General features: G+C 32.5%; 4 protein-coding genes and 2 long non-coding RNA genes across 7 annotated transcripts; all 6 read right to left on the minus strand.

Moving 5' to 3' along the window:
- Positions 1-12,289: 12,289 nt before the first annotated feature.
- LOC143070711 (uncharacterized) lies at positions 12,290-16,515 on the minus strand. Its single transcript, XR_012976655.1, has 4 exons — positions 16,403-16,515; positions 15,753-15,845; positions 14,564-14,671; positions 12,290-12,504 (listed from the first exon to the last, which is right to left on the minus strand). It is a non-coding gene; the product is annotated as an uncharacterized LOC143070711 (long non-coding RNA).
- Positions 16,516-20,826: 4,311 nt separating this feature from the next.
- Positions 20,827-24,849, minus strand: LOC143072727 (uncharacterized). Its single transcript, XR_012977285.1, has 4 exons — positions 24,715-24,849; positions 23,432-23,512; positions 22,761-22,865; positions 20,827-21,020 (listed from the first exon to the last, which is right to left on the minus strand). It is a non-coding gene; the product is annotated as an uncharacterized LOC143072727 (long non-coding RNA).
- Positions 24,850-29,044: 4,195 nt separating this feature from the next.
- Positions 29,045-31,623, minus strand: LOC143072728 (universal stress protein YxiE-like). The gene is made up of 4 exons (XM_076247820.1): positions 31,426-31,623; positions 30,597-30,680; positions 29,673-29,782; positions 29,045-29,258 (listed from the first exon to the last, which is right to left on the minus strand). The coding sequence occupies exons 1-4, from the start codon at positions 31,508-31,510 to the stop codon at positions 29,064-29,066; spliced, it is 474 nt and encodes a 157-aa protein (XP_076103935.1). The 5' UTR covers positions 31,511-31,623; the 3' UTR covers positions 29,045-29,063.
- Positions 31,624-33,661: 2,038 nt separating this feature from the next.
- Positions 33,662-37,373, minus strand: LOC143072730 (universal stress protein YxiE-like). The gene is made up of 4 exons (XM_076247823.1): positions 37,242-37,373; positions 35,883-35,966; positions 35,330-35,439; positions 33,662-33,975 (listed from the first exon to the last, which is right to left on the minus strand). Exons 1-4 carry the CDS (start codon positions 37,309-37,311, stop codon positions 33,781-33,783), a joined length of 459 nt encoding a protein of 152 aa, XP_076103938.1. The 5' UTR covers positions 37,312-37,373; the 3' UTR covers positions 33,662-33,780.
- Positions 37,374-38,092: 719 nt separating this feature from the next.
- LOC143072729 (universal stress protein YxiE-like) lies at positions 38,093-42,721 on the minus strand. 2 transcript variants are annotated; one of them, XM_076247821.1, is made up of 4 exons: positions 42,566-42,721; positions 41,714-41,797; positions 40,641-40,786; positions 38,093-38,549 (listed from the first exon to the last, which is right to left on the minus strand). In XM_076247821.1, exons 1-4 carry the CDS (start codon positions 42,645-42,647, stop codon positions 38,358-38,360), a joined length of 504 nt encoding a protein of 167 aa, XP_076103936.1. In that variant the 5' UTR covers positions 42,648-42,721; the 3' UTR covers positions 38,093-38,357. The 2 variants fall into 2 exon arrangements, with proteins under 2 accessions (XP_076103936.1, XP_076103937.1); XM_076247822.1 differs by lacking the exon at positions 41,714-41,797 and having other exon boundaries at positions 38,211-38,549.
- A 6,756-nt stretch (positions 42,722-49,477) lies between these two features.
- On the minus strand, positions 49,478-53,417 carry LOC143072731 (universal stress protein YxiE-like). Its single transcript, XM_076247824.1, has 4 exons — positions 53,255-53,417; positions 50,586-50,669; positions 49,943-50,052; positions 49,478-49,706 (listed from the first exon to the last, which is right to left on the minus strand). The coding sequence occupies exons 1-4, from the start codon at positions 53,334-53,336 to the stop codon at positions 49,515-49,517; spliced, it is 468 nt and encodes a 155-aa protein (XP_076103939.1). The 5' UTR covers positions 53,337-53,417; the 3' UTR covers positions 49,478-49,514.
- Positions 53,418-72,089: the final 18,672 nt, after the last annotated feature.

Raw genomic sequence — 72,089 nt, forward strand, 5'->3', positions numbered from 1 at the left:
GAGCCAAAGCAGGGAAAGGAATAGAACTTGCATGAGGGAGATATATTCCTAAATTCTAAAAATTTCTAAATTTTGTAACAGGAAATTTTAATAACACAATATCAGTATTTTAATGCCAGTACCGAAGTACTTGCTACTGAGCTGGAGATATCATCGTGGACTTACTCCACCAGCAAAGGCATCGAACCAGTGGGAGCAATAATAGTTATCAAAGGAACCAGGATTATAATTCAATACGTGCGTTTCGTCTAGACTACATAAGACTCATCAGTGACGCTCAGATCAAAATAGTTTTAAAGCCAAAAAAGTACAAAGTTGAAGAGCATTGAGAACCCAAAATTCCAAAAAAGTTGTTAAAAATACAGCTACGGTAATATATTCCTGGGATAAGAAAATCCTTAGTTTTTCGAAATATTCAAAGATTTGTAAACAGGAAATTTATAAAAATGACCATATGATTGATATTCATGTCAACACCGAAGTGCGGTACCATTTTAATTGCACCAGATGTGCTTTTCCTCAATCAATGTTTCTTCAGTAATGCTTGAGGCCATTATATTTGAAAATCCAAAGCTTATTGAAAAAATGAAGAGCTATACACAAAACAAAAAAGAACAAATAGTATAGCAAAAGAAAATACATACGATTCCAAAAATTCATACTGATAGTTGGTTGCCTAATAAAACTATAATACACCCTTTAGTGTTGAACTTTGATGGATGTTTGTCCTATGAAAATCATACCACAGTTTTTAATATTTATTATTATGCAGACATCACTTACCACAGCAGTCCCTTCTATTGTATATTGTTAAAGTGTTAATGTTATACTCTTGTCCAAGATCAAGTGCCAACCAAAAGTTTGCCTCGTCCGCTAGCGTGTGACTGCAAAATGGTCCGCCTGGAGCCATATAGTTTTGTTCATTGCTGTCATCATTAGCAAGAGACGATATCGCTGGTCGATTGGTTTCATCCGCTATAGTCGAGCTTTGCATATCGTATCCTTGTTAAGGGCTTTGTTCTCCCTTAGTGCTGTGTTGAAAAAAATGACTATCAGAATTAGAATGACGACATAAAAAATGCATATATATAAATAATTATATATAAATGATAAAGTTCATTAATAAAATTGTTATCTCATCGTAATAAAAATACATCGCATATATATTTTAGAGATTCATTGTGGAATAAGGATTCCATCAGCAGGATTTAAAAAAGTGGTATTGAACATTTACTTGGGTTTTAGCTGTATTACCATGAATAAAGTAACAAGTCCAGCATTCATCCTACATTTTTTATTATTAGGGGTGTTCCTTTGTTTTACTGCATTGAATTTTTTTTTTCTGAATTTAGTCAGAACCGAAAGTTCTAGTTTATTTGTCGTATCAATTAAATTCTTAGATTTAATAGCAATACATTAAACTATCAAACAACCTGGTATTCTGTAAGATAAATATGTAATTGAGATAACTGTAAAATTTGATGTAAGAAAAAAATCATCTGAATCTAATCAAATCTTTTCTTTTCCTATAAATTAAATCTTTTAATTTGACAATAATGAACCAAACCACCCAATGACCTGAAACTATGTAAAATCTTTTTATTATTGCGATAAATCCGACAGAGTTGTAAAGGCAATAATTTAAACTCGCATTTTGAAATATTTTATATAATTTAAACAGGATTTTTCTCTAAATCGTAAAAATTAAAATCGCATTTAAGTCTTAAATGACAAAATCGCAATAATAAATGCACGCAATAATTTCTGAATTTACAGTATATAATTTCAGTTAAATTGGCTGATTAAAACCAATCTAGACTAAATTTAAAGGTCAAGACTGGTCGAGACCAATTTAAACTTTATCAAGATTATTAAGTACTGAGTCAGACTCTACTGGTCGAGCACACAATGTGGTCTTTTTAGACTATGAGCTGTTTGTAGTGAAGTCGCTGTAGTCAGTGTAACGTAACACAGGATAGAGTTGAGAGTTGAATTAGTTGGGACATGTAAAAATAGTAGTTAACATTTAAATAAGTTTGTCCTATTCTTTTAAATATGAGATTGTACTGTATTTTTCGCGCGTATTCAAAGTTTTATATTGAAATACTTACTCAAACTTGGCACGACAAAGTTCACAATTATTATCCAATTCTTTGGTATCATCCTTTTATAAGTTGTGTTTTATTATCAAAAGACATAAATTTGATTTTTTTATAATACCTATAAAACTGTTCTATGAATATGCGTTCTCAAGTAATGATGTATAAAGACGTTTTTTTCTTAGACACAGGCTATCGAATAACCATTAATATATAGTACTGAGCAAAATAAAATCTATAACATTAACAAAAATAATAATTAATTATAAAATTTTAAGTTAAAGTATATAATAAATTAGAATTCTACCAAAAGCAATAATAATATTGAGCGTTTTAGAAAATATATTTATCTCTAATGCGGGGTTCACACATTGCCGATATTGCTCCCGTTAGAGATCAGACAGCGATACGACACGAAAAGTGAAAAAGTAGGATTACTATCCTCAATCATCTGGAATGTCCTATCATTGTCTGAACGCAGTCGTTTAAGTTCGTAACAGATTCCTACGGGTCAGGAAGGGTCCAATTAGTTTGGCAAAGCACCCCGATAGTTAGGTGCGTCCCTTAACATTCGGGGAAACTCAGCCGATTTTGTCTAGTCGGATTACAATCGTGCCTATGTCGTGACAGATCCTGCTGTATCGAATCAAAATCCTAACAATGTTCTCTGTATTCTGGACGGTGTCCTGTGGAACGGGAATGATCTGGAGAAATTTTTCATTGCTGTTTTTCTGCCGATTGAGTCCAGATTGCATGCAGACCTTGTCGATTGCGAAGCGTTTTTGCCGAAACCGTTCCGGAACAGTTCCGTTATTAATACGAAATTCGTCAATGATACCCACGTCAGAGTCCCGACAATTACAGAATACAATACGACTGAGACCAGACAAAGCCGTTTTCAATGCGATAGAGCAGACGGTGATAGGATTACATTCCGACAGTACCTGATCATCCCGAGTATGCCGACTGTTTTCGAACGGATAACTTCTGTCAGCGTCGGTTAACTGTCTGGTCACTGTCTGATATCTGTCGGATTACATTCGGTACAATCGGGACGCATTCGCGACAGATTCGGTCGAATTATACCAGGCGAAAGATACAAATAGAAGCGGATTAAGAACGGGATTATCGGGATAAATTCGCTTGGAAACGGTTGAATATCGACGCTTCCTGAACAATATCTGATTGTTGTCGTGATTAAATTATTTGTTTTACAAATTTTAATTAAAGTTTATGTTTCCATCCAAGATTCACAGGATGTTGACCAGACTTTTGACAAACTTAAATCGGGAATGGTCCTGTCAAGGACGGCAGTAAAAATCGTGAATGTGTGACCCCAGCTTAAAACATTTGAAAATTTAAATTATGTTCACTAAGGGGACGACCATTTGATATTCTGGGGTGGGGGGGGGGGGCAGGAGGATTTGTTTTTGATCGGTTATTTATTTTTGTAAACTAAGAGGACAGATTATTCATTATCTGCACCATTGAAGCAAGATTTTTCATTTTCATTAAAGCATGGGACTGATTATTCATTTTCACAACTATAATTATGATATTGGAAAGCATACAATTTTTGTCGAGCCTGCAACTTTTGTTGCAGAAAGCTCAACATAGGGATAGTGATCCGGCGGCGGCGTTAGCTAACTTCTTAGAGCTTTATATTTTAGAAGGTAGAAGACCTGGATGCTTCATACTTTGTATATAGATGCCTCATGTTACGAAGTTTCCGTCAGTCACATGTCCAATATCCTTGACCTCATTTTCATGGTTCAGTGACCACTTGAAAAAAAGGTTAAGATTTTTTGTAATGTTGAATTCTCTCTTATTATAAGTAATAAGATAACTATATTTGATATGTGCGTACCTTGCAAGGTCCTCATGTTTGTCAGACAGTTTTCACTTGACCTCGACCTCATTTCATGGATCAGTGAACAAGGTTAAGTTTTGGTGGTCAAGTCCATATCTCAGATACTATAAGCAATAGGGCTAGTATATTCGGTGTATGGAAGGACTGTAAGGTGTACATGTCCAACTGGCAGGTGTCATCTGACCTTGACCTCATTTCAATGGTTCAGTGGTTATAGTTAATTGTTTGTGTTTTGGTCTGTTTTTCTCATACTATATGAACAGGCCTACCATATTTGTTGTATGGAATGTTTGTAAGGTGTACATGTCTAGCGGGAAGATGTCATGTGACCTTGACCTCATTTTCATGGTTCAGTGGTCAAAGTTAAGTTTTTGAGTTTTGGTCTTTTTATCTAATACTATATGCCATAGGTCAACTATATTTGGTGTATGGAAATATTTTATGATCTTTATGTCAGTTGCGCAGGTTTTATTTGACCGTGACCTCATTTTCACGGTTCATTGCACAGTGTTAAGTTTTTTGTGTTTTGGTCTATTTTTCTTAAACTATAAGTAATAGGTCAACTATATATGTTGTATAGAAGCATTGTTAGCTGTACATGTCTGCCTGGCATGGTTCATCTGACCTTGACCTCATTTTCAAGGTTCATTGGTCTTTGTTTATAGTTATCTTGGTTAATGTTAAGTTTATGTGACAGTTGTAATAAAGCTTAGCTTCATACTTCGGACTATCAACATAATATCAATGATAAGTATAGAAGGCGAGACATTTCAGCGTGTGCACTCTTGTTAAATGATTTGTTTATTATAAATAATACATGTAAAGTCAAGTCGTTATGTACCATTTAATTAGAAGTAATCCTCCTCCTCTGCAGAAATGAATCTTTTATTTTCCCAACTACATAATTTAAACATGTATTGCATAAATACATAGTATTAAACTTTGGTTGTAAATAGCCTCTTTTAAAAGGATTGCAACATTAACAGAATAAAGAAGGCCAATCAATGAACAAAAGACAAATAGGTAAGAAAAATTGATCCCGAAAAAAATCAGGGCTATGAGGGAAAACTGAACTTGCTTCTTGCAAGGCAATCGTCGTGAACACAATTTAATATGGAGACAAGCGTTTGGTTTTTTTTCCTACATGAGGCATTATCCTCAATAAAATAAAAGTGAGGTAAGATTTCCTGAGACAATATACCTCAAGTTAAACATTTCAAGTATATTTAAATAATATTTATACTTTTAATTATAGTTAAAAAAATTGGGAAGTGTTTCCCGATTTTTTTTTGGGGGGAAAAAGATGAATTTAAGAAGGATCCGGTGCCATCTCATGCTTTTGATTAGACCTGCTGAGTTATTTATTTTCAATACATCGCAAGTCAGGTAATTTATTTTCAGACTACCACAGAACAAACCATTTATTTTGTGATTATCCAGGCTAAGTTATTTATTTTCAAAATCCTCCTGCCCCCCCCGAATATCAAAATATCAAATGGTCGTCCCCTAAATTCTTAAATAACGTACTACTACCTATTGGAGAGAATTAATTGACACTTTCCGAGATGAACGAACCAGTATACCACGGTTTTCTATTTTGTTTTTCTGATATGAAGTTAACAATGAAAAGGTATTAGTGTTTATTTTAAGTGACGGTTATTTTCTGTTATGATTCAGAAACTTCACAATTTTGCTTATCAACATTATATTTTAGATAAATATGACATTGACCTGTAACTTTTGTCCTCAAATTCAATTGGAGTTTTCCTCTTATTACATGTTACAACCTTCAACAATGAGCAAAGCTAATGCAGCATAGTCAGCTATAAAAGGTCTCGAAATGACAATGTGAAACAATTCAAAGGAAAAAAATAACAGGCTTATTTATGTACAAAAAATAAAGAAAAAACGAATATGTAACACTTAAACAAACGACAACCACTGAATTACAGGCTCCTTATATCATGTTCTCAGATATCATCTCCCAATTTAAAAAAATCACGAAAAATTGAACCTATTATGTGTTGCTCTCCTAGCTATAAAATGTATCCAAAATCAAAGATGTGGAACATATTCTATCATAATCATTTGGTAACTAATGCAATTAGTGTCTCTTCCATGCCTGTCTTGAACATAAAAACTAAACTATATATAAAATAAACAATACTCCTAATGCTCCGGTTGGTTGTCATCGTGCAACACAGTTAATAACACATATAAGAAAATCATAGAACTACATTTATCATAAAACACTGTCAAACATCCAAACATACTATCCACACTCATCTGTGTCCACACTTGTTACATGTTACAATATATTCTTTCGATATTGAAATCAGATAAAAAAAATTAAGCTTTACTTTGACCTTGATCACCAGCAATGCCAATTCACACTCATTTTATTCCCACAAACAATTCCCCCTTCCCCCTAAAAATATGATTATGCTTATTAAAAGAAACTAACATCAAAACGAATGGATGATGGTGGATTGAACCTGGTTTTGTAGCGCTAAACCTCTCACTTGAGATTGTAACATAGTCATGACTGCTTTACCAATTTTTGTCAATTTTACCTAATATGTCTGTTTGGTTCATGTGCACGCATTTTTGTAAAATATAATGGAATTTGATGCGACTGTCAAACAAATGAGAGGTTTAGCGCTATAAAACCAGGCTAAATCCACCATTTTCTATATCTGAAAATGCCTGTACCAAGTCAGGAATATGACAGTTGCTGTTCATTCGTTTGAATTGTTTTATCATAAGATTTTGCCATTTGATTAGGGACTTTCCGTTTTGAATTTTCTTCGGATTTCAGTATTTTTATAGATAAGAAAAATGGGTGGTATTTAATCATCCACTTGCATAAAATGAGGTATGCTGTTGCTTGTAAGAAATTTTGCCTTGCAACTGCCGACCTACAAAAGATTCAAAGATACAGTTCAAGGTTACATAAACGTTCAGACAACATAAAGGCACATTTCTTGATCAAAGCTTTGTATATTACGTCCCCATTCCGACCGCACATATCGTCTAAAAATGACTCGCACGTGACGCTCGAATAAAAAAAGTTAAACATTCCAAATAAAGTACCAATTTGAAGAGTATTGAGGACCAAAAATTCCTAAAAGTTTTGCAAATATAGCTAAGATAATACATTCCTGAGGTAGAAAAGTATTCCTGAGAACGATAACGAATATGGATATCTTTCGCTCATATAACATCATGTATTCATTTCAAAAGTTCGTATAAGGTCATACATGAGTGCTCATTCCAATGTGAAAGATGGTCTTTATACTCGATTGTAATAATTATCTTCGGTATTGTTTTAAAGCCTTTCCTTTATATTTAATGAAACGCTGGTAAACACCGCGATAAGTTATATGTTTTTATCGTTTTACCATAGAAGCAATGGATTATATCTCTTAAGATTAACTTTTTTAACCATTTACAAACAACCAAATATATATCAGAAGTGTGGTATAAGTGCTAATTTGACAACTCTCCATTTAAGTCACAAATTTTAAAAGTAAACCAATATTGGATGGAGAGTTGTCTTATTGGCACTCATACCATATCTTCCTATATCTATATAGACATACTAAAAACCCGAATAAACAAATTTTAACCTCTAAAGTTTCAGTCAGTCATGGTTGTCATTATTGCGTTGTACAAGTCATATCTATCTAAAATTGAGTGATTGTTGGTTGCTTAACGTCCATTGGCACATATTTCATGCATATTCAGGACGAGAACAAGTTCACAATAAATACAATAGGTAGGTCTTGTCATAATACAGGCCATTTGGGATGATGGTCGAGGAAATTTGGACTGCCACTGGAAAATTAGGTTATATTGGATAGGGACAGAAATTTGGTTTGCAACAGGCCACCTACGGACCCTCAAAGAGTTATTGCAAGGGTTCTTAACGTGCAAAGAGCGTGGCACTCTCTTTACACGAGACATCGGATTTAACGTCCCCATTCTGACCGGACGTGACTGCGAACTTAATACATCCCGCACAGCCAAACGGACGCCCCACTTTGGCAAGCGTTTTACTGTCGGTCGGGAGAAGACCAAGTGACCATATTTCTATTCCCCAGTCACCCTTGGGGTCTATCTAAGATAATTTCTCCTAATAAAAACCGTAAAAATAAAAAAAAAAAGTTTTTATTTCGTGAGTAAGAACGTAAAACAGTGGCAAACGATATCAAAGTACATTCCCATTTATGAATTATATCTTCAAAATTGAATTCGAACCATTATCACGGCACTTGTCTATTCTTGGCCAATGTATTATTGGTGTTATGTGAAAAGTACAAAAGGGTCAAACAAATTGATCTACATCTTGAACTTGATATGTACTAAGGACTTCACGTAAGTACAGATATATTGAGGTGACATTTATTTAAATGTATTTCCAACTCAGTAGTTAGAATTGCGTGACAATTTTACTTTAAAAAATACTTTCAGGATACATAAAAAAAATATAATGATTAAGTATTTAACAGAATTATTGAAAAACTAAACAAATAAAACAATAAATAAAACGAACAGAATAATACAATGGAAAATGTATTTAAAAAGAAATATACATCCTGTTATAAAAGTATAGCATATATATAAATCCATCCATGACAAAAATCAGTACATCTACATCACCCCCCCCCAAAAAAAAATCAACTGATACGGAGTAATTCCTTGTCTTATTACAATTACTTTGTTATCATCAGTATTATGTTATCCTTTAAAAACATTGAGTGCACGTCTACTTGAAGGTGAGAGTACCACCCTCACATATGAGCGCATACCTCTTTCTATATCAAAATGGTTTTCTTGTTTATTGTCATTGATAATTAAACTAATATATATTCGGATTATCGAAAACCGCCATTGAAATGCGAAAATCGCAATCACATGGAATAGTAATACCATAAACAGTACCAATTCTGCTGCACCAGATGCGCATTTCGAAAATCAATGTCTCACCAGTGATGTGATGCTCGAAGGCCAAATTGATTGAAAATTCAAAGCTTATTTAAAGGATAAAGAACTATAAACCAAAAAGGACAACAAAAGTATAGCCAAAGTCGGGAAAGGAATTAGAGCTTTGTATGAGGGTATATATTCATCAGACCTCTTTCTGATAACATTTTGAAATTTTAACACTCGTTTTTTTAGTGTAAACTTCATTTTAAGGTGGATTAAAAGATAACAGAAGTAACCAGACGACAAAGAACAATTTTTGTAGACTTTTCTACTTCGTATATATAATAGAAACGTTAGTGAAAAACACTATTATTCATAACCCCAAATTATACCGTAACTTTTAATAGTGTAACTTTATTGTATTTTAATTGTCGTTTTTTCAATGTTAGCACTAGCTTTATTTTTAAGGAAATGCATGTGACTTTGTCAGGATTTTTGAAAATATGATAAATGAACTGCAAATAACTGACTAAAAACTTTTACCTTTGTTATTTTAGATTGTTCTGTAATGACATTTAAGAGTTATAGCTTAAAGTAATGGACCTCATACGCTGGAAGGTATTTTATTGTTGTTAGTTTTAGCAGATTTTACGTGAGTGAAACATTCAATATCGCCAATCATATTCATAGTTAGTAGTCACTGAATGCAATTTAAACAAACATATTTGATTATCTTGTTTTGTTTCATTTCTTGTAAAACTTTAACTGACATAAGGTAAAATAACAAAACTTACCGAACTCCGTGGAAAATTAAACGGCCCTAATAAAATGGCAAAATAAAAAGCTTATCCACACCAAACGAATGGATAGCAACTGTCATGTTACTGACTTGGTTCATGCATATTCTTATGTAGAACATGGTGAATTAACCCTGGTTTAATAGCTAGCTAAACCTCTCACCCACACGACTGTCGCATAAAAATCCATCACATTGACAACGATAAGTGAACAAAACAAACAGACACCAATCACCATACATTAATATTGAATCCTGCATTGTGGTGAATTCAAAGTCGATTCCTTGATGTGTTATAAAAGCGTCATATCTACCTATTGATTTGTTTATTTATTTATTACGTGTATAATTTTGTTGCTATTGACATTCTAGAACATATGAAGTAGATGTTATTTGAAATACATGTATAAAAATTCACATTGTTGATTAAAAAAATAAATAAAGAATATTAACAGATCGAGAAATTGAAGTCAATTGTATTTTTCAACTTCAGTGCTTTTATTCCTTTCGTAATGAACACAGAATGGGCAGTGAGGTTCTTTCATTAATGCAAAAGTGTTAAAACTAAATAATTAATATAGTCAAACCTGCTTAAGATACCACCTGTATTAAACAAAAACTAATTTTAAATTCCTCTGTAGTACATTTCATATAAATTGAACTTGTATTAAAGGCATCCGGTCTTTAGAGACCACTTTTTTGCTCTCCCTTAAGTGTTCTCTTAAAACAGGTTTGACTGTATTTTAAAACCAATATTATTTTGATTTTGTAGTCATATCTTTACTGAGAAAAACGTATAACAAAAATAACGAACTCAAACGCAAATTTAAAAAAGGGGAAGTTCATCAAAAATGACTTATTCAAACGGCTTTCTATCAACGGAACAAGGAAAAACACTGCTTCATTCCTGACTGAGAACAGAAAATTGCAAATGCAGTAATTACATAGAAAGAAAAAGTTCAACCATTCTAAAAAGGCAAGCAGTACTAGTTTTTTGCAGTATTATACATGATGTCAATACGAAACATGAATATCAATCACATCTCGAAAGCCCATGCCGTAATATCATTCTTTATCTTGTTCGTACTTAATCGGTTCTTGAAAGCCCATACTGTAATGTCATTCTTTATTTTGTTAGTACTGAATAGGATCTTGAAAGCACGTACTGTAATGTTATCCTTTATTTTGTTAGTACTAAATCGGTTCTTGAAAGCCCATACTGTAATGTCATTCTTTATTTTGTTTGTATCATGAAAGCCAATACTGTAATGTCATTATTTATTTTGTTAGTACTAAATCGGATCTTGAAAGCACGTACTGTAATGTCATTCTTTATTTTGTTTGTACTAAATCGGATCATGAAAGCCAATACTGTAATGTCATTATTTATTTTGTTAGTACTAAATCGGATCTTGAAAGCACGTACTGTAATATCATTCTTTATTTTGTTCGTACTTAATCGGTTCTTGAAAGCCAATACTGTAATGTCATTCTTTATTTTGTTAGTACTAAATCGGATCTTGAATGCACGTACTGTAATGCCATTCTTTATTTTGTTTGTACTAAATCGGATCTTGAAAGCACGTACTGTAATGTCATTCTTTATTTTGTTTGTACTAAATCGGATCTTGAAAGCACGTACTGTAATGTCATTCTTTATTTTGTTTGTACTAAATCGGATCTTGAAAGCACGTACTGTAATGCCATTCTTTATTTTGTTAGTACTTAATCGGATCTTGAAAGCACGTACTGTAATGTCATTCTTTATTTTGTTAGTACGTAATCGGATCGTGAAAGCCCATACTGTAATGTCATTCTTTATTTTGTTAGTACTAAATCGGATCGTGAAAGCACGTACTGTAATGACATTCTTTACTTTGTTTGTACTAAATCGGATCTTGGAAGCACGTACTGTAATGTCATTCTTTATTTTGTTAGTACTAAATCGGATCGTGAAAGCCCATACTGTAATGTCATTCTTTATTTTGTTAGTATTAAATCGGATCATGAAAGCACGTACTGTAATGTCATTCTTTATTTTGTTTGTACTAAATCGGATCATGAAAGCCAATACTGTAATGTCATTCTTTATTTTGTTAGTACTAAATCGGATCATGAAAGCACGTACTGTAATGTCATTCTTTTTTTCGTTTTTGATATCTTCAATTTATAAATAATTGTTCATTGTCTATTGTTGCTTTTGACATAAAATAGCAAATACAGAATTAAATGGATTTTTATAGAAGACGTTTTTTTTTTAATATATATTCAAACAGCTGCTTTGAAAAGACAAGACGCCATTAATGTGGCCGAGATGATTTTCAAAGGCTTGGGTGTACATGTAACATATTTACTATTTTGTTCGTAACTGGAAAATACTAGGAATCCTATACAATATCAAATTGAGCGAAACATTTGAAAGCAGTAACGACTTTTTTCTGATGCTTACTCTTGCGGCGAAAGCCATTATATTTCACGTTTGATAAACAATGAATATATTAATTGTAATTTAAATTCTAATTTTTATTGATGTTGTCTGAATGTACTTTCTGTTGACCGGCAGTCGAGGTTCAGGAAATGAAAAATAACAAGTAATAATATATAATGTCTATTTTATAAACCCTAAACATAGATTTCGGATTCGTTAAAATACAAAAATGCTAAGTATGACCTTTAAATAGCCATACAGGATAGGTTCCCTTGTTACAAAAGTTTATGTATACTTTGATAGCATGATCAGTATGATAGAGAGTCTTAGATGCCGCTCTAAAGTATGAAGTGTAGTTCTGTACCATTTTCAAGACTTTTAACTGCAAAAATAAAGCAAAGTATAAGCAACAACAAAAAATTACCACTATGATAATTTAATGGATAGGCACTATGTTTTTTTTTTTAAATTAACAACTTTTAAATCTTTTTTTATATGTGTATTTAATTTTTGGGGTGCTTATAAATCCTCGGCTTTTGCATTTTTGGCTTTGAGCGCGTTCCTGATAAAGGCAAAAGAAGGAGAAAGAAAAGAGTTTCGGATGCATGAACATTTTGCGTGTTGTTTTCATTTTTTTAATCTCTCTTATCTGTAAACAATATATACATATGTTATATTCGATTTCACCGCTTACTTTAAATCTCATAGTTTTGAGTACAATCTAGTTTTTTAACTGATCTAAAGCATTTGACATATTTTCAATGGTACAATTAAACGAAGGTCATACTTTTAAGAATACTGCACTTTGTGATTTTTTTTCATTCATTTGGAGAATACATTTTTTTCATTTGAAGAAACTCTCAATAGTAGTATTGAATAATAAAAGATAAAAATCAATGTGAGAAAATGGTCGAATCACTGATTTAAATGTTACACCAATTTAATTCCTTGTTCGACGGACCCGCCCGCACCTATTTTTTTCAAAACAATTTTTTTTAATTTTTTTTATATTCCCGCTTCCCGCATCCGTAAATGTAATCATGTCCATTTCCCGCACCGGTTTTTTGTAAATATTATAAAAAGATATAAACATTTGTCTTTAGATCAAAGTCTTTTAAACCTATATATAACGATTTTAAACCTATTAACACCCCACCCACACTGTACATATCTGTGAAACAAATTAATCTCAAGTTGGAGTGCTCCGAAATATAACAGCGGAAATACCTATACAGAACAAAACATGGGTTTCTTTCCCCCTTACTTATATTCCCTATCACAAAATGTTCGTTGTTAGAATAAACATGATAAAATACAAGGAACTTCTGAAAGAGTTGCCTTCAACTGCAATTATATTGTATGCTGGCGAAAAAAAACTACCCATAGCCGCTGTATGTTTATGCAGCTGTCCTGATTGATTCAGGGTGCCCGGACCTGTCGTTCAGCAGTTGTCGATTGTTGATGTGGTGCATTGGTATTTTCCCGTTTTGATATATAAATTAGATCGTTGGTTTTCCTGTTCGAATTGTGTACACTGATCTACACTATTGATTTTGTGTCCCTTATAGCTTGCTGTTTGGTATTGATCAAAGCCCTGTGTAAAAGGCCGTACTTTGACCTGTGTTTGTTATTATCAGATTGGGAACAATACCCCCCCCCTTTTCAGACAAGGGGTCATTTTACTGTTGTAGAAAAGAAAATAGAAATACCAAGGATTTGTAAAGTACTATTATATAAAACCTTTTATAACTTGGGAATTTTTTACTCAAAAAGAGGTTAAATACAACATATTTTTAACAACTTTTCTAAAAGAGGGGTCCACTTATTTTGAATAATATTAAACTGTTAAAATAAATGTGTTAACATGGTTAAAGTCCAGAAATATTACAAAATTGTTGGACCATTTAATACCAGATAGATATATAGTGCTTTGGGAAAATATGAGCCCTTTTGTACTAAAAAATGTTTTTTACAAAAAAAAATATATTATAAAATTATATTGACCCCTCATTAAAAGGGATATTTATAACATTAAGGGGTTGTTCCCAACCTGATTATGACTTGGATGGAGAATTGTCTCATTGTCAGTCACACATACAAAGACCAGATTAAATTATTCAATTATTTCTTGGTAAAACAGGGGAAAAAAATACTTCATAAGTTAAAGAAATTTCAAAGTACAAGTGATAAATCAAGTTTCAATATTGTCAAATCCTACTGTTTTATGTTTACAAAAAAAATATATAATCGCTCGCCTTTACTTTTCAAGCTTCGCCCCAAAAATTTGCAAATTAAATATTTTTTTATTAAATTTTCAAATCGCTCGCTCGCCCCAATTTTTGGAGTCCAAAAATCCGTAGAGCAAGAAATTAAATTGGTGTGGCCTTAAACCTAAAAAAAACCAACATTACTGAATATTAGAATAGTAATCCTAACCGTACCTCAAAAGCATAGACGTCTACTGGGTGATGTATTTGTGCTCTCTCTTGTATAGTGGTGTTGTAAAAGAAGCATCCCTGTTTATCCTTTCGAACTGCGAACAAATGATTCTAAAATAGATCCACGCCACATGACTTAAAACAAAAAATGTATACGGCTAATACGATAGACAAATGAATACAATGTAGGTTCGATAATGCCATAAAAGAGCCCTCTTTTTTACCTTAAATTTCAAATTATGATTTATTGATCAATGTCACAATGAATCTTAGCTAAGATATTGACTGCATAGGAAATAAGCCTTTTTGTTAAAAATTCACGTTCCTGTGTTCTACTGATGACGTCACAAACAGTACTCATTTTTATTTTCCACGAAAAATCAATGAAAATTGCATTGATTATTGGCGAGGAAGCATAGAGCGCATACATCGACAAAAAGATCTTTGAACACAATGTTCGTACTGACATTTGATATGTTCAACTTGAATATTAAGTTTGTCGTCGACGCCTGCACTCTATGTTTCCTGCTCCAAAATTTGGTTGAAATCCGGCCAATTTTGTCAAATTTCATCAAAATCTCTTATGTTGACCTAATTTGAATTTAGAAATCCAGGCTTTAAAATTAAAGTTTGACTTAAATAGTAACATGTAACTTTCTAACATGTCTTAAAGACAGCTTAAGACAAATTTTATCTTGTACCATCCAATTTTATAATCGGGGCCAAATATAGCCCTTACCGAACTTACTCCGTTGTCTTAATTAGAGTGACTACAACCGTTGACTGTACCATAAAAAAAGTAATTTTCAAAGATTTATTAATTAGTTTACTGCTGCATGGTGAACATCCAATGGCTATTATTTTATGTTAAGCAGGTAGAGAACAAATTAACAATGTTTTCATTTGATATGTTCTGCAAACCTAAAGAAAGCAAAAGGGTTGTATTAACACTTAAATTTGAATATACGAGGTATGTTGTAGCTGGTAAGAAATTTTACAATGTAACTGTCGACTTGTGAAACCTTAAAGAGATTTTTTGTTTTATGAAGGACTTGGACGTTGTCTTTAGATTTATTTTATTGTTAACTTGCTGTCTCCTTGAAATATATCTCCTTTCTGTGTCGAATTTGAACTTTGATATCTATAAGTTTAAAATCTATAAATAATAATGACGTAATGTTAAACTACTTACTGCGTAGGGAATATATCTGAAAATAACACCCTCGGCTTGATTGTTTTCAGTCTGCACGAACACAACGAATAAAATGCATGCCAATACAGTCACCTATAAATAAAGGCAACAGTAGTATACCGCTGTTCGAAATTCTTAAATCGATTGAGAAAAAAACAAATCCAGGTTACAAAGTGAAACTGAAGGAAACACATAAAAAATAAGAGGAGAACTACGACACAACAGAAACACATTACTAAAAAGTAACACTAATATAGTTATCAAAAGTACCAGGATTATATACCTTTTTAAATATTATAAACCTTCAATGTTTGCATAATTTACATCAGACTTAGATTTTTATAGTTATAAAGTTATGTTAGAGACATCCATCGTCTACTGATTAATAAATTTAGTAACAATTTGATTAATTAGTCTGCAATTGTATGATGCCAAATCGCTGAAAACGTTTCACCAACTAATTTAAACAGGAGTAACACTTTTTTGTGGGGTTCCAGTTGACCTAGGATCATATATATTTTTTGAAAACTGCTATACAAAACTGTTTTTGACTGTTCGTTTAACATTTAAGCTCTGATATTTTAAACGAACAAGAAAACTACGAGTGACAATTCATATAAAAATTGATTTGTTAAAAAGTAAAAACAAACCTTGAAGAGTTGATTAAAAGTACGTTGTGCTTTTGAACGCATCATGTCCTCGTGAGTTCATTAAGGACTCTATTTTTATCTACATTTACTATCTTTCTCTACACATTCTTATATGTGATTAAAACACGATTACGTGTTCCAATGTGAAAGAGGGTATTCAGTTTCGATAAATGCTCTCATGGTTCTTGTTTTGTATAGCATAGCAAAAACATTCTAAAATACAAAACCAAATCGAACATTTAGAATTTTATACCTTTTCAGCTCTGTAGTCAGTGCTCCAGTACTGAAATGATTTCTAATATACCTATATAGAATTCAATGTCAAGTCGTATTAATACATCTCTGGGTTTTTGTTCTTCATTTTTAAACAACAATGAGTTACATCAAGATATGGTTGAGATAACTCTACATGAAATAACGTATCCATATGTCAAATATTTCGGCGGACTTAATTAAAATTTCAATGGCCAAAAACGAATAAACGAAGTAACACCATTCCCACAATCCCGTCATTGTGTTATAGGTTGCACTTTGTAAATACAGCTGTTTCTCAAAACACGCCTCTTTTGGGGAGTAATTGAATATTCATAGAAAATTGATTTTGTTTACATACTGGTTCCCATTTATACTCTCTGTGTTCCATATCGCAGAGACAGAACTTGGGAATGTTACCAGTAAATAAACACGTGCATATGATTTACATTGAAATCTGTGGTAACCTTTCATTCGAGGTAGGGGTAGTTAAGAAAATTAGTGTAAGTTTAAACTCTGAGAAGTTCAGGGCGTATAAACGTTGAAAATATGCCGCACAGCCCTATATTTTGACCTTTGAAAAAAATTGTGGTGCATATGAACTTTCAATTCTAGGATAAGATTTTTTTCAAAACTTCATAGTAAAAGTGGTACAGTTTTAGCCGTAAAAGGAGTTCCTATGGGAAATTGCATTGTCAATATTTACAGAAATGCAACCTATGTGCCCAGGCGTTGTCAGTTTTATTTTCAATCTATAAGTTTGACTGTTCCTCTGGTATCTTTTGCCCCTTTTTAAGTATCTTATCTTTCGTTTTTGATGGTGAACTTTGTCTATATGTCTATATGTTTTGTTTTTTTTTCTTTGTTGACATATTTGTTTGTTTTACTGCGATAAAGAACAAAACACAATGTTGACTACTGTACTTTTCAACATTTTAACCTATAATGACTGTTTGTTTTGTGCATACATGGTTGTCAATATATTGTAAGAGGTTTAACATGCTTTAAAACCAGCTTTTATCTTCCATTTTCTATATCTAGTAGATGCTTGTATCAAATTAGGTATATGAAAATTGTTTTCCATTCGTTTGTGGATTTTTTATTTTGTCATTTGCTTATGGACTTGCCGTCTTAAATTTTCCTGGGAATCGGTATTTTTTGTTATTTTACTTTTTAATTTCCATCAGCAAAACATCGACTTTGGCGTAATACAGGGTAAGTAAATAAGAAGATATGGTATGATTACCCATTATATATATCCACCCGAGACAAACAAAAAACACTTACAGGTTAGCTATAGATCACTGTACAATTTTCAGCCATAAGCAAAACACATACCTCATAACAAGCTTTAAAAGACATAACAAAGTGTAAAACATTTCAAACGAAAAACATCTTTTGCCAAACATTTTTTTTTCAAAGCACTGACCGCATTTCGTAGAAATTAGCCATAGTTTGCATTCTCATAGAATAAAGGCTTGGAATAATTTTAGTTTCTTTTGGCAAAATATTATTTTTACAGTATCTATTCACATATGGGAATTGAGTTGGGATCTTGTTAACGAAACAAAAGTTTCAACTCTTGGATTGCCAAGCAAAACAAAAAAGACACCTCCCCAAAAAAAACCAAAAAAAAAAAACCAAAAAAAAAAAAACCCCAAAAAACCGGTATGGTTTAAGGAGAAACACTTTAGAATAAATGCTTTATCTTTCACTCGTGTTACAATAGACTCAGTGCTATTTTGTAATCAATATTTTGCATGATTACAGACGCATGCTTATCCTTAAACACAAAGACAATATTTCGATCCTTATACTAAGTATTATCTCACTTAAAAAAATTTACATAATATGAAGAATTTTTATACTGTTCGATAACTAGAATGGATTCATGAGTTCGGTATTTTTGTCATTTTACTTTTTATTAGCACTTCCTTGAAGGTTTTAACTTACTAGTTTTCCAGCTAAATATTAATAATTTTTAAGTACTTTTTGTCTTTCTTTTCTATCCCCTTTCTCCTTTCTCCGGCCCTTTCTCTCCTTTCTCCCGTCCCTTCTCTCCTTTTTCCCACCCCTGTCTGTCCTGTCTCCCTTCATCCTATCCGCCCCCTCATTAATAGAGTACTGTAGATAAAGCACAATTAAACTTTACTACAATTAACGAAATATAATCCGACTAATTGGTTATTCAAAAGTATAAAATTTGACAACACTATCAATGAAACTACATAACCAAGAATGTATCCACGTTGTTTTGGGTAAATTTCTACCCTCTTGCATATTAGTACTGTTCGGCAAAACTAAAAACTTGTAATGTTATACTTTCTATTATTTCTGTACTGTTCATTATTATACAATAACTGTACCGTAACTATATCTTTAAATTCAGTACTAATTCTTCGAAACGTGTTATCCCGAAAAATCATTAGCAGAAATTAATTTAATAAAAAATCCATTAAAAAACTGATTAAGTCGGGGATTTTGACAAGCACTAGGCTAAAAGCAACAAAAGACGTTGACACACTCTTTCCGAAGGGGTTAAGGCTGTGCGATCGTTGATACAAACTGTGAAAAAGAGAGGGTCTATGAATACACATCTATATATCTTAAGATCCATATGTTGCTATGGACCTGTCTTATTTTCATGACAAATAGGTTGTTCCCTCAGGTAAAGCCATAAATAAACAACACATTTTCTTTATTTGAAATAACATGACGTAACTGCCTGATAACATAATTCGGTATTGACAATTCACTTTGTCCTCCTTTGTTTCATACAAAATGGCGAATGTAGATACCAAGTTTCAATCTTCTTTTAGGTAGAAATAAATCCTAGTTTGTAGAAAATAAACTGATTCAAACTATTAAAATGACAGTCACACCAGGAGGAACTCAATGCCATATATTCGTTCATTTGATGTTAGAATGATGCATTTTGGGAAAGCATCATTTCTTGACACATAGCGGGAAATGTTCATATTACCACTAATTTATTGAAGATATTTTTAACAGATAAAAACAGAGCTTTTAAGATCCAAGCATGTGTGATTAATACCACGAATCACCAGTTAATTGGCAACTAAAATTCAAACCTACTCGGTCTCCTATTTATTATCTGCCTCGACATTTTTACATTCTTGTAGAAAGTTTTCAATATTTGTCCCTCTGACACAGTCAGAACATTTATCTTTCATCGAACATTTAACGTTAATGCGACAATCATACAAGTAAGAGGTGTAGCTAGCTTTAAAACCAGATATAATCCACTATTTTCTACATAAGAAAATGTCTGTACCAAGTCAGGAATATAACAGTTGTTATTCATTCGTTTGATGTGTTTAAGCGTTTGATTTTGCCATTTCATTAACAAGGGACTTTTCTCAGCACTTTTTGTGCTGACATGAATTATCATTGATATGGTTATATTTATAAATTAACTGTTTACAAAATTTAGAATTTTTGAAATACTAAAGCTTTTTTTTTTTTACCTCAGGCATTGATTACCTTAGCTGGATTTGGCAAAACTTTTAGGAATTTTGGTCCTCAATGCTCTTCAACTTCGTACTTTATTTGGTCTTTTTAACTTTTTTGGATTCGAGCGTCACTGATGAGTCTTTTGTAGACGAAACGCGCGTCTGGCGTATATACTAAATTTAATCCTGGTATCTATGATGAGTTTATTTATAACCACTGGGTCGATGCCACTGCTGGTGGAGATTTATTCTCCCAAGGGTATCACCAGCCCAGTAGTCAGCACTTTTTGTGCTGACATGAATTATCATTGATATGGTTATATTTATAAATGTACTGTTCACAAAATTTAGAATTTTTGATATACTAAGGCTTTTCTACCTCAGGCATAGATTACCTTAGCTGGATTTGGCAAAACTTTTAGGAATTTTGGTCCTCAATGCTCTTCAACTTCGTACTCTATTTGGCCTTTTTAACTTTTTTGGATTCGAGCGTCACTGATGAGTCTTTTCTAGACGAAACGCGCGTCTGGCGTATATACAAAATTTAGTCCTGGTATCTATGATGAGTTTATTCTTTTTGAATTTTCTTTGGAGATTTGTGATTATATTTTTTCAGCATCTTTATATAGTTTAAATTAAATTGAATACTACTTGCTTCCCCTACAAAACAAACAAAACATAAAAAACATACTAACCCACTTTTTACCAAAATTAATTTATTTAATATATATTAATACCAGAAATCAAAACACAGGACTTTTATATACCCATAGAGTAGCATTTCCATGAAGGCAATAACCATTAAAATATCTTAAATCATGCTTAAAATGATCCTTAGATGCTGTCTTGAAGTGAGTAGCACGATTATCAGTGACCATCTTCAAAACTTTTGCCTGCAAATGAAATGTAATATCAGTGACACACTTTAATAGAGGAAGCACTTGTTTAAATCAATTACATTTTTCGTTGTAGGTAATGTAAAAAAGACATATTTCCCATTTTTATGTAGTTTGCTGAATAAAATGTTCTTGTTCAGAATTAACACCTTTAATAAAATTAATCTTAATCAAATATATGGGAAGCTGAGCTTTTTCATAATCTTATTTAAGTACAGGAATAGTGATCACAAAAAGGATGATGATAACAATATTTTGCATTATTTTTTACGCAAACAAGCTCTTTACTATTAAAATGCATCGATTTTCAGAAAACCAGTGAGTATTGCATATATATATATTTCATGCACGTATATATTTGCAGTTCGACAATCATTTATAATGGTCAGCAGGATATTTGATTATCTTATTACACATCTAATACCCTTATCGCTTTTCCCGGCTGATCCGAGAATCTGTCCCGCTTGAACTATTGACGTTATTGACCTTTTCCGGTGTGGTGTCAGATATTTTGTATTATGACGTCAAAATTTTACGGGAACCTGTGTAATGTCCAGTAATGGCGGACAAATAGCGATAAGGTGTATAGATTTATAAATAGCAAGTTTTCATTTTCGTTTTAGTTATGATTAGAGTCTACAGAATAAGAATTAAATCGGTAAAATCGAAAAAGGAGCCATACAAATTTTCGTTTAGTGTTTTAAGCATAATTCAAGTCGATGTTCGTGAATTTAAAAATTGTAATGTTGCTTTGGCTTTTCCTTTTGTTGTTTATTACAGAATATCATAATTGCTCATGAATTAAGGTCGTATGGTAATTTATAGTTTAACCATCCTCGCTAATCAGTCGCCAGTAGATCGTTGACTCATTTGCAAGTGCAACATCGTTTTGCTTCTTTGTTAAATATTTGTTTGTTTTTGTATTGATTGAGATTGTAACACGGTGATGACTGCTGACAAATTAACTTATTATGTCTGTTTTGATCACGCAGCGTTGTCACTATCATGGAATTGCATGTGCCTGTCATACAAGTGAGAAGTTTAGCGATATGAAACCAGTTTCAATCCACCATTTTCTACATAAGAAAATGCCTTTACCCAGTCAGAAATATGACAGTTGTTGTCCATTCGTTTGATGTGTTTTATCTTTTGATTTTGCCATTTGATAAGGGACTGTCCGTTTTGAATTTTCCTTGGAGTTCAGTATTTTTGTGATTTAACTTTTTCCTAATTTTATATAGAAATTTCAAAAGGCTTACTGCAAATTATACATTCTGTACGATTATAGTTATCAGATCTCTTATTAGAATAAATAATGTTAAAAACTCAAAACTGCCTCTGTAGAAGTCAAACACTGTATACAAATGGTATTTGACAAACTCTGAGTTGTAGATAAAAAAAATCCAAAAAGCCTTCATAGTTACATGTGAAGACGATCTGATAAGAAATAAGGGGATGGGATAGAATGGTGACACCCAGATGATAACATTCGTTTTAAAATAATTTTTCAAACGGCTAAAGATATCAAACGAATAAAAAAAAGTAGTTATTTGGAACAGTTCTTACTCACATCTTATAAATATTGAGCAGAAAATAATACGAGCAACGCTTATTTCTATTTAGATCTGAATGGACAAATCAGAAAGAGAACAAAATCAAAATGTAAAAACATCTATAAACTAAATAGAGGAATAATTTCGATAATACTTATGACATTAATATCATTAATATAGTTACCTCTACGCCCATCATTGTTAGCGTGTCGTGCATGTCAATCTGATCCTGTTTCGTAGTGTTATACATGTAACAGTCATGGTATATTTTAAGGCAGAGAAGATGATTCTGAAAAATTTGCATATATATCAAAAGTTCATCCTGCAATGTGAGTTCATGTATGGTTGTATAAGAACCACACGTTATCTTTAGCAAAAGCGAAAAAGTGAACAAATATGAAAACAGAAAAACTCAACGACTGGTTATTATTGGCTACTCATATAAGCCATATTTCTGAGGGTGGTGATGGGGGTACTCTCGTGACGAAATGACATGTTTATCATCGTAATTCAATATCAAACGACTGGGATAATGTGGGGAAAGGTTCCTGCAAACAAACATCGTTTCGAATTCCTTGTCTGTTGAATAGAAGACACCATAGGCATTCTTTTCTTCAGATAGTTAAAGTCTCGATAACTAAATTTTTTTCTTATGTAGCAAAATGACGGATATTAGTGTGTACAAACACTACATAAACAATAGTAACAAGACCAGCACATTCATACAAAGTTGACCCAAAAAGATTAACGTAGTATATATGTGTTGCAAAACGTTGGGTCTTTTAAATTTGGTGTTTGATTTAGAGTGTTCCGTGGTACAACCAACCTTAAATAGTGTTTCCAAAGCATACTCACTACATTCGCAAGATATCTGAACGAAATAGCGTCATTTACAGAATGTTGTCCGTTTACGTGTACCGACAGCATAATACATATCTGCAATGTAAGACAAACTATCGGTCTACAATGTCGAACTTAATCGTTATTGTTTTATTCATATATTGAATGGAAATAAGCATATAATTGTGATGTTGATTTTGTCGTTTTTAGTGGCATCAAATGTATAAATAAAGACAACAGTGGTGTACCACTGTCCGAAATTCATCAATCGATTGAGAAAAACAAATCCGGGTTACAAACTTAAACTGAGGGAAACACATAAAATATAAGAGAACAACGACATAACAGAAGCACTAAAATGCCACACACACGGAAACGAACTATAAGATAACAATAGCCATTTTCTTGACTTGGTACAGGACATTTTAAGAAAATGTTTGGTTGAACCTGATTTTGTGGCTAGCCAAACCTCACACTTTAATGGCAATGTTAAATATAACACTGAAATGGCAACATTGCATGACAGGACTACAATACATATGTATGGCAGAACATACAGGACAGAGAAACACACAAATAAACAATACAATAGAACATTCCGACAAGCTAATAGCTATTAAAGGTACCAGGCTTATAATTTAATACGCCAGACGCACGTTTCGTCTACATAAAACTCATCAGTAATGCTCATGTCAAAATAGCAAAGAAAGGGAAACAAAGATGAAAGCTGTGACAAATACAGCTCAGGTTATCTGCCTGGGATAAGAAAATCCTTAGTATTTAGAATAATTCATATTTTAGCAATCAGTTAATTTATAAAAATTACTACATAATTGATATACATGTTAACACCGAAGTGGTGGCTACCTACAGAATAAAAACGAATACGTAAAACAACATATATCACCACATAAAAACAGCACAGCCGAACAACGCATTGTATGTCAGCCGAATAGATCGACGCACAATTTAGCAAGCACCAATAAATTAGAGAATCGCATAGTGTCATTTTGATAAACTTCGTTTTCCCAACCATTATTATATTTTCTTGACCACTGTTTTCATATAGTTACTATTCAGCTGTCTGTTGAAATGTATTAAGCATTTTTATTACTGATATATACACAAACGAAAATAGTGGTAAACGATATCAGCTCACTCATCCTAATCCTATATATACAGTGTTTTGAATACAAGTCCCTGCGATATTGCCCTTTGCGCAATCAAATCTATAATGGCAAAAACAATTTTCTTGTAAAGATTTATCATTAATTCTCTTAATTTAAATGTAAACAAACCTTAAAAAAGAGACAAAAAAGTGTTACATATCCCATTCTGTTCTGTCAATTATAGAAGATCGCTTCTTATCAACAAACTTATACCAATTTCTTCCTTATCTTCATATTGGACAATGGGTTTACTGAAACGTCTCGTGTAAATGTTATCAATACAATATTATAAATTTGTTTCGCAACAGGTTATCTACGCCACCAGTAAATCGTTGTTGCAATAAGCTTTCAGTTTTAAACTTATGAAGTTCCAATTTTTTATGACTAACTACATTTTTACTATTCTATTCCATAACCAGTAGATATATTTGGTACTATGTGGTTAAATTTATCGGTCTTCAAGAGTTAATTGACAGCACGTCATACTTTTGCACAAAAGAGGGACTGAAATTGTATGTTCTCAGACAGAGTTTTCTAATAGAATAAGAATGCACGCATTGTCGTGCTTGCTTGTCCGATCATGTTTAGTAATTTGTGATTAAAATATGAGGAAAATATTTGTCTGGCAAACGGACGGACGGATCAGCATACACGTTACATTACAACTCAGCAGTGCCAAGTTGAGTTGTGACCAAGTATGCAGCAAATCTACGCTAATACATGTTGTTCTTCCCTCGGCAGGATTCATACCCGTGCTTATGTAACATTGCGACAACATGTAGTATTATGACGCATATAGCTGCAGTGGCCTCACAAGCTATCAACTTTATGTTAAATGCTTTGACTTATTTTCCAATATTTCATTTATAAGATATACTAAAATGTTCTTGGCATTCAAATCACAAAATGAAACAATAAAAACTAGAGGCTCTAAAGAGCCTGTGTCGCTCACCTTGGTCTATGTGAATATTAAAGGAAGCAGATTGTTTCATGTCAAAATTGTGTTTTGGTGATGGTGATGTGTTTGTACATCTTACTTTACTGAACATTCTTGCTGCTTAAAATTATCTGTATCTATAATGAACTTGGCCCATTAGTTTCAGTGGAAAATGTTAGTAAAAATTTACAAATTTTATGAAAATTTTTAAAAATTTACTATAAAGAACAATAACTCCTAAGGGGGTCAATTGACCATTTCGGTCATGTTGACTTATTTGTAAATCTTACTTTGTTGAACATTATTGTTGTTTACAGTTTATCTCTATCAATAATAATATTCAAGATAATGACCAAAAACAGCAAAATTTCCTTAAAACTAACAATTCAGGGTCAGCAACCCAACAACGGGTTGTCCGATTCATCTAAAAATTTCAGAGCAGATAAATGTTGACCTGATAAACAATTTAACCCCATGTCAGATTTGCTTTAAATGCTTTGGGTTTTGAGTTATAAGCCAAAAAACTGCATTTTACCCCATGTTCTATTTTTAGCAATGGCGGCCATCTTGGTTGGATGGCCGGGTCACCGGACACATTTTTCAAACTACTAACCCAAAACATGATTGTGGATTTGGCCAAGTAGTTTCAGAGAAGATTTTTGTAAAAGATTACTAAGATTTACGAAAAATGGTTAAAAATTGACTATAAAGGGCAATAACTCCTAAAGGGGTCAACTGACCACTTCAGTCATGTTGACTTATTTGTAAATCTTACTTTGGTGAACATTATTGCTGTTAATAGTTTATCTTTATCTATAATAATATTCAGGATAATAACCAAAAAGAGCAAAATTTCCTTAAAATTACTAATTCAGGGCCAGCAACCCAACAACGGGTTGTCCGATTCATCTGAAAATTTCAGAGCAGATAAATGTTGACCTGATAAACAATTTAACCCCATGTCAGATTTGCTTTAAATGCTTTGGGTTTTGAGTTATAAGCCAAAAAACTGCATTTTACCCCATGTTCTATTTTTAGCAATGGCGGCCATCTTGGTTGGATGGCCGGTTCACCGGACACATTTTTCAAACTACTAACCCAAAAGATGATTGTGGATTTGGCCAAGTAGTTTCAGAGAAGATTTTTGTAAAAGATTACTAAGATTTACGAAAAATGGTTAAAAATTGACTATAAAGGGCAATAACTCCTAAAGGGGTCAACTGACCATTTCAGTCATGTTGACTTATTTGTAAATCTTACTTTGGTGAACATTATTGCTGTTAATAGTTTATCTTTATCTATAATAATATTCAGGATAATAACCAAAAAGAGCAAAATTTCCTTAAAATTACTAGTTCAGGGCCAGCAACCCAACAACGGGTTGTCCGATTCATCTGAAAATTTCAGGGCAGATAGATCTTGAACTGATAAACAATTTTACCCCCCATGTCAGATTTGCTCTAAATGCTTTGGGTTTTGAGTTATAAGCCAAAAACTGCATTTTACCCCATGTTCTATTTTTAGCCATGGCGGCCATCTTGGTTTGATGGCCGGATCACCGGACACATTTTTCAAACTACTAACCCAAAAGATGATTGTGGCCAAGTTTGGATTAATTTGGCCCAGTAGTTTCAGAGGAGAAGATTTTTGTAAAATATTACTAAGATTTACGAAAAATGGTTAAAAATTGACTATAAAGGGCAATAACTCCTAAAGGGGTCAACTGACCATTTCAGTCATGTTGACTTATTTGTAAATCTTACTTTCCTGAACATTATTGCTGTTTGCTGTTTATCTCTATCTATAATAATATTCAAGATAATAACCAAAAAGAGCAAAATTTCCTTAAAATTACTAATTCAGGGCCAGCAACCCAACAACGGGTTGTCCGATTCATCTGAAAATTTCAGGGCAGATAGATCTTGAACTGATAAACAATTTTATCCCCCATGTCAGATTTGCTCTAAATGCTTTGGGTTTTAAGTTATAAGCCAAAAACTGCATTTTACCCCATGTTCTATTTTTAGCCATGGCGGCCATCTTGGTTTGATGGCCGGGTCACCGGACACATTTTTCAAACTACTAACCCAAAAGATGATTGTGGCCAAGTTTGGATTAATTTGGCCCAGTAGTTTCAGAGGAGAAGATTTTTGTAAAATATTACTAAGATTTACGAAAAATGGTTAAAAATTGACTATAAAGGGCAATAACTCCTAAAGGGGTCAACTGACCATTTCAGTCATGTTGACTTATTTGTAAATCTTACTTTCCTGAACATTATTGCTGTTTACTGTTTATCTCTATCTATAATAATATTCAAGATAATAACCAAAAACAGCAAAATTTCCTTAAAATTACTAATTCAGGGGCAGCAACCCAACAACGGGTTATACGATTCATCTGAAAATTTCAGGGCAGATAGATCTTTACCTGTTTAACAATTCTACCCCATGTCAGATTTGCTCTAAATGCTTTGGTTTTTGAGTTATAAGCCAAAAACTGCATTTTACCCCTATGTTCTATTTTTAGCCATGGCGGCCATCTTGGATGGTTGGCCGGATCACCGGACACATTTTTTAAACTAGATACCCCAATGATGATTGTGGCCAAGTTTGGTTTAATTTGGCCCAGTAGTTTCAGAGGAGAAGATTTTTGTAAAAGTTAACGACGACGACGGACGACGACGACGGACGACGGACGACGACGGACGCCAAGTGATGAGAAAGGCTCACTTGGCCTTTTAGGCCAGGTGAGCTAAAAAGGCATCTGGACAAGTTATAATGGGCTAACATTTCGTGTGTATGTTATGTGTATGTTAGACCAGAGACGTCATATAATTAGCCATCGAAGTGACCTCCGAAGAATGTTGATGGTCATATGCCCCGATATAAACCTACATAAAAATACAAAGACATGCACGTGCAATTGCATGACGATTTATGTCTTGTTAAATTTAAGTCTTGTGTATCTAAAAAAATGCGTAAATCATCATTTTATTTGTATAAAAATTATTTGGCCTAATCAGTCTACGAAATTGTTCTCGGTGGCTTCCTTGTTGTAATTTTTTGTGTTTGACATTCTTGTTTTTTAATAACTGAACATGCTTAGCACATGTGTAGTTCATCTCCAGCTAAGAGTTAAATTGAAGTTCGCACGGATACTATAATCAATGCTGTTATATTTGATGCATGTGAATTGTATTGTCATAAAAAAAACCGCCAATATCTACGTAGCAAAAGTATTTTACTTTCCAATAAATAGCTGAATGTTTACATTTTAACAAATTTCAAAAATTTCAAAACTATTAGGAAAACCAAAAAGTAGCTGCACAATAGTTATTTGAATTATAACCGCTACAACTCAACATTACAAAGCAGCAATCATTCCCTTTCATAGTAGCAAAGAAACGTTTGACGTAACATTTCTTCTAAATGTTTTTCGGACGAACGGACGGAGTGCAGCGGTTTCTAGACACGCTTCCCCTGTTGGCGACATAGCTACTAACCAATAACAAACAGTCCATCAAATATGTATATTTTAATCAATGTTTACAAATGAACACAGGAATGTTTGAATGATGGAGTATATATTCACTAACACTTCCAATAAGTGTACGTCTAATGGCCCCTAAACCTCGGCTGCCAACAACAATTACACTGGCCCCTAATTCCTCACATTTCTGAACTATTGTGTGGCCTGGATCGCCACCATCTAATTGAATTACTTGTCCACCAATCTAAAAATGAATAAAACATATATGATAATGTTATTTATATATGCATTTTCTTTATAATTAGACCACACAAAATGTAGTCTGAACGAATTAGATCAGTGTAGATACAATTTCTTAAATTGAATGTTTACAAGACTTTGAATTTTTCATAATTTGTTACACCAGACTCATCAGTTGCATGTCCGCTCGAATCAAAACGGTTAGGAGGCCAAATCGAATACGACTAGTGTTGGAGCGCATACAAAATCAGGAAATTGTGGCGTTTGAATAAAATATTGAAAATGATTTCAAATTTCAACTATACTTACAAAACATGACAAAGGTCCTCAAATATTTCAAAAGGGACTGATATCTTATGAAATTAATAATAAAACATATTCGCAAACTTCTTCAGATACAACATCTACCAATTCATACCTTGTACGTGTCTAGTTTGGCTTTCAGTTTTTTACAGACCTCTTCTCCTTTCTTTCTCTCTTCGTGGTATGCATGCACAACCAAATGTGGTTCTACAGGCATCCAGACAGCTACAATTTATTAGAGCAACGATAATCAATTCGAATTTGATTCAGAACTGGTAAACTTACCAGGGTTGAATTTAACACATACAAAATATGAATACAAAAATTTGCAGGACAATAATATATTCAGTCTAGACACACTGTAAAACCAAAAGATGATTTGTTTGGATATAAATATCCCTTATCTGTCTAGATTGTACAAATCTATTACTTTATCTTCTGTTAATATATGCAAATCAATTCAAATTGATATTGCCTTTCATTTAAGGTCTGTGATAAAACAAATAGCAAATAACACGACATCGACACATTCACATATAAATATATATAGGTCTATTGGAATCACACACTTTTTTAGGACATTTTGTCCTTTTAATATACAGTTCAAAATGCAAAATAATCCAGTTTTATAAGCCTACTATAGACAAACCAAACTACATTTCAAATAGACGTGGTTTGAAAAAAAAAAAGAATATACATATGAGTACAGAGCCGCAACATCTCAAAACCCTCGCTAGCAGTGATACAGATGGAATAACACATGACTTGTGGTTGTAAATTTCTGCGTAATTTGGACTCTTGTGGAGAGTTATCTCATTGGCAATCATACCACATCTTCTTTTTTATACATATGAAAGCTTCATCCATTATAGATTGATGCTCGGTGTGAACCACGGCGACCGTACTTAGACACACAATTGTTTACTATTGCCAATTGTGACTTGAATAAAGAATTGTCATATTGGCATGCATATCACATCCTCTTACACATGTTATGAAAAATCTGAAAATAAATAAAGGAAACAAAATTGTTACTTACATCCATAAGTGTTCTGTGCTCGGTGATGAACACAATGCATAAGTACAACATCTAAGCCTTCGTGGTAAACATTCTTTACAAAAACTGAAAATAAAAAACACACAAAAAAGTTATTTTGAACTCATATTCATATATTGTGCTCTAAGGTGAACATTTTAGAAATTTACCGCTTTTTATACCTTATTAATTTATATGCTGAGGATGCTGGGAAATATACAAATATTCGCATGTGTCTAGCGAAGAAAGTGTTAAATACATTTTTTTATTTAAATATTTGAGGCTATTCTCACCAAAGGTACAGTTTCGAACAAAATTCGATTGCATAAATGTTAAAAAAAAAGTGTTTGTCGAACTAATTTTAAGAGGTAAAGTTGTTTGAAAAAAAAGTCACCGGGGTCTGGGAGCGTCTAACATTAGGTTTATTGAATAATACAGAGTTATACCCCAATGAGGTTGAAGGCATACATAAAGCAACAAAATAAGGACTATCTATGATTCAAACATATATTACACATTATTTATAGTCACGAATCCTTGAACCTATATTTTTACTGTCTCGAAGTGTTTCATTAATGTATTTTGGGCTTACTATGTTTTTATAAACATAAACAATTGCACCAAAAAGAGGTGTTATGATTTAACATGTTAAATCTCACGTATTATGTACAAAGGTGTATTTTGTCGCTTTCCACATTATAAATGACACATATAGATGATAGAGAGGTCGTTCACATTAGCTTAAACACCGATATGACAAGTACATGTATGTCGCACAAAAAAGATAACAATTGTATATACAAACGATAATTTTTGCGTGCGTCTAACTTACAATCTAGTGCCGCTTCCGATGCTTCACTGCCATCCATAGCCACAACAGCAATCCTGTTAGCTGGTCCCTTTGATGCATCAGCCATTGTATCGAAAGTTGTGATAAAGTAAAACTATGATAGGTCGAGTGTGACAGTCTGAAAAGATCTAAAAATAAATGTTGTTTATTGATTTCACTATATACAACTGAATTTATACTGCGCAGTTTAATATTGATGCCCTTGTAGTGAAATTACACAACCAGAGACATTGTGCATTGATTGCACATGACGTTTGCTTTATGCAGTTGTAGCTTACAAGGATCAACGGTTTCTCCGCAATAATATTCATGTTTTAATCGAAATATGGGATTGATGAAATAAATTATATTATAACAAAAATACTGAACTCCGAGAAAAATTCAAAACGGAAAGTCCCTAATCAAATTGCAAAATCAAAAGCCAAAACACATCAAACGAATGGACAACAACTGTCATATTCCTGACTTGGAACAGGCATTTTTAAATGTAGAAAATTGTGCATTAAACCTGGTTTTAAAGCGATAAACCTCTCACTTGTATCGCATCACATTCCATTATATTGACAACGATGTGTAAACACAATAGGTAAAAATATGATTCCAAATTTAATGAAATAAAAAAAAACATTGTGGTCAAGCAGATAGCAGATTTTCCCCATACCTTCTTGTGTCAAATTCAAAACAAGAGGCTGTCAGAGCGACAGCAAACCGGATTTATTAACATTTATTTGTGTCCTGGCATTTTTCAATATCACAAGGACCATAACTAATGAACAGTGAAAGTAAAAATCGTCAATATCATCTTTGACCTCCATTTTGTCATCAGTAACAACATATTAAAATTTGAAAAGCTTTGGTTGAATGGTTCATGAGTAAATGCAACAGTGACATGGACTGGAAACACAATTTTTCCATCTTTCAAGAACCATAACTCCTGAAAGGTAAAAGTCAAAATCGTCATTATTGAACATGCTTGACTTCCATTTTGTCATCAGTAACAACATGTTAAAATTTTAAAAGCTTTGGTTGAACAGTGAATGAGTACATTGTAAATGCACGGACACGACTGGAAACGCCATTTTTGAATCTTCCAAGAACCATAACTCCTTACCGGTAAAAATCAAAATCGTCATTATTGAACTTGACCTCAATTTTGTCATCAGTAACAACATATTAAAATTTTAAAAGCTTTGGTTGAACAGTTCATGAGTAAATGAACGGACAGGACTGGAAACGCCATTTTTCAATCTTTCAAGAACCATAACTCCTGAACGGGAAAAGTCAAAATCGTCATTATTGAACTTGACCTCAATTTTGTTGTCAGTAACAACATATTAAAATTTTAATGAGTAAATGCACGGACAACATTTGGCTGTCGCCCGCCCGACCAACTGCCCGCCGTACATCCCCAAATCAATAACCGACGTTTGTCAAAAAAATCCGGTAAATAAAAAAAAACATAATTTGATCATCGAAAACAAAATAAATATGTTCGTGTTTTGCGCGAAAAATAAATTTCTAACTCAGACAAAAAAAACAAACCCTTTTTGAAGTTAAACGATTGCTCCCTTATTTTGGTATCCGATACTTTTAAAACCGTCATGATCTTTCTACTAATTGTATTCTGTATACATAATACAAATAAAGAAATGTCAGCTAAATGAAACCACTCAAATTATTCGACTAATTTTTTTTATTACACAAAGCACGAAAATTTATCATTCAATTTAATAGCAAATACTATATATATAATTATGATCATTTATATGTTTCGGAATTTAGTTTGAGGGACAGTAGAGCTGAAGCGTACCTCCGGATGTGGGAATTTCTCGCTGTGTTGAAGACCCATTGGTTGCCTTGGGCTGTTTGCTGCTCTTTTGGACGGGTTGTTGTATCTTTGACACATTCCCAATCTTATTAAAAACCGATCTCTCATCGCTCCTGTTTCTGATATGTCGCGTGACGCGACATATCAGAAACAGGAGCGATGAGAGATCGGTTTTTAATTAGATTGACACATTCCTCATTTCAATTCTGTTAGAATAGCCTTCTAAGTAGGCTCGATCCCCAATCAAGTCCGTTGGCTTAAGTAAAATTGTCATATCTGTTATACATAAATGCAATCAGGTTTGGCGCTGAAATCTGTGTTTGTTTGTTTGTTTTAGTTGTTTTTCAATTGTTTAAGAATAGTCTAATTTTAATTAAAGAAAGCAAAAAGTTCAGGCGATAACTTCTTTTATTAGTGTACATTGTATATATCGCTAATATAAATAAAAAAGTAATACATGTTGTACATAGAAGATGCGTATAGTACGGTGGTTATATTATAAACGTTATTCAATGACGGCAAACAAAGACAGGACATTTTGAATGATGAATTATATAATCACTGACACTTCCAAGCAGAGTGCGTCGTATTGTTCCTAAACCACGACTCCCCATAATTATCATGGCGGCATTCAGGTCGTTAGCCTTGTGAACGACTGTATGACCAGGATCTCCTCCTTCAAGTTTAATTACTCTGGCTGTAACCTAAATTATAAATTAAAATTTGTAAGTTAATAGAACTGAGAGAGAAAAAAAAACAAGTCTTAAATGTTTTAAAAGAGCAGATCGTGCTTACACAAAAGACGACCGGTCTTATGCTATCGTCGTTCTTTGGATGCATTTATTGAAAATGTATTTGAAACTGCTTAGCTCTTTTTGAGAAAGTTCAAACTATTTCGGCATCGGAATGTTTGGAAGTACATAGAGGCCTCTATGTAACATCGTGGGGCTGTGGGGAAGGGTCTTTTAAACAAAGACAACTTGATTTTGAATCGGAACTTAATTAGAAAAATGAATGAAATATTGCTTTTGTATTTAAAAATATTTCCTATGCTGAATATCTCTTTTTGTCTTTATTTATGTTTAAGTGAACCTCTAAACTCATGTATCAAAAAGTAGATTTGCATTCGTGTGTTTTAAACATATAAAGTGTGTAACTCTTTGTATTCCGAAATTTATGAACACACTCTAAAAAGTAAAATAACAAAAATACTGAACTCCGAGGAAAATTCAATCGTAAAGTCCTTAAGAAAATGGCAAAATCAAATGACAAAACACATCAAACGAATGAACAACAACTATCATATTCCTGACTTTGTACACTTAACAGACATTTTCAAATGTAGAAAATGGTAGATTGAAACTGGTTTTATAGCGTTAAACCTCTCACTTATATGACAGTCGCATCAAATTCCGTTATATTAACAACGGTGCGTGAACAAAATGGAAACGTCACAGGAAGAAATTTTGTCGTTCAATGTTTATTCAAAACAATTATAATTTCACATTGGGAATGTCGGTATACAAGGTTAAAAAATCAAAAGTTATGTTAGAATTAATTTCAGAAATAGACTGAGATTTAAAATTGTCCAGAAGTTCTTTAGAATGTTTAAGAATCCACATAACTATAATTAATACCATTACGCGAGTAAAATAATTTTGTCGTTTGTTGTTCATAGTATTTTCAAATTTATGATAGTACAATAACACAATGGCATATAAATGATATAATAGAACAATAACATAATGACGGGATCTTTTAAAGTACAGAGTCACGTTATAAGAACTAAAGAATCACAGAAAGTCCCATATACATGTACAAACCACACCGGCAAAAATGAAAGATAATCCAACACATTGACGGGATGTTTTAGTACTGAGCCACGTCAGTCTAATATGAAAATGACCTTATCTCATATGAAAATGAATAATTAGGATTTGGGTGCCATGTGCATTTTACTGGTTAATGTAAAGATGTTCAGTCATTTTTTTTATTGGCTTGTTGTGGTACTTGTTGAGCTCTGAACAATACCACTACTAAAAATAACTATACACTTACGTTGTGGTCTTTTAGCTTTTGTTCGATTGCTTTGCATACTTCATTTCCTTTCCTACTTTCTTCTTCGAATGCTATTGATATTGCTCCTGGATCTGTGGGGGCCCATATTGCTGTAAAAAAAGCAACAACAAAAAACCAACTAAAGCATGCCAATTTTCTTCGGAGAACAAGCTTTGATCCTGGCTTATTTGTGTCTATTCAAACATTTCTGTTTTCCTCTTTAGTTTATTTGCAACCTTTTAAAAAAACATGTTAATGTTGTTCGTGTATAACCAGCTGACAGAGCTAAGAGAAAAAAATTGACACTTTAACAGAATATGTGTATGTGTTTGTGTTTTTTTCCCTGTCGGTTAATTATTTTAAGATAGTATAATGCTTTAAGTCTCTAAGTCGTTTTGTTTAAAAGCTGTTGTATCCTAGTACATTACAAATTGCATCCCAACCTTAAATAAGTATGACAATTCGGATGTGTCAATATATTTCACACCGGTACATCAACTTTTATCATTGTGGTTTGAAGTAACTTAAGAACAATCCTTTGATGTATACTTACACTCATAAGTATAAACAGATCTGTGATGAACACAATGCAATATCACTATATCGTCATTTTCTCTGTACAAATTCGTGCTGTAGACTGGAAAAAGAGAATACCATGTAAATCCGATGACTGTATTTTGTCACAGTTTAGTATTTTAATAATATATTTTTACTTATTAATTGGTGATTTTAGTTAATAGTTTATAGCGTGTATCTATTTTTTAGTGTATGCTTAATTGGAGGTATGTCCCCTTTTATCACATTATAATTTGCTTGATTTGAGTTATGCCCCCTTTTCTTTCGTAATTTCTTTTGAGACTATTGAACCTATTTTCCCTCATTTCATATTTAATTTCTGCTGGAGAAGGGGCCCGCTCCGGTCAGGCCCCCTGCCCCCCTAAATCGCCTCTGACAATTTCTATTTTGTTTAAACGTGGTGTCCGTTCGAGTATAGGATAGCAAATATAAATAAAAGTTTGTTTATGGAATTGAGGGGGAGGGGGGTCATGCCCCCAAGTGCCTGTGATTGTTGAATGCTTCTCATAAAATATTTCTGTTCTTGCAGTTTTTATGACAGATTCGAGTATTGCCCGGCTGTATATTATGTACAATTCATTTTCATGTTATTTCCAACGCTAGTATAGAAGATATTTTTACCCATTTTCAATGGCTGCTTTGTGTACCAACTTAACAGTGTCAGTTTACTGTAATTCTTGCTTATTCACTTTCTACCTTTTAAAGCAACTGATTTAAATGATTCTTTGTCCTTTGTCGGCCAGAGGATTATCTTTTTGATATAAAAAAACACAGCGACAGATTTATGCGCATTGCTATGCATGTAAAATATATTGTGTTTGGTCCTTGGGAATTGAACATGCCTGCTTTGAAATTATATGGACTTAACTAACCCAATGTGATATATGTAATCTCTTTATAGTTTGGAATTTATTTTGTACAGGTACCCATTTTCAAACTGTTTTTATTAATTCATATCATGCACTATCCGAATTGAGATGTGATTTATGAATTATAAATAGTGTTTTATCTCGTTGATAAAACATTATACTGGTAACTGATTATATGCTTTTTGTTGACATTGCCATTTGGTCTGCATACGAATTCAAATTTGGTTGACAGAATAAACTGCATGTTAAAGAATTCACAATACATTTAAAAAACTGTATATTTCCAGCAAATTCGATAATATTGTGTATCTATTTCAATACTTGACCATAAGCATGTGTACTATGTATAAACATGCAGTCACTCATCAAGTTTTTATTATCTGAAGTCGATAAAAATTTTGCGATAAACAATGTAGTTGTAGTATAAGTGAATTGGTAAATCGAATTCTACAAAAATAAACACTTACAGTCCAGAGCCTTATCAGCATCTGCACTTCCATCCATTGCTATTACAACCACTCTATTCCCTTCAGTCATTTTTGGTCTTCTAAAGTTTATCGTTGTATGTAGGTCACGTGAACATAAAGTTCTAACGCGGGTTTTTTAAACAATATATCAATACGTGTAGTTCAAATTTGGAAGTTGCTCGATAGTAACTTGATTTTAATACCTTAGAGACAAGTGAGTATATCTAGCCACTAGAAGTTCGTTATTACAACATGAGGGGTGCCACGCGTAATGCCGGATTTTTTTACCCTTTCAGGACACCTGAGAGCACCCAAGGTTTCAACGGGGATTGTGTTGCTGAGTCTTTAATTTTCTATGTTGTGTTAATTTTTTATAACGTTGTTTTTCCTTTTGTGTCTTTTTCTTTTTTGTTGTCAATAGACAAAAAGAAAATGAAATATGAGAGCCAAGAGACAACTCTCCATCAAGGTCAAAACTTGTAAAAGGCCAAACTATGGCTTTAAACACGGAGCCTTGACTAAAACAGAACAGAAAGCTATAAAGGATCCCACAATGACTAGTGTTAAACAATTCAAACAGGAAAACCAATGGTCTTATCTATATAAAAAGAAAAATGAGAAACACGTATGAAACACGTCAACAAACAACAACCACTGAACTACAGGCTCCTGACATGTGCAAACAAATGCACCGTGTTCTTGCAAACCTTTTAACAGGCGCAAACCTTCATCTTAATTTGAAACAGTAGTGTAACATAACAACATAGAAAGACACACTATAAAACATCATTTCAAAAGTTTCAATGTCATTTGATATCATTCGCCCCTCTTTTATAAAACTTGAAAAGAAGTTTATTTTAAATTGATTGCTAATAGCCACATTTTATTTCTACATTCAAATTCAATTTTCTATCTTACAATGTTATTCGTAACTAATGCTACTTTAAAGACATAACATGTGAGCATGTATTTTTGATATCACATGAACATTCTTTATCCCAATATAAGAAAATAATATCATTTATAGACGGTGTCACATCACATGCATTTGGTTCTCCATAGATAGTTGTCGGCAGTTATGCCACATAAAATATCAATGTATTACAACTCCGATCTCTACTGACGATAAACTAGAACTGGAATATTAGAATGGTGCAAAATGTAATCACTGACGCTCCCCATAATTGTTCGCCTAAGGGATCCAACACCTCTCGAACCAACCACAATACATGTAGCCTTGCATTCTTCTGCTGTTGTTAATATTGCATGTCCAGGGTCCCCTTGAACCCTTAGAACTTTGCCATTAATCTGCAATAAATAACAAAACTTAAAATTATTTAACATACCTTTAGAATTTCACTTATATAAACTGTGCATGTTGTAAAGAAAAGGAAGAGTATAGAATAAGAATTTCAAAGTAAAGGAAAAAGTATTTGTTTGTAAACCGATATGATGAACGTTTTTCATTGTCACTTCGTTGAATATTAAATGTTCCTATTGACATACTCTATATACATTTAAGGAGCACTTCGAAATAAGACCGAGAGGTATTTCGAGGGCATTTAATAAATAGTCAGGTGATCATATCGGCTTTTTTAAAAATTTTATAATATTAGCACTTTATAGTTTTGAAAATGAAACACTCGTCCTTTTAGAATAACGTTAGAGGTAAATTGAATGCTAGAAATGACATTTGTGATGTCGCTGTTCATATATGATCTTAAACATCCATACTATAAATAGTTGTAAAGAGCAACAGACATATAGCCATAAGAAGATGTGGTAGGAGTGCTAATGAGAAACTATGTGTAAAAGTAAACCATTATAGATCAAAACACGGCCTTCAACACGGAGCATTGGCTCACACAGAACAACAAGCTGGAAAGGACCGAATTAAGGAAAATTTATATATATAGACGCAACGTTAGATATTGCTACTACCACGAAAAATAGCATTAAGTAAATATTTGACTGGAAAACTTTTATAGAAATGCTGAAATAAATATTTCAAATTATACATGAAAATAAAGATCTATCCTTGAATTTTCACATTGTATTAGAGAAAGAATAAAAATATAATATTCATAGGCTTAGGAAGACACAGATTATCCGAAAAACGTTTACTTAGCGTTGTTCCATGTAACAAACTCGAAACATAAAACTAGAACAATTCGCGAAATAATCACGCAACTCTTCGAAATTTTGCATGAACATTCTATGACGTGATATATTTCAGTATTGGTTAACATGGCTGTCTCCATTTAAAATTTGCATACATATTTTCAAAAGAATATGATGTACGGAAATGTCCCATCGGAAATTTAATTTGGAAACTTGAAACATTTCAGTTCAAAAATAAAATTTTGAAAGATAATTCATTAAATTGTAAGCACGATCGTTTTGTACTAAGTGTAAGCTCCCAAAATTCGAATTGAAAAATAAATTGAGCAACATATTCAATTCAAAACAATAGATTTGCAATGTCTTGTGGAAATGTCCGAGTTAAACTTTCATGCCTTTCACAAACTTTTACGGCCAAAACAACAGAGATTTGATTTCGTGAAGATAATTTTTCGGCTTTGATAACTATACCAATAAAAAGTACTTTTAAAGTTGAAGTTGGTAAACCAAATAGCATTAAGATTACAGGGTTGTCTATAAAAAATACGGATTAATGAAAATGTCTTGCAAGTTTGTCCGTTATCATAATTTGACGTCGCCGGCCCACAAGCGTAATATGCTAGGGACGGCATGAACTGCATTCGCGTGTTCCTTCCTCCACTAAATATAAATGTCCTGCTTTCAAAAAAACGAAATGATGCACACATTACAAAAATACACATCTATAAGACGATCAAAAAGTAGGAAACTTCAGTATCATAAGTAATAGCTATTGTTTGTCACTGCTTGAATAAAATCATACTCGGGTTGAATATACATGTATAGTGAAGAAATATTCCCTTCAAAAACACATAATTACTAGCAGTAAAATTGAATATAATTATTATCCTATGTTAATTATAAAATCATATTGGATTGGATTCTCACAGCATTTATATAAATACTTGTGTGTTATACTTTGTATTTACCCCAAAAGGAAAGCAGTCCTGAAGAATTAGATAAAGCACGTTTCCAATTTAACGTCATTTTTCTGTTACACTAAATGGTAGCAATATCTGACGTTGCGTCATTATAGTCTACTGATATCGGAAGGAGCATAAGATAAATTACGTCGTCACGTGTCATTTACTTAACACATTTTTTTCAATCCCGAAACTCATTCAAAACGGATTTAACAGAATTAAACTCAATTGCAAAGAATCTTTGTCTGATAGCATTCACGAATTCACAACAAAATAATATATTGGTCCGTTGGTATTTGTCTTACGATATACTGACCTCAAGCTTTTGCAACAACTCTTCAATGTGACTGCAAACCTTTGAAGCATCTTTACTTTCTTTTTCAAATTTCTCTGACATTGTTTTTGTATCATTTGCCGCCCAGAGAGTAGTGAATGGGTTCCAACCAGAACCACCATGTGAGGCTAGAAATTAAAATCATTCTTTATTAAATTTAGCATGGGCGGATCCAGCCATTTTAAAAAGGGGGGGGGGGGGGGTTCCTAACCCAGGACAAAGGTGGGGTTCCAATTACATGTCCCCATTCAAATGCATTGATCGTCCAAAAAAAGGGGGGGTTCCAACCCCCGGAACCCCCCCCCCTCTGGATCCGCGCCTGAATTTAGTATATTAAGAAAACCGTACTGTAAAATCTTCAAAGCACCAAAGTAAAGGGTATGTTATTTTAAAAAGTGTACTAGTGTGATCAAAGTAACACTTTAAATAGCATACGATCACAATCCTGAGACATATATATAGAGACATATATACATTTATATTTAAAATCGATTGTAGGTTCTTTAAACATATGCGCATCAGTTATATATATACATTTGACATTGACATTTAAGGTTTAACTTATATAGGTCTATTTGCACATAAACTAACTTATTTGTATTTTTATTCATAATCTTATATCTTATGGTAAACGAATGTATAAAGAAACAAAGTACTTTCAGTGCAGTGCATGATAACAAATAATAGGTGTATAATCATAAACACATATTGGCGCTGTATAAATGGACTTGTTGATATGTACAATGAAAAGTCAATAACAAAAACAAGTCAATAAAATATTTACCGCTAGATATATTATACTCATGTTTTGTTCTCAAAAGGAAATTATAAATAAAGAATTCGAAATATAATGAAAAAAAAGAGATTATTTTAAAAAGATTTATCCTCAGTTGCATCTTTTTAATTTAAAAAAAAAATAATTTGAGAAATTAAGCAACTTCACAATACTCTGGAAACCTGAATGGTAACGTGATTACATAAACATGATTCCATTCAAAAGAAGACTGAACGTTGATCTTACAGAACTATCTTACATCATTACATAGTAAACTTACGATCCATTGTATAATGTGATGAATGATGTAAACAATAAACAACTTTAACCTGGTCCTCTTTCTGATGTATATTCTTTGCAAACCCTGTAAAAATCCAGATCAGTGAAAAGTAGTTCTACGCCATTTGTTGAAGTTAGTAAAAATGTACGATATTGTTTATAACAAATGAAAATACAATATGCTCTAATTTAGTAACACGGTGTCCCCAATGATCTTAGAAAGACTAAAAGATGAAGAAAATTCTTCAAGATTGAAAGGTGGGTGTAGCTATGAAATAGGAGAAGAGCTCGGCGAGCATCAATTTTCTCTCTGTTTCTAAAGCTCGTAGATTTGGCATGAATGCCAATGAGACAACTTTTCGTCCAACTCAGAAAAAAACAATATAAGTCAACGTACGACCTTTCAATACGGAGTCATGGCTCACACAGAACAGCAAGCTATGAAGGGCCCAAAAATGACTAGTGTAAAACCATTCAAACAGGATAATCAACGGTCTTATCTATATAAGAACAAGAAACAAAAACACGTATGAACCACATCACCAAACGACAACCACTGAAAAACAGGTTCCCAACTTGGGACAGGTGTAAATAAATGCAACAGGTTTAAACGTTAAAGCAGGTGCCAACCTCCCCCAACCTGAAATGATAGTGTAACATCACAACATATAGTATTTATAGAAGGACGGCAACAAAATACTATTGTATATTATAACCACAAAATATACACAATTTACGCTTCAGATTTATTTGACATTGACATTTAAAAAAGTTGTATTAAGTAATACATTTAAAAAATAAATATGATATACATTATATGTATATAGATATGAGAAATAAACAAAGATCTTACATTGCAATGCTGAGTCTGCTTCCTTACTGCCATCCATTGCTATGACAACAACTCTTTTCTGAATATAGCCTTCCCGATCCATCTTCCACTGGTTGTACACTTTTTCAATTCTAGTGCGACTTCAGACAACTATAACAATGTAATTTGGTTTGTTGAGAAATAAAGATATATATATGACACGCAAGACAAGGCACACCGTATAAAAACTTTAAATATAGAATATCAAGGATTCCGAAGAAAAATAGGCGTAGACGTAGGAGATAATTATTGTGCTGTGGCATTGCATTCAACAAAAACTTTACGGCGTAGGATTTAGTTTTAGTGAACGCATTTTCATTTTTTATACATTGTTCTTTATAAAACTGCAATATCCAGTAACATATTTCCATCCCTTTTTCTATCTTTTTTTATATAATTTTCAACTTAGAAGCAAGTTTCAGCGCAAACTCAAAGTCCAACGATGATGCTTGGGAGTGGATGAATCTATACTATTAAACGAGAAGACCTCATTTTTGGTGTCGCTTCTCTTCTTTCCACAATAAATTAATCAACACGACTCTGTGTCCTATATGTACAGTGCATAGTCGCATTTGTCATCCATTCATATGATTATTCAGATTGACTTATTTTGGGGGGAAAACGAGAAAAAAGGCATCCGGATATTGTCCCGTCATTGGACGAAATTTTAAGTCAGATTATACTTCCGGTTTGCGTTTTTCTGTATACTTTGAACAAACAAATAGTACGAATAACTATACTATTAAACGAGAAGACCTCATTTTTGGTGTCGCTTCTCTTCTTTCCACAATAAATTAATCAACACGACTCTGTGTCCTATATGTACAGTGCATAGTCGCATTTGTCATCCATTCATATGATTATTCAGATTGACTTATTTTGGGGGAAAAACGAGAAAAAAGGCATCCGGATATTGTCCCGTCATTGGGCGAAATTTTAAGTCAGATTATACTTCCGGTTTGCGTTTTTCTGTATACTTTGAACAAACAAATAGTACGAATAACTATACTATTAAACGAGAAGACCTCATTTTTGGTGTCGCTTCTCTTCTTTCCACAATAAATTAATCAACACGACTCTGTGTCCTATATGTACAGTGCATAGTCGCATTTGTCATCCATTCATATGATTATTCAGATTGACTTATTTTGGGGGGAAAACGAGAAAAAAGGCATCCGGATATTGTCCCGTCATTGGACGAAATTTTAAGTCAGATTATACTTCCGGTTTGCGTTTTTCTGTATACTTTGAACAAACAAATAGTACGAATAACTATACTATTAAACGAGAAGACCTCATTTTTGGTGTCGCTTCTCTTCTTTCCACAATAAATTAATCAACACGACTCTGTGTCCTATATGTACAGTGCATAGTCGCATTTGTCATCCATTCATATGATTATTCAGATTGACTTATTTTGGGGGGAAAACGAGAAAAAAGGCATCCGGATATTGTCCCGTCATTGGACGAAATTTTAAGTCAGATTATACTTCCGGTTTGCGTTTTTCTGTATACTTTGAACAAACAAATAGTACGAATAACTATACTATTAAACGAGAAGACCTCATTTTTGGTGTCGCTTCTCTTCTTTCCACAATAAATTAATCAACACGACTCTGTGTCCTATATGTACAGTGCATAGTCGCATTTGTCATCCATTCATATGATTATTCAGATTGAGTTATTTTGGGGGAAAAACGAGAAAAAAGGCATCCGGATATTGTCCCGTCATTGGGCGAAATTTTAAGTCAGATTATACTTCCGGTTTGCGTTTTTCTGTATACTTTGAACAAACAAATAGTACGAATAACTATACTATTAAACGAGAAGACCTCATTTTTGGTGTCGCTTCTCTTCTTTCCACAATAAATTAATCAACACGACTCTGTGTCCTATATGTACAGTGCATAGTCGCATTTGTCATCCATTCATATGATTATTCAGATTGACTTATTTTGGGGGGAAAACGAGAAAAAAGGCATCCGGATATTGTCCCGTCATTGGACGAAATTTTAAGTCAGATTATACTTCCGGTTTGCGTTTTTCTGTATACTTTGAACAAACAAATAGTACGAATAACTATACTATTAAACGAGAAGACCTCATTTTTGGTGTCGCTTCTCTTCTTTCCACAATAAATTAATCAACACGACTCTGTGTCCTATATGTACAGTGCATAGTCGCATTTGTCATCCATTCATATGATTATTCAGATTGACTTATTTTGGGGGAAAAACGAGAAAAAAGGCATCCGGATATTGTCCCGTCATTGGACGAAATTTTAAGTCAGATTATACTTCCGGTTTGCGTTTTTCTGTATACTTTGAACAAACAAATAGTACGAATAAAGTGTATTTTAATTCTGCTCAGAGTTTATTATATGGAGAGGGTCTGTATACTATGTCAATTGACCACCATGGATCGATTACTAAACTAAGAATTGAAAGTAAATACACTTTATTTATATAGTAATATACAGATAAGCGGTAAAATTATTCATGTGAACTTTTGATACCCTTTCTGAAATTCTCCATTCATTAAATATTTTACAAAATTCATTGATAACAAAAAGAAGATGTGGTATGATTGCCATGTTGAGACAACTCTCCACAAGAGACCAAAATGACACAGAAATTTACGACTATAGGTCAACGTACGGCCTTCAACAACGAGCAAAGCCCATACCGCATACTCAGCTTTAAAAGGCCCCGAAATGACGATGTAAAAAAATTCAGACGAGAAAACTAGCGGCCTTATTTATGTACAAAAAAGGAACGAAAAACAAATATGTAACACACAAACAAACGACAACCACTGAACTACAGGCTCCTTACTTTAATGTTCATAACATACTAAATGTATGTTCATATTGAAATTGATAGAAAACCAAAAATTGGGAATTTTGGAAATGAAGGAGGAGGTATAAAACTTCTAACAACACTTTACATACTTTTAACTCCGCTCTGAATGCCCGCGATTTCGCGGGTGTGTTCTAGTCAATGTTGAAACTTGCCAAGAGTTTCAGCATTCTCCCGGTGAAAGAAGTATAATTTTATAAATGTTTGATTGATGATTTCTTCCAGTGATAATTATTTTAAGACTTTTCTGGGCGACAAAAAATAACAGTAATCATATAAATAGGTTCAGCAGAGTTGCTAAAGTATACGGGTCATTATAAAAAAAAGTGCAAATTTCGACGAGGTAATATTTTGAAAAATGATGTCATTGTTTAAAACATTTGAATGTGGTCCTCTATTCTATAGTATGGTAGCAACGATATTCAGAAATATGCAATGGGGAAAATGAAGAGTTCCTTCAATTTTAACAATTTAAGGTCATCCTTTGATATAATTGTGTCAATGGTGTTACCAATTTAAAACATAAATTTAGGTACTAAATATTATTGTTAAACATCAAACAACTGTTCCAATTTGTTGTTTAGGTTAAAATTACGACTTATTGACATTATTCATATAGCTGTGCATACTATTCAAACATAAATTTCAGAATACATTGTCGTAAAAAAGTTGGTTGTCCGAATTATGGCCGTTGTAAATACTAAAAAATACGCTTAAACTGAATATATGTAAAATGTATAAGATTAAATGATAATAATATAGGGTTATTGCATGAATATTGGGGAATATTGTCCCGAGTAGAACTTTATATTGCACGAGCTTGCGAGTGCAATATATGTTCTACGAGGGACAATATTCCCCAATATTCATGCAATAACCCTTTTATTGTATAGCAATATAATATTTGAAGGTAAAAATTTGTTTATACTAAGATTTTGTCGTTGATGACGTCATGAATTTTGAAGTTTTATTGCACTAGTGCAATATTAGAATTTATTGCATGCTAACTTTTGGTTACTTTCTGTGGGAAATATTATATTGCTATACAATAATATACCTAATCCTTCGTATACGACCTAAAAACACTTTCATTTATGAATAAAAATAAAAAATGTCGCATTTTTATACATAGTAACACCAATGACCCTTCAGTAACTCCAATGACACAAAAGTATCACCATTGACATCACATTTCAAATTTTACCTTTATTAAGTATTGAACACAAAGCCAAGAACACCGAACAAAAGAAAAAGATGAAAAAATACTTCTTAGGCTAAAAAATCTCAAATTATATAACATAACATCCATTACAAAAAATGTCAATAATGTTACTAAATAGTGTCATTGGTGTTGTCAGCAGTTTGTGAAAACTTTGTATATGTAAAACATGATATTGTTAAAACATTGTTAAATAAGTATTGTTTTTCATAAATAATATGATCTTTCGCTTGTTAAACATGAAAGAAACACAAAACAATGCTGATTGTCATGATGTATTCAGTGGTGTTACTAAAGTCAATGGTGTTATTTTATCAAAATGGTGTCACCATTGACAGTAACACCAATGATTTAAAGTGTATTTTAAGATTCAGTTACGAAATAAGTGCTCCATTCCCCTATTCTATATGTTGTTACTGGTGCATGTTTCTAAAATCAATATATTTCATAATTCAAAGTTAAGGAAATGTTTTCAAAAAATGATTTTTACAAGGGTACACCATGGACACTATTTTCATTTATGATATAGCTTTTACTTACTTTTAAGATTTTTTCACTAAATTTTCAACAAAATTGTTTGATTACTTTTTCATAACATGCTTACAGGTAACATTGCTAAGGCAGAAACTGTTGTAAATGCCCAAATCTTGCGAAAGATAACTATTATCCTACTAATTAGTCCTATGGTTACACCATTGACATAAAAAAAATGTAACATTTCCTTTTGGTGAAATTTTTTATTATAAAACCAACATACACCTATTAAATCATTAAAAAATGTTTGTATGTATCAAAATGCAATAAAAAGTGATAAATCATAATAACAAATGATATGAATAATAGCCCTATTTCAAGTCTGAAAGGATTTATAGTAAAAAATAACAGTTAATTCTGGCTATCTCCAAGGGTTTAAGAAAACATTAAGTATGTTTTTATAACATTTCATACTATAAACTGTATATTGTGTAGCACAAAACATTCATATCTAACATATGCAAGTGTTATTTTGATATATTTTCATGTCTGTGACTTAAAAAGACCCAATAACATAGTTTTGCATGTTTTTTTGATAATGACCCATACACGAGGCATCATATTTAATGTTTCTATTCCAATAAGACGAGAATGAGTGTTTGTACATCTCTCGGAGCATAACAGAAGCTCCCCTTTAGAAATGGGGTTTACTGTTGGACGAGAAAAATGCTTTGATGGCCATTATTCTACATCCTAGTCAATTTTCGAGGTACCAAGTTAAGTAGCTTCTGTAAAATATATTGAGCATACTATGAGTAACCAGTTGTACTTAATTTTAGGAAAAAAGACCACGTTAAATTGAGTAATATTGCCCTGCAACTTATCCACGCATTTAATTGAATAATTGTTGTGAATGTTCTATTAACTAGATATTCATAGTGAAAGCTAAAAAAAATAATTCAGTTCTAAAATTATTATGAATTGACAAAGTGGAGTTTACAGATGCTAAGTATCTTTGAAAATTGACTATGCATTGCTGGGTCAGGGGCGGATCCACTCATTTAAAAAAAAGGGGGGGGTTCCAACTATATGCTCCCATTCAAATGCATTGATCGTCCAAAGAAAAGGGGGGTTCTACCCCCCGGAGCGCCCACCCCCAACCCCCCCCCCCCCCTGGATCCGCCAATGTGGATCATCGTTTACATTTTATATGTTTTTATATGTTAGTGCTGTGCTGGTTTCCTTTCTTTCTTCATTTTTATTTTCATTTTAAGAGATAGAATATTTTGTTGACAAAATAATGGTATGCAGTTCTTATCTCTGAACAGTTTCGACTTGTGGACTTTAGTCATCAAAACAGATAAAATTTACTAAATAAAAAAGATGTGGTACGATTGCCTTTCAGACAACTCTCCACCAGAGATAAAATAATGTTGTTAGCAACCATGCATTTGACATCTCCTTCAATGTACGTCCTTCAACAATTAGAAAAACCTATTCCGCATAGCAAGCTACAATGTATAAAGCCCTGAAATGACAAATGTAAAACAGTTCAAACAAAAACCTAACGGTCTGATTTGTATAAATACACAATTATGATATACAGCAACAAACGGAAACCATAGAATTACAGGCTCCTGACTTGGGACAGTAATATACAGAATGCGGCGGGGTCAGACATGTAAGCCTAGCAGGCCCCCAACCCTCCAATAACCTGGGTCATCTGTGGAACAATACAATACAAATACAGATTGTATGAAACAGTAAACGAAAAACTTTTAAAATGATATAAAGCGACACACATCAACCACTCAAATAAAGGATCCTGACTTGTGACAGACACATTGAGCAAGTGGTGGGGATAAATATGAGCGCGGACACTTAACACTCTTAACCTGGGACAGTGGTATAACATCACAAAATTAAAACATACAATAAATATCCGTTGAAAAGGGTCCAACTCGTCAGATAGACGCAGCTTACAAAACACATAAGCTGCAAGCACAGATATGAGAGTACTTGTAGTTACTGAAAGCTAGGTCAAAGCCAATAACAACTTATAAACATCATGTGTCTATTAGACTTAATTATCAACCAGTACACATCCAACATCCACTGGATTTAGTAAAAGGATATTATCAAAAACAGAGAAAAATCTGGTATCATGTGCAATGCCAAAATATAGATACGACATAATGTAGGAGCATTAAAATTCATAGGTGCATAGTAATAATGTTTAATTAGGTTTTGAATCTATTGATAACATATAATAGTATACATATGATTCATTTGCTCCAATTGTTATTTTGTTGTTGTTGTTTTTTATGACAGGATAACACAATGGCATATCAATGAACTTTTTATTAAAATACAGATAAATTTAATGACGATACACAAGGACGGGAATATTTGAATGATGTACAATGTAGTCACTGACACTTCCTAAAACTGTCCGCCTGATAACTCCAATTCCACGACACCCTACAACAATAAATGACGATCCGTTCTCCTCAGCTGTGGTAACTATTTGGTGTCCAGGGTCTCCTTTAAGTTGCATGACTTTACCGACAATCTGAAAATGCGAAAAGGTAAAAACATACATTAATGGTTGGTGTTCACAGTCCTAAACAAATGCATCGAATACCGTACGTATATATGATATTATTATCTGTTTTGTAAAAAGATTATATAATTTAACTACAGCGCATTGTTAATCATATCTCCAAAAGATAGAAAGGATGTTTAACTACAGCGCATTGTCAATCATGTCTCCAAAAGATAGATCATAAGCGATAAGATACTGCTAACCTCATATTTGTGTAATAAATCTGTAAGCTTGCTACACACTTTTGCTGCATGTTTACTTTCTTCTTCAAACGCCCTTGCGATAGCTTGTGCGTCAACAGGGGCCCAAACCGCTACAACATAAGAATAAATCGAAAATTTGCTAAAAGAACAAAGTCGGATATTTTTACAACTACACCATTGAAACATGAAAAGGAATCGTCTTTTAAATATTATTTCTTTCTCTGTGGGAAAATCACAAAATAAAAGGTTTGATGTGGCAATGAGTGTTAATGCGGTAAGCCATTTTATAAACGGTGTATACCCAAATGCATCCTAATATCAAATTTATGAATTTTAATCTAAGATTATTTATTTCTAAAACATTAAGCATAAAACAGTGAAATGAATGCTAAAAAAACGTGAAATTTGTATGTCACATAATTCCACCATTTTAACACATATAATCCTCATTCTAAAATTGAAGACAGATTGAAAGAATTAAATTTGTTTTTTTATAAAGTTTAGATTCAAATATCTAGTCCTACTTTTTGTCATGGTCTGGTCCATGCTTTTCCGTCATTTCATGCGACTTAATGATTCTACAAAAATGTAATGAACGTAGTAAAATAAAAAGAATTTAACGTATCATGATGAATATACTTACATCCCATAGTATAATGAGCTGTGTGATGTAAACAATGAACAACTACAACTTCATCTCCCTTCTTGTAAATATTGTTTGCAAACCCTAAATATAGGAAAATAATTTAATTTGGGATGTAACGCGTCTTCTGATTGGCTGACGTTATTTTGTTATCAGCCCATAGACATAATTAAGTCATGTGACCGCGACGTCATCAACGTTTTTTCATGGTTTTCTACGGTTTAAAATGGAATTTCGAATTAAAATAACATAAAAAATGTGGTGCACACTCTGTTAAATAAGTAACGCGTTATTCAGTGTGCACAACATTTTTTATGTTATTTCTTCATAGACAGAAAAAATATTACAGTCATTCCTTAAATGGAATATTTGTTATCTGACTTTTGTAAACTAGCTCATTTGCTAATCAATAGTATTTTACTTGTAAAAATTATAGAATTTTACAAAACGATTGGCGAATGAAGATTGTATAACAAAAGTTCGATCTTTCTATGCATAACTGTAAATTCTCCTCCCCTCGTTTGAAGTCATGTGTGATTATTCAAAGTCAGTGATAGTATCTTCCTATTCTTCTTTCAATCTGAATTATTTATTTCCTTTCTATTATTGTAATTTTCCTATATTTGATATCTACTGTATACGTGCGTTTAAAATAAATTTGTATTGTGTGTGGCCTCAGTGATTGTCTACTTCATCTTAAACTTTTATTTCTCAAGATCCCATCAGTAGTGTATGTGAATTATGATGTTCAGTAAACAGTATTTAACAACAGTAACTATGGCACGCCGTTTTTATATTTATTCAAATTTGAAGATATCTTAATTATTTAACAAGATATCTTATTAAGTATTAAGATATCTTTAATTTTTATAAGATATCTTATTAAGTATTAAGATATCTTTAATTTTTATAAGATATCTTATTTAATTTGAAAGTAAATAAGATATCTCTATTAGTTTATAAGATATCTCTATTAGTTTATAAGATATCTCTATAAGTTAATAAGATATCTCTATTAATTAATAAGATATCTTATAAAGCATATAAGATATCTTACTTCTTTATAAAGATATTTTTTAAATACATACTTTATAAGATATCTTATTAATTAATAGAGATATCTTATAAACTAATAGAGATATCTTATTAACTTATGGAGATATCTTATATATTAAATAAGATATCTTTATAACCAATTAAATAAGATATCTCTATAAGTTAATAAGATATCTCTAAAAGTTTATAAGATATCTCTATTAGTTTAGAATGAAATTCAAAACAGTGTGGCTATGGCCTTTGATTGACACATTAAATTCATGCATTGACTGAGACAATTTAGGTGAACGTTTGTATGTAACGATCACTGCTCACTATGTACTTTTTAAAGACACTTAAACTATGGGGTCACCAAAGGTTCTCAACACCTTAATAAAGTAATTCGGAAAATTAATCAGAAATAACACGATGTTTTGATTTATATCAATTATATAAATCAAAACATAAAGGTTATTCCTGATTAATTTTTCGACTTTTTTAATAATTAAAGGCGTTAAGAAACCTTTGGTGACCCCATAGTTTAAATGTCTATCGTAGGTACGTCGTGAACAGCGGTCGTTACAGACAAACGTTCACGTAAATTGTCCCAGTCAATGGATGAATTTAATGTGTCAATCAATGGCCACAGCCACACTGTTTTGAATTTCATTCTATAAGATATCTCTATAAGTTAATAAGATATCTCTATAAGTTAATAAGATATCTCTAAAAGTTTATAAGATATCTCTATTAGTTTATAAGATATCTCTATAAATTAATAAGATATCTCTATTAATTAATAAGATATCTTATAAAGTATATAAGATATCTTACTTCTTTATAAAGATATCTTTTAAATACATACTTTATAAGATGTCTTATTAATTAATAGAGATATCTTATAAACTAATAGAGATATCTTATTAATTAATAGAGATATCTTATAAACTATAAGAGATATCTTATTAACTTATGGAGATATCTTATTAAGTAAATAAGATATCTCTATTATTAACTATATAAAAGATATCTTATATAGTTAATAAGATATCTTATAAATTAATAGAGATATCTTATATTTTAAATAAGATATCTTATATTTTAAATAAGATATCTTATATATTTAATAAGATATCTTTAAAAACATTTTAATAAGATATCTTATTTAATATATAAGATATCTTATTTAATAAATCAGATATCTCAATTAATATATAAGATATCTCATTTTGTTATCAAGATATCTCAATTAGTTTATAAGATATCTCATTTAACTAAATAAGATATCTCGAAATTGAATAAATATAATAACGGCGTGCCATAAGTAACATGCATAAATATAAATATATACAAGAGTATATGTTTTATAGAATTTGCAGTTGAGGCAAATCTTATTTATAACGGACACTGTCACAGAACAATTTTACAAAATTTTAAAATAAATCTATAGTTTCAGATTTCAGTAATTTGTACACCACAGTTTATGCAGTGTCCATTCTGTATAAGCACAGGTAAACATGACATTGAACTTAAACTTTTTATCTCCGTGGCAAATAAACAAATCATGATGCTATTTATACACAAAGCTATAAATAATATTATGTTCAACTTCCATGTATTTAAAAATAACTTACATTGTAATGCTGATTCTGCTTCAGTACTGCCATCCATTGCCACAACAATTACCCTTTTCTCAACAGAGCTCTGTCCCTCCATTTTTTTATTTTGATTCCCTTTTTCCGCTGAATAATTCAAAACTTTTAAACACGTCACGTGACCTTACTGAGACACGCAACATATGACACCAAACAGATGTAAAGAAATATTGATTTACATAAATCAAATCGTTGGTTTTCTTGTTTGAACATATTTATATTTATCATGTCGGCCCTTTGAAAGCCTAACTCAGTATGCTGCTTTGCTATTTCACCATATTTTTGATCTTTTGTCAAATTGATTAAGTTTCGCTACAACTATATAAATTAGAAACCCTATTTTTTTTTAATTCTAGATTCTAGTTGGCAAGACATTTTTCTACCGAACAATAAATTGTGTCATAGAGGAGTAAGGGATTATCATATCATATGTAAAACAGTAAAGAACATCGCCAATATAACATATATATTCTTATTATAAAAAAAGAAGATGTGGTATGATTGCCAATGAGACAACTATCCACAAAGACCAAAATGACACAGACATTAACAACTATAGGTCACCGTACGGCCTTCAACAATGAGCAAAGCGGCCCATACCGCATAGTCAGCTATATAAGGCCCCGATAAGACAATGTAAAACAATTCAAACGAGAAAACTAACGGCCTTATTTATATAAAAAAAAATGAACGAAAAACAAATATGTATATATATAACACATAAACAAACGACAACCACTGAATTATAGGCTCCTGACTTGGGACAGGCACATACATAAATAATGTGGCGGGGTTAAACATGTTAGCAGGATCCCAACCCTCCCCTAACCTGGGACAGTGGTATAACAGTACAACATAAGAACGAACTATAAAAATCAGTTGAAAAAGGCTTAACTCATTAGATGGACAAAAATACAAGTGGACGTGGCCAGGTACTTTTACATCCCGACACAAAAAGACACAATGAACAGATCTGAGAGTACTCGCAGTTATCTGACAGCTAGTCCAAAGCCACTAACTACTAATAAAAAAAAATCATGCATCTAAGACTTTAACAATCGGTGGTATAACAGTACAACATAAGAACGAACTATAAAAATCAGTTGAAAAAGGCTTAACTCATCAGATGGACAAAAATGCAAGTGGATTATTAATTTGTTTTCGTCATGGCGATAAGTACCAAATACTTTCCACTGGACTTTCAGCAAATAACAAACATGAAAGCGATCAAAAGTTAATTCCACGTGGTTAACTTATGACATGATTTGTTGAACGTTCTAAATTCAGTTTTAAACCGTAGAAAACCATGAAAAAACGTTGATGACGTCACGGTCACATGACTAAATTATGTCTATGGGCTGATAACAAAATAACGTCAGCCAATCAGAAGACACGTTACATCCAAAATTAAATTATCCAGACATATTTGCGTCTGGACGTTAAAGCATATACAACAACAAATCATACGTTCAGAAGTTCACTCGGCTTGGTGAAGCAAACACGTAGAACTTCTACTTAGATATACAGACATACAAGCACCTACGTTTATTGTACTTATATTGTGTCACAGATCATACTTATTCTTTCAGTGTATGTTTACTTTTTTTGTTTAAATATCTTTATGTTATTTCAATTGATATTTTATATTTGTGTGTATATTTTCATGCACCTGTCCTAAGTCAAAAGCCTGTTGTTCAGTGGTTATCGTTTGCTGTTGTGCTTCATATATGCTTCTCGTTTTTATATAGCCTAAAACGTTGATTTTCCTGTTTGAAATGTTTTACACTAGTCATTATTGGCCCTTTATACCTTGCTGTTAGGTAGGACCCAAAGCTCTGTGTTGAAGGTCGTACTTTGAATAATAATTGTTTATTTGATATACATTGTTGCATGGATGGACAGTTGTCTCATTGACACCCATACCACATATTCTTTTTTATATATAATATGTTCATCTAATTGGGGTTTTTACAATGTGAGAATAAAATAAATACAGAATGAACACAGGGCTTGGTTTATTTTTTTCTCCTTTTTCAGCAATCGAAACACAATGTCTAAATGATTTATGTTACATCTTATTTAAATGGTATGGTGAGCTTCGAATTCGTGGCTACCAAAAAGTCTTAACATTGTACACACGGAAGCCATCCGTTTGCTCCAAAAACACCTTTTTGTCCGATTATAGGATTTATAAGCATTCAGCACAGCTTTGCAGATCTACTATTCCGAATCTCATGCAGATGTCGTCAGCGGATTATACCGAGGTTTGTAGATTGGCTTTAATGTACTTGCTGATTATTATCCGATCTAATTAAAATTCAAATTTATCGTAACTTGCATTGTATGTTGATAACAAAATCAGAGATCTATATTCTAATTAGATAAATGTATTTTTCATCTGTATATAAGCTACTTTATTTCTTCGTTCTTTTTTCGTTATGCAGCAATAGTCACTGTAATATTAACTCCATGATATTTGTATTTAAGGTCGGGGCCATAATTTACTTATTGAACAGACATATTTAACTGGTAAACATTGATCATTTGATAAATATGCATACATGATACATGTAGGTATTTCGCGCACAGGAATACCTAATTCTGTACAATTGCTAGACTAACCTTTAACAAGAGGCTGTCACAACGACAGCAAACCGGATTTATTAACATTTATTTGTGTCTTGGCAATATCGCAAGAATCATTACTGATGAATAGTGAAAGTGAAAATCGTCAATATCAAATTTGACCTCCATTTTGTCATCAGTATCAACATATTAAAATTTGAAAAGCTTAGATTGAATGGTTCATGAGTAAATGCAATAAAGTGAATGGAAACGCCATTTTACGATCTTTCAAGAACCATAACTCTTGAATGGTAAAAATCAAAATCGTCATTATTGAACTTGACCTCTATTTTGTCATCAGTAACAACATATAAAAATTTCAAAAGCTTTGGTTGAATGGTTCATGAGAAAATGCACGGACACGACTGGAAACAACATTTTTCAATCTTTCAAGAACCATAACTCCTGAACGGTAAAAGTCAAAATCGTCATTATTGAACTTGAGCTCCATTTTGTCATCAGTAACAACATATTAAAATTTGGGAAGCTTTGGTAGAACAGTTCATGTGTAAATACACGGACACGACTGGAAACTCCATTTTTCAATCTTTCAAGAACCATAACTCCTGAACGTTAAAAGTCAAAATCGCCATTATTGAACTTGACCTTCATTTAGTTGTCAGTAACAACATATTAAAATTTTAAAAGCTTTGGTTGAACAGTTCATGAGTTAATGCACGGACAACATTTGATTGCCGCCCGCCCGCCCGCCGTACATCCACAAATCAATAACCGACATTTTTGTCACAAAAATCCGGTTAAAAATCAAATTTGGCCTACATGAGTAGTATGAAATGGGGTCAGTCCCCCACCAAAACCCCACCGGAAGTCACGTCACAGCTAAGCCTCTTAACTATGACGTAGTATCCGGTCTATAATCTCTTAATCCCCTTAACTGGTACTTAACATCCTGGTTATAATCCTCTTAACTGAAGTGGAGATTAATCTCTTAATCCTCTTAACTGCTACTTAACATCCGGGTTATAATCCTCTTAACTGAAGTGGATTAATCTCTTAATCTTCTTAACTTGTACTTAACATCCTGGTTATAATCCTCTTAACTGAAGTGGATTAATCTCTTAATCGTCTTAACTTGTACTTAACATCCTGGTTAAAATCCGGTGGGGGAAAAATTAACGGACATGTTTTTTAATCCCCCCTACCCTCCTACGTATTATCTTGTAAACGTGGCATACACGTTGAGACATGCACGTTAACATCCTAAAGTTTAATCTTGTAAACGTATAATCTAAATGTAAAAAGTTTATAAACTAAGAAAAACGTTTACTATATAGCATACATCATTATAGTAATTTCATAAGAACAAACAGTATGAATCTCCAAAATTTTAATATGTATACACTTTTAAGAGAAAGAGAACTAACAGGGAAGATCAGACGATCACGAAGAGCTCCCAAAAAGACTGCAAATTTGATAAGGAACAGGGTTGATAAACTTCATCATGAAGAACTATCTCGGTGTCCAGTAGAAACATGGCTTCTGAAAAACGGTTACATTGTTTGTATTCTATACAACTTTGAACACCACCCAGAGTTTATTGAAGATCTATATTTTTGTGGATGTTACTTTGATGCAGTGTTAGCAGACTACAAGTTTATGGATCCTGTCAACTACCAATAAGAAAAAAATCCATGTATATCATTTACATGTGTACAACGGTCCTTTTAAGGACCAACAAATCATTCAAAAAGAGTCTATTATTGTTGTACATGATCAGTTCGTTTTTCTTCTCCAACGAATATGAAATATCTACAAAAGGTTCACAACTTGTTTATTTTCGAAGAAAAGAAAACTAGATTGTACATTTTATTACTTTCAATTGATAAACATACATTATTTCAACTAAAACAACAATATGATAACAAAAGTTTTCATATTGAACATTGGAAATTACATCTTCTTAATGAAATTCTACTATAAAATATAGACATATATATATATATTGTGTATTTAAAAAAAAATCATTTTGAGTTAACATGTTAGAGAGGATGAGCACAGAAAACCTTCAAACAAAGTGGTGTTTTTTCGGACAGAATGTACCAAAAGCAGAGATCGTGTATTTTTGTCAGATGATAATAGTTTTCATAATTGTTATTGCGGCAGTTGTTAATTTATCAACACAAAATGGGAGTATAGAACTATGGGTTAGTTTATTAAGTGGTTGTACCGGTTACATTTTACCAAACCCTTCTATAAATAAAATATAAATGAGATTCACATAAAAAGAAGGGAGGAAAAAAATGTTCGAGTAACCCTCCTTCTAACCACGTGACCGAAACGTTCACCATACGTTTCGTTTATCTCTTAATGAATCATCATGAACAATTTAAGCCGCTACCACAACTATAAAAGCACACAGTTATATCAATGGCACAGGCACAGGTTGATTTATCCAAAGAGGTGTACGGTTGTGACTTTGATCACTTGCATACTGATTTATTCAAGAAACAGATCGAGTGTTTAATTGATGAAACAACAAAAGTGGTGGTGAAGAAAAGAGGAAAACATACTCGAATACAGCTTGTTGTTAAAGGGAAAAGGATTCTGATCACTAAAGAAAATTGGACGAAACTGTGTTATCTAAAGGACAGCATCTTATTTCTTCATTCATTTATAGACGAACACTGATAGTACAATGGTGGCAATTAAAGTTGGTATGGAAAAAAGACTGCTTTCAACTATATTACTGTTTTCTTTTGCTGAATTATTGGATGAAATGGTGCAACAATTATCAAAGAAGTTTTGTCAGGGATGCAAAGTGGAACATGGATCACAACATAGACACGAATGTTTGATGGATAGTGAACTAGATAAACTCGAAAAACATTTTGATCAGGCGTTCTGTGAGTTTAAATACAGTCACATACTAGGAAAATACAGAGAGAATGTGAGAACATTGACCTTGGAAAATAGTGTCGTTTTAAACTTTTTCATTCTTCATGTGTTGTTCATGGACACGCTTCGATCAGAAAAAATGAAAGTGAGTGTTTATAATTTAATGGAAAGGAAATTAAAACTTGAAGGACGTTTCACACAGTAATATTGTATTTTGTGTAAATATATGTATATTTCATTGAATAAATTTATATTGATGTGGAAATTTTCGTTGTGTATTTATTTTCTGGTAAAGATATAAAATGTTATATCATTTCATTAGTTTTCGTATTCATACGTATATTTCCGGTAGTATTCGGAAACATTCGTTTATTGCCGAATGTATAATTATTTCCGGTAGTAGTCGGAAACATTCGTTTATTTCCGAATGTAAAATAATTTCCGATCATTTCCGGAATCGTTCGTTGATATCTGCTTTTTCATTCCGGAATTATTGGGTTGCTTCCGTATTTTACTTCATTGGTTGCATTTTATTGTGTACTTAATTTCTTTTTTCTGGTTATGTATATTGTTTCTTTTTTTTCTTGATGGTGATGTATTTTGATTCTTGTTTCACTCTCTGGTGGTATATTTACTTGTCAAATAAAATAAACCAAAATAATTAGAAACATCAGTGTATAAAACAAACACATATCTCGAAAAATAAACACAACGACATAAGACAATTAAGGTGTAGACAACAAACAAACAAGCAAAAAAATGTGTGAAGACCAGGAGAAAGTGCTTTTACCATTTCAGTCACCGTGTTGTATACAAATAGTTGGACCTACTCAGTCAGGAAAAACCATGCTTACATATAAAATACTAGCTCAATCTGAATACCTATTTACAAAAACACCAAAGAAAACCATTTATTGCTACTCTGCATATCAGGATTTGTTTTCAGAGATGGAGAGGAAAATTGAAAACATAACTTTTCACGAAGGTTTACCAACTAGTGAGGAAATTGATAAATGGTCAGAAAATAAAGAACATATTATTCTTTGTCTTGATGATTTATTGTGTCAAGCTGCAAACTCTAGTGATGTTTTAAATCTTTTTACCGTTAAATCTCATCATTGTAACATATCAGTTTTGTTTTTGATGCAAAATCTTTTCCCTCCTGGAAAATGCATTCGTACTATTTCGTTAAATGCGACATACATAATCTGTCTTAAAAACCAACGTGACAAACACCAGTTATCAGTATTAGGAAGGCAGATTCTCCCAGGTCAATTAGACTATTTCATGTCAGCTTATGAAAAGGCAGTTTCTTTAATATATGGATATATTATTATTGATTTGTCAACACAAACAGATAAAAAATATTTATTGAGAACAAAAATTTTCAAAGGAGAAGATCCAGTAATTTTTGTTCCGAAATGAGTAAACAAGTTTTAGCCCATGTACATTTTTTATCACTTTTAATTTCATGTGAGGAAGAACAGAAAATTGCATTGTTGAAGACCATGAACGATAAACAATTTCAACTTTTAGTTGAATGTTTTTTTAAATGTGTTATGTGGGGTATTTCCGCTTAGTCAATCAGATAAAAAGAAACTCATGAGATATAAAAACATTATTCGGAAAATAACAGATAGAGAGACAACACGTATTCAAAGAAAAAAATTGTTACTTAAATATCGTAACATTATTTCTATCATTGTTAAACCAATACTTGATACAATTTCAAAATGACGAAAGAAATGATTCTTCTGCCAAAACATAGATATGAAAGTATAATACGAACAGAAAACACTGAAAGCGATAAACAAACTAGTGCTAAGGAAGAAATTTCACCCCAGGAGGATATTAAAACAGAAAAAGATAGTTCAGATGATTTGAACACTTTGATCGAGTTAACCATACCAGTGAAATACAGAGAAAAGGCAAAAACACTATTGCAATTTCTTCAGAGTCAGTCTACAATAAGTTGGAACAAACATGGAAAAGTTAAGATCAACAACGAAACTGTACCAAACTCACATATTGTTGACTTATTGCGGGATGTTGTCATTCCTTATGGATGCAAACAACTACCAAGTGAACATGAAATATTTTATGATTTTCTTAAAAATATTCACATACCTATGGGACTAATTTCAAATAGAATGAGAAAACAACTGGTTCAATCTGATATACAAACAACAGAGAAAAATGAACAATTAGCTGAAAGTGAACCAGAGAAAAATAAGAAAAGGAATATTAATAAACTTTTTGTTAGGAGGGAACTCTCGAGACTGCTTGAAGAAAAACCTAAACTAAAATGGAAAAGATTCAAACTATAGCATCATTACTAATGAACAATTGATAAAATATGTTATTTTCTATGTCAAAATAAAGATGGATAAAAAAGTGTTTTTTGGTTTTTTTTTAAATTTTATTTCCATGTTACAATCTAAAAACTAACTTGAGTTGTTCCATATACTTTAATGTAAGAAAAAATTCATTAAAAAAAAAAGCAGAAAAAAACAATAAAAAAAACAACAACAAAAATACTTTCAATGTACAAAAAAAAACCATAATATATATATTTTTTTCATTTTCAGGTACAACCCCAATATTATACACTTTGATTTGATATAAAAAAAAACCTATAAAAACTATTCTTATGATTACCTTTAATAAGACTCTTGTAGTTGTTAGAAGTAACATCTTATCAAAATAACCTGAGTATGAATGAGGAACTAGATTCTCTCCTGAGTAAATACTATTATGACGTTGGAGGACCAGCTTCATATGCTTCTGCCGAAAAACTATATCACATTGTAAATGCAGAGGGCAAAAAAGTTGGAAGATATAAAATAAGACGGTGGTTAAATTCACAAGATAATTACAGTTTACAAAAAACACCTCGTCGTTCTTTTAAAAGAATAAGAGTTTACACTACGGGGATGAATAATTTGTGGGATGCTGATTTAATGGACCTAAAACAATTTTCAAAAGAAAATGAAAATTTCAAATACGTATTAGTTGTTGTTGATTGTTTTTCACGCTATCTTTGGTTACAACCATTGAAAAATAAAACGGGAGACGAAGTCACCTCTGCATTTAAAAAGATTTTCACTGAGGTAAAACCAGAAAAAATTCGAACAGATAAAGGACAAGAATTTCTAGCAAAAAAGACACAATCGTTATTTAAAAGTGACGGTGTCCGACATTTTTCGGCTCAAAATGAACTTCATGCAAATTATGCTGAAAGGGTCCTACAAACTATAAAGAATAAAATTTTTCGCTTTTTCACAAAGAATAGAACTCACAGATATATTAACAACTTGCAAAATTTTGCAAAAAGCTATAATGGTACTCCACATAGAAGTTTACAAAACATTGCACCTAAAGATGTTAATTCTGTCAACGAAAGTGATATTTGGGGGAAAATGTATCTAAGTAAAACAGAGAAGAAACCAAAAGAAATAAAAGTACAAACAAACAAAAAGAAACGGAGGAAAAAACAATTCAAATACAAAATCGGGTCTTTAGTTCGACTGTCAAATATTGCTCATATTTTTGATCGATCCTATAGCCAAAGATGGACGGAAGAGATATTCAAAGTGGTGCAAAGATTCAGACAACAAAATATTGATCTTTACAGGCTTTCAAATATAAAAGGAGATGAATTTATAAGGGGGACCTTTTATGATAGTGAGCTCCAAAGAGTAGAGAAAGATGAAAATAGTCTTTGGATAATTGAAAAAATTATAAAGAAAAGAAAAAGACGAGGAAAAACTGAGTACTTGGTTCGTTTTCAAGGGTGGCCTCCTTCGTACGACGAATACATACCAGAAGAACAAATTCAATCTTTATCATAATGGAACATATAATTTTCATTCGAAGTGATCAATCAGATGCATATTACCCTAATAATTCACCGTTCAAGTTCAAAGTGTGTTTAAATGAAGTTTTACACTTACAAGGTGAATGGAAACTGGGAATATTAGATTTTTACATTGATCAAAAAGTTACAAAAAAGAACAATCATCAATTATACTTGTTTTGTGATGTATGCAGTGGAGTAAATGTTTTCCCTAATATACAATATTCACTTTTGAGAAGAATATTTCCCACGGATATGAGTACATGGAATTATATTTTTTCTTTTCCAATATATTTACCAGTAAAGAAAAACGAAATTCAAGTCTTAGAATTTCTTATAAAAGACGAACACGGAGAAAACGCTTCATTTTTGAAGAATAATTTGTCGTTTACACTACAATTTATACCAAGCTTATTTTAGCGCAGATATGACAAATACTGATAAAATGTACATTCCTAATGTTAACCAATGGACAAGATATTATCAGAATGTAGTTAGTGGTCAATCAAATGCTTACGTAAATCATATGAAATCTGGATATAACAAAGGATCGCAATCGGGATCATTTATGATACCAATTTCGAATAAATCTTATCCAATTCGTGCAGAAAAAGAAAACAATTTTGTTGTGCGTTTAGTGTCACCTAGTGAACAAATTGTAAATCAAGCAAAAGAAGAGATAAAAATTGACGATGAGAGTATAAATAAAACGGACAGAAAGAGAAAATATCATCATTCGCCACAAAGCAGAGGAGGTGAAAAGAAGCCGAAGAAATCGAAAAAAGATAAAACTGTTAACAAACATAAAAGGGATATTTTTTCATCATAATGTCCTTGTTAACAAAAGATAATTTTATTGAAGCACAACCCTCAGAGTTACAGATTTTTGAGATACCTCCATATCAAGTAGGTGTTGAAAGTATAACATACGAGGAATGTAGACCTGTTAGTCAAATAACCGCTTACAATCCTATAGAATTCGATCTATGTGCAAACAATGGTATGGACTATATTGATCTTAAAAGATCAAAACTATACGTGAAATTAAAAGTGAAAAAAGCAAATGGTGAGGATTTACAAGATGGCGATACGGTAGGACCTGTGAACTTATTTTTACAGTCGCTTTGGTCGCAATTGGATGTTTATATACAGGGACAAATGGTAACGTCTAGTAATACGTATTACCCGTATAAATGTATGATGAAAACGTTACTGCAGTATGGCCAGGACGCAAAGAGTACACAATTATCTTCTAGTCTATACTTAAAAGATAGATATGGTCACATGGATGAAATATCGACAAACACTGGACTGTATGAACGCAGAAAATTTATTTCTAATTCAAAAACATTAGAAATGGAGGGACCAATTTTTTCCGATATCTTTGAGATGGATAGATACCTGTTAAATATGTTATCCCTTAAACTAAAACTATACCGCAACGATCCAAGTTTTTGTTTGATGTCTGGAGAAATTGATACCAACTACCATATTTCTTTGGAAGATGTCGTGATCAAGCTTTGCAAGATCAGACCTAACCCAGCTATAATTGTCGCTCATTCAGAAGCTTTAAAGACAACAAATGCTACGTATCCTTTCACAAAAACTATGATGAAAAATTTTACAATCATGCAAGGAAGCACCTCGTTAATCGTAGAAAATGTTTTCCAAGATGTGAAACCGAAAAGTATTGTGCTCGGATTGGTTTCTTCAACTGCTATGTCTGGAGCATATACAAAAAACCCATTCAACTTTATGAATTATGATTTAAAACAGGTGACTTTGTTTTGTGACGGAATACCAGTTGATGGCATACCACTCAAACTTGATTTCAACGAGAATAGTGGTGCAACGAACGTTTCTCCTTATGTAAAAATGTTCGAAACACGAGGAAAGTGGATGTTGGATACGGGGAATGAAATAACACGGGCTGAATTCAACAATGGATATACACTTTTATGCTTCAACTTAGAACCATTCTTTTCGGATACCAAATATCTTTCACTACTGAAGCAGGGAAAAATACGATTGGAATGTCAGTTCGGTACTCCATTACCAGAAACAGCTGCCTTACTGATTTTAGCTGAAAACTATGGATATTTTGAAATAACTGAGAATCGACAAATAAAGATTGAACACTAACATTTCCATGTAAATTGAACTTATCATGACTATAACTGTTTGTTTTTATTGTGTACATCTATCTTTTTTGTAATGTGTGTTTTTACTAATAAATATATTCAAATAAACGAAAACAAACAACTGCGTTCATTGATACATTATGTTTTATTTCAATCAGACAGGATGCAAAAAAAAAACAGGAATAAAGAAAATATATATGTAAAAATACAATACATGAAAAAAGTAACCCAATTACCCTCAAACATACTTACGAAAACTATATACAATAAGTTTTAATAAAAAATATGATGCAGCTACAATCTCCCTCACTATATGTAAAAATCATATTTAAATCACCACAAATTTTGATATACAAAAAAAAAAAAAAATCCCCACTTCGTTCTCTTGTTATAAATACAAAAAGAAAAAAACAAAACAAAACAAAACAAACAAAACCCCCAAAAAAATTAATGAATATTTAAATTTATAATTAAATACATATAAACAATAACCCTCAAATGAACAAATAATTACATCCCTCACTATATGTTAAATTAGTATTTAAATCACCACAAATCTTGATTTAGAAAAAAAAATTCAACAAAATAATATCACAAATACGAAATAGTTATAACAAATAGAAAATAACAAATAAGAATTGAAATGTCTTTAAACGTTTTACATGATGAATGTTTATATGTTATCTTTATGTCCAAAGGCTCTCGTTGTCACACCATCATTTAAAATCCATCTTTTATCATCAAAAGGAACTAATGATTTTTTATTAATAGTTTTGGAATATAAAACATGGCTTTCGCTTCTTATTATATTCATTTCAGAACGTGTAACAGTTTTATCGAAAAGACAATTTTTATACATTTCATGTTTAAGTTTTCTGGATGCAGTTTTTGTGACTCCTTTTGCAGTATGCTTTTCTCCACCTTCAAAAGAAAATGAATACATCTTCGATCTCAGTCCAACAAATTCACTTATTGGGGTTCCACTTGTTTCATCCTTGAATTTGCCTATTACTTTTTTATTTTCGGTGTCATGTAAAAAATGTTCTGGTGGATAATCACTCGTATCGTACATATCTTGATATTGATGCATATCTTCATACACATCTTCCGTTTCAACGTGATATAAAAAACTATCAGTATCAGAAAAACACACACGAATTTTATCACCATACAGAGATTTCATATGGTTATAATGGAAATCGTACATCAAAAACTTGGATAAGTCTAAAATGCAAAAACCTACATATATTGGTTGTTTCATCAAAACATTCACACGTTTTTTCTCAACTGCCACCAAATGTTCGTTAAATATTTTGCAAGATGCGTAGGATGGTTTAGCTGTTTCTTTATTAAGTTTCTCTTCCGTGTGACAAAGTTTCACATCTTTATGCTTGCGTGTATTGAGGAGAGTCCGACCAAAAATTGAATTATTCATCAGCTTATATAAACATTTCTCAAATTCATTCTTTGCAATTTTCCTTTTTTCGGTGTTAAAGTCTATGTACTTCTTCAACCAGGGGCTTTGTTTAAACTTGAGTACTCTGTGTATCTTTTTGATCTTCATTCCTAACTCTACGTATAGTTGTAAGTTTCTATAATGCACTATGTATTTTTCCTTGTCGTATAGGTTAGGAACGAGTTTTTCAATCTTTGTTAAACATTGTTTTCCAGTTAAATTTTGTAATAATTCCTTTGAATATGGAGATAAATGTTCTACTTGAATATGTTTTCTTTCTGGAGCTAAGGGAAAATCCGAATGAGAAGAATGAAGTGACGAAGGATATTCAAGGTCAACTTCGAAAATGTATCCGTCTGAACCGTCAGCTTTTAATTTTGTGATATCTAATTTTATTTTCTCCTCCTCGGTAAGCCAGTTGAAATGACCATACGGAAGACATTGAGACATGCTCCAACCATATAAATTATTTGCGTCTAAATAAGATAAATAGGAAGTAGGTTCAGTTGGTTCATACGTATCGAATAAGTATGGATTGTTTGCTTTAGCATATCGATGAAAAATACTAGATACACCGCCTCGTATTCCCTTCTCTACAAACAGCATCATATCTATATCAGTGATTAAATCGAGTACAATTCCAGTTTTCTTCAGCATGGCACTCCAACTAAATCCGGGGGTGGTGAAATAATGACACGGATCCAAATCATAGTCGTGTAAAGAAATGTCTCTAAATTTTTCAAAAACATCTGCCAAAAGAGCTACATCCATTTTAAGATACACATCGGAGTATTCCCCCAATGTTTTTACTTTCAGTTTGTCCCACACTGTTTGCGCAAATTGATAATCTTCATCAGATATGTGAGTGTCTCCTAATTTGTTAAAAAAATCTTCTTTGGATGGTAAACAAGGTTTTTCCAATTTCTGCTCGGTATCGACATAATCATAGGGGAATACTCCTTTTCGCAGCAATAGAGAAAATACATCTGGATCCGGAAAAGTTTTAGATAAGTAATTGAAATGTTTTTGTCCTTCGTCAGCTAGATTTTTTGTTAAAGTTGCCAGTGAACTGTTTAAAAATTGCAAAGAATCGATAAAGCGGAGATTTCCTATAGAAAATGACATATATTTTTCTTTGTTGTGTGGAATAACAGTGATGTCTTGTTCCTTAAACTTTCCTATTTTACTCATGATGAGATTTGCATCAAATCCTTTCAAATTATGAATAACAACAGGTATAAATTTCGGTATTTTGATCTGTAAATTGCAGTTATTACAAGAAATGCCACGAATGGACCCAGTCACGTGGTCGTGTTCCTTGACTTTGTAATTTTTGCTGCTGAAAGCTTTTTTACATACATAACATTTTTTGGCATATTTGTAGTCTAATTTATCATACTCAGTTATTATCATTGGCTCGATGCGGCTAAGTATGTCTCTAATTTCTTTCTCCTCTTCAAGAAGATGACGGATAAAGTTCTCCACAACATCAGGTCCACGGTATATGACGGGTGGTTTGTCGTATCGCTTATCAATTGACACTCTTTGATACCCAAAACTGTACGGTTCCATTTGTTGGTATGTAGTTGTACTTGACATGTTTGGATTCGGATGACAAGTATCGACTTTCCTTGTTAAACACTCAAAATCAGCATAGATTACAAACGGAATTCGGGCGGTTTTCGCATATTCTTTGAATTCCAGAACTTCTCCCTCCTTGGGAAGTGTAATTTTCTGAAAATCAAATTTTCCACAGTCTGCTTTATGCCTCTCTAGTTTGCATTTATCAGTAAATCCTTGCAAACAAAGATAACAAAAAAAATGTTCTTCACGATGTTTCTTTGTTCTCGATAAAAACCTGTTAAAGTTGTTTATCAGCATATAGTGACTTTTGTTGTTTTCTTTAAAGTATAACATGTTCACATGATGACAAAAGGTTTTCTTTGTGATGTATAACGGGTAGATTTCTCCTTCTTCGTATCCAAAAATGTTAACTGAGATAGTGTTATTCTGTTTTTCGAATTGCGATATTTGAGATAACGGAGTTGGATACTCGATACCAGTCATGTTAACCGAGTTAACAAATGGAACATAATTCTCTACGTTTTCTGGATTTCGTTGAAAGTTATGCATACTGGAAAGAACAGTCCATAAAAAACATTTGTTGTCCAAGTTCTGAATGTTGAGTATACAGGTCGATCTTTTGAGTGATGTTGGTAGTTCCAAATAACTACCTCCTTTTAACGGTTTATACTTTGTGACGCACAGATCAAGTTGTAAAACCTCTTCAAGTTGCCATCCACTCCCATTCTTGATGAATTCTTCGAAAGAAATGAATACTTTTTGAAATCCTTTATTCAACTCGTGAGGTATTTCACTAGCACCAGATTGTAAAATGGTACTCACTTTACTATTGAAATGCGGTTCAGCTTCGTCGTATTTTCCATCTGGTGAATATTTAATCATTCTTACATGTACACTCATATAAAACTTTATATTATTTCTAAGAAGCCTGTCCTCTAATATTTGTACAATATCCACTTGTTTTTCTTTGAAAAATAACATCAAGTCATATCTTTCTTCGTTGTTGCTGGGTTGTAATTGAAAATTTTCCACACCATCGTTCAGAGCTGTTGTTGTTAACGATCTTTTCTCTCTTGCATTGCGTACTCGTTCCTCGGGAAGTTGGTCAATATCTTCTATCCTCTGGCGTTTACGTGGGGGTTGTATGTCGTCTTCCTTCTGTACGTTTTTCTTTACATCATGTTTTCTCTTCATATGTTTAGTTAAAACATCTTTTCTTTTCGTGGTGAAACCACAATGTTCACATTCATAGTTTATATTCGAATGGTTTTGTTGGTGTCGAATTAAATGATCTTTTCTTGCATACCTCATACCGCATGTTTGACACTCAAAATTTGATACATTATCTTCATTTGTTACACTGCCATCTTTTCCCATAGTAGATTGATCAAGTTGTTTTTCAGTTGGATTTTGCTGCTTTACTGATTGTAAGACTGCATTAAAATCCTGCGCTGACAGTTGCTGTAACTTCTGTAACACATCTTGTGGAATAACTTTTACCAGTTGGTCAATCATGTGTTGGTTATAATTTTCCATATTGAATGAATGATTGATACTAGTTTACATTGAATTATATACTAAGGAATGTAAACGTGGATAGGTCAACGTGTATACCACGTTTACAAGATAATACGTAGGAGGGTAGGGGGGATTAAAAAACATGTCCGTTAATTTTTTCCCCCACCGGATTTTAACCAGGATGTTAAGTACAAGTTAAGATGATTAAGAGATTAATCCACTTCAGTTAAGAGGATTATAACCAGGATGTTAAGAAGCAGTTAAGAGGATTAGGAGATTAATCCACTTCAGTTAAGAGGATTATAACCCGGATGTTAAGTAGCAGTTAAGAGGATTAAGAGATTAATCTACTTCAGTTAAGAGGATTATAACCAGGATGTTAAGTACCAGTTAAGAGGATTAAGAGATTATAGACCGGATTTAACGTCATAGTTAAGAGGATTAGCTGTGACGTGACTTCCGGTGGGGTTTTGGTGGGGGACTGACCCCATTTCATACTACTTACATGGTATATCTTCATACTAGGTCAGCAGCCGTCTAAACCTGTTCATGACATCACAATTTGATTTCCTTCCCAGGGAAATAATTTTGAATTATTTTACATCCCTAATGGCGATTTACGCATAATTTTTACATCTACGAAGTTTTAATTTCTTCACGCACTCACATTAACCCTTTAGCGTTCCTACCGGTCAATTTGACCGATAAGCAAAATTTGTGGCGGAGTAGTTTGCATGAAGTTTTGTATCGTTGACAATTTTTAACGTACATATGTGGTTGTGGGCTCAAATTGAAGATCAGTAAACCACCAACTTGATTTTTGGTGTCTGAAACCAACAAAATGCAATGCATCATGTCAATTTGCCCTATATTGACAAGATTTTTTGGGGGGAAAACTGTTTTATTTCTATTTTTAAATAGAATATTTTCACAAAATGTCACAAGACAAATTGTTGCTGTTTTTTGTTTTAAAATGACAATTTTGATAACTGTGCCGTGATCATTTACAAGAATACTATCAAAACTGTAAGTAAAACTCATACACATACAAAAAATCTGATTCATAGAGTATCAACACTGAAACAAACTCAAATTACAAGGAATTTTCATGTTTTGTTTTGTCAGTTTTTATAGCAAAAGAGATGAGAACATCCAAAATGTGTTAACAATTGTTAGCCAAGTCGAAATAGCAATAACAAATCTTTGTTTCTTTAGTGTCTGGTTATGAGGGTGTTGGATATCGTATCGCCAAGGTATAGAAATAGTGACATATAGACGAAAAAACGAACATTTCTGAATAACATTCTTACAAATTAGCTTCAAAAAATAATAATTTTCAAAAAATAGCTTCTTAAGAAAACGAAGTTTGATTATCTTCTCCCAACATTAATTTCTAGTCTTACAGAGAAGGTGACTTATATGCTTAAATTTCATAAGTTTTCCAATGGTTTCTGTGGCTCAGTGGAAAGAGGCACAGTCTATCACCCGGATGATCGCGGGTTCAAACCTCACTGCCGGAGGATGAAAAAATTAATTCCTATATTAAATGTAACTTAACTTATAAACTTTACTTTCAATTTCAATTAAGACAACTGAAATACATGATTTACATCAAAAAGAAAAATCCCCCCCCCCTTTTTTCTCCCCTCTCTCTGTTTTTGTTACATTCTTAGCCTGGGCACTCAAAAATACCAGATTTTCATTTAATATTTACTCAAAATTCTATCCTAAAGGCTTATTCTGTAAGCAATTATGAATAGAACATCTTTAACATAAACTTGGGCCATTTATTTGACTATGACAAAAATTCTCAAAAAAATCCACTATTTTTCGATGTTTCGAGTCTTGATATTTCTACCAATCAGACAAGTTTTGCATCTTTCTGTATAAAGTGTTCACCGATAACGTTTCCGAAAGTCTTCTTGCATTAATTTAACACTAAAACTATGTTCTATTTTTGTCACTAAATGTCTGTAAAACCGCTTTTCCGTTTGAATTGTACATTTTTGTCACTTTAATTCAGCATGTCACGTGACTTTTGAGGGATATCACGTGACCAACGTAAGAAATTATTTTCCTTAAATCAAGTTTTCCTGAAACCTTGGTCAATTATCTATCAGATGAGTCTAACTTGTCCTTTGAGTGAGCTTTTTATCGAAATGTGCAATTGATTGAAAACAGATATCTTTTATTCGGGAAGAAAAGGTAAAAAATCCTTGAATGTTAAAGGGTTAAAGGAACATTACGTATCCTTTATAATATAATTATATATGGATTATCAATGTTTGCTTAAATTATGCTCAGAACTTATAGCACGGTGTATCCTATATAATTTATTCGTCAGATAGGTGTACTTGAAATTATATAGATCTATGTAAAAATAAAATTGAGAATGGAAATGGGGAATGTGTCAAATAGACAACAACCCGACCACATATATATAGCAGACAACAGCCAAAGGCCACCAATGGGTCGTCAATGCAGCGAGAAACTCCCGCACCCGGAGGAGTCCTTCAGCTTGCACAGTAAACAAATATGTATACTAGCTAGTTCAGTGATAATGGACGTCATACTAAACTCTAAATTAGAATGAAATTCAAAACAGTGTGGCTGTGGTCATTGATTGACACATTAAATTCATCCATTGACTGGGACAATTTACGTGAACGTTTGTATGTAACGACCACTGTTCACGACGTACCTACGATAGACATTTAAAATGTGGGGTCACCAAAGGTTTCTTAACGCCTTTAATTATAAAATAATTCGAAAAATTAA

The sequence above is a fragment of the Mytilus galloprovincialis genome, chromosome 4 (assembly GCF_965363235.1).
Source record: "Mytilus galloprovincialis chromosome 4, xbMytGall1.hap1.1, whole genome shotgun sequence".
NCBI lineage: Eukaryota > Metazoa > Mollusca > Bivalvia > Mytilida > Mytilidae > Mytilus > Mytilus galloprovincialis.

What these genes read in the sequence shown, in the direction of transcription:
- LOC143072731 (XM_076247824.1), bottom strand. Translation starts at nt 53,336, where the DNA reads ATGGAGGGACAGAGCTCTGTTGAGAAAAGGGTAATTGTTGTGGCAATG. An exon ending in AGCAGAATCAGCATTACAAT is followed by an intron (nt 50,670 to 53,254) that starts GTAAGTTATTTT and finishes TCCTATATTTAG; the next exon opens with GGTTTGCAAACAATATTTAC. An exon ending in AGCTCATTATACTATGGGAT is followed by an intron (nt 50,053 to 50,585) that starts GTAAGTATATTC and finishes CTTATGTTGTAG; the next exon opens with CGGTTTGGGCCCCTGTTGAC.
- LOC143072730 (XM_076247823.1), bottom strand. Translation starts at nt 37,311, where the DNA reads ATGACTGAAGGGAATAGAGTGGTTGTAATAGCAATGGATGGAAGTGCA. An exon ending in TGCTGATAAGGCTCTGGACT is followed by an intron (nt 35,967 to 37,241) that starts GTAAGTGTTTAT and finishes CTCTTTTTCCAG; the next exon opens with TCTACAGCACGAATTTGTAC. An exon ending in AAAAGCTAAAAGACCACAAC is followed by an intron (nt 33,976 to 35,329) that starts GTAAGTGTATAG and finishes TTTATAATTTAG; the next exon opens with GTTACAGCCAGAGTAATTAA.
- LOC143072729 (XM_076247821.1), bottom strand. Translation starts at nt 42,647, where the DNA reads ATGGATCGGGAAGGCTATATTCAGAAAAGAGTTGTTGTCATAGCAATG. An exon ending in AGCAGACTCAGCATTGCAAT is followed by an intron (nt 41,798 to 42,565) that starts GTAAGATCTTTG and finishes GGATTTTTACAG; the next exon opens with GGTTTGCAAAGAATATACAT. An exon ending in ATCACATTATACAATGGATC is followed by an intron (nt 40,787 to 41,713) that starts GTAAGTTTACTA and finishes TTTAATTTCTAG; the next exon opens with CCTCACATGGTGGTTCTGGT.
- LOC143072728 (XM_076247820.1), bottom strand. Translation starts at nt 31,510, where the DNA reads ATGGCTGATGCATCAAAGGGACCAGCTAACAGGATTGCTGTTGTGGCT. An exon ending in AGCACAGAACACTTATGGAT is followed by an intron (nt 29,783 to 30,596) that starts GTAAGTAACAAT and finishes AATAAATTGTAG; the next exon opens with CTGTCTGGATGCCTGTAGAA. An exon ending in CCAAACTAGACACGTACAAG is followed by an intron (nt 29,259 to 29,672) that starts GTATGAATTGGT and finishes ATTCATTTTTAG; the next exon opens with ATTGGTGGACAAGTAATTCA.